General features: G+C 40.0%; 1 protein-coding gene across 1 annotated transcript; it reads left to right on the forward strand.

Moving 5' to 3' along the window:
- The first annotated feature begins 38624 nt into the window (after positions 1 to 38624).
- On the forward strand, positions 38625 to 58036 carry LOC145399701 (uncharacterized). The gene is made up of 7 exons (XM_080272247.1): positions 38625 to 38804; positions 51036 to 51158; positions 51266 to 51483; positions 52463 to 52585; positions 52983 to 53100; positions 53858 to 54158; positions 57933 to 58036. The coding sequence occupies exons 1-7, from the start codon at positions 38625 to 38627 to the stop codon at positions 58034 to 58036; spliced, it is 1167 nt and encodes a 388-aa protein (XP_080128373.1).
- Positions 58037 to 67142: the final 9106 nt, after the last annotated feature.

The raw sequence follows: 67142 nt of genomic DNA on the forward strand, positions 1-67142 counted from the left end.
ATTAATACAAATATAAATTGGAATACTCTAGATATAATAAGCAAAGAAAGCTGTTGGGACCAAAAGCTCCTGGATCTCGTGCAAGAGTTTTTCCTAACGCAACATGTGAGGGAAACCACCAGAAAAAGAGGACTCGATGTACCTTCAGTGCTAGATCTCATATTTACTAGGCAAGAAAATGATATTGACAGTTTAATATATCACCCTGCACTCGGCAAAAGCGACCATGCAGTACTAAATTGCAACTTCAGGATAGCATATGACATAGTTAACAGCAATGAAAGTTATAAAAAGAGTCTAAACTATAAAAAGGGAAATTATCATGACCTAAAGAAGTATTTCTTAGAAGTTGATTGAGAAAATGAGCTTAGAAGACAAGATTTAAATGCTGTATATAAAAAATTCTGTGAATTTTTATGAAATAGGAGTCCAGAAGTACATCCCACAGCACAAAGAAGCAGATAAGAAAATACAGAAATGGTTCAATACAGAATGTAAAAAATCAAAAGAAAGAAGAGATTTGTTGTGGAATAGATACAGAAGACACAATAGTGAAAGGGCATATAATAATTACAAAAAGGCAAGATACGATTATACAAGAATAAGGAGGGAAGCTCAAAAACAGTTTGAGGAGGATATAATAAATAAAAGTAGTGATCAACCGAAGCTATTTTACAGCCACATCAGAAGCAAAACCAAAGTAAAAGATATAATACAATCCATTACGGACGAGGTAATCACCTATACACAAGAGAAAGATATTTGTGAAGCATTAAATAAGAATTTCTAATCAGTTTTTACAGAAGAAAAAAATTTGAGAGGGTAAACTACCTGATATTTGGAAGAAAGCAAATATTGTCCCCTTATTCAAGAATGGGAATAGACAAAATCCACTCAGCTAACGACCAGTATCACTGACCAGTGTTGTAAGCAGGGTATTAGAAAAGCTTGGGTAAATCATCTAGAAGAAGACAATATGATAACAGAAAGACAGTTTGGTTTCAGAAAAGGAAAATCATGTGTTACTAATCTGTTGAGCTACTATGACAGAGTAACAGACACAATACAGGAAAGAGAAGGATGGGAGGACAGTATCAATTTAGATTTCAAGAAAGCATTTGACACAGTACCACACCAAAGACTTTTATGGAAACTGTGCGATCAAGGAGGAATTCGAGGCAAACTGTTTTGTTGGATGCAAGATTTTCTCATAAAAAGAGAAATGAGAACAGTACTAAGGGGAAACTACTCATCATGGAAAGAAGTGATTAGTGGAGTACCACAGGGCTCAGTGCTGGCACCAATCATCTTTTTAGTGTATATAAATGATATAGACAGTAACACTGGAAATGAAAGCTATCTAAATATGTTTGCAGATGATGCAAAAATACAAAGGAGAATTACTAACACAGACTCTTGTTAAGAGCTACAAGAAGAATTAAATAAACTTCATGAATGGAGTAATACATGGCAAATGGAATTCAATGTGGACAAGTGTCATGTAATCAAGTTTGGTAAAAGTGGAAAAAGACCTGATTGGGATTATATGTTAGGAAATAAAACCCTACACACATCAGAAAGAGAGAAGGACCTAGGTGTGATTATCAGTAACAGACTATCTCCTGCTGACCACATCAGTGAGAAGGTACGGAACATGTATACACTGCTTGCAAATATGAGAATAGTATTCACATACATAAATGAAGACATGCTAAGAAGGATAATAACATCATTCATCAGACCAACCCTGGAGTATGCATCAGTAGTCTGAAGTCCTCATCTCAAAAAACACATAGCCAAGATTGAAAAAGTTCAAGGGGCCGCTACAAGATGGATACGAAGCTTAAGGGATCTAAGCTACGAAGAAAGACTAAATAAACTGAATCTACCAACACTACAGGAGAGAAGGAAAAGATGTGACATGATAATGCTATGTAAATGCATATCAGTGAAGGAGAAAATAGACATAAATGATTACTTAACATATGGGGAAGCATCAGCAAGAGGACACTGCAAAAAACTGCATAAGAAGAGAGGTGATAAAGACGTGAGGAAATTCAGTTTCCCAAACAGAGCAATTGATCAGTGGAATGCACTACCGAATGAAATAGTGTGTGCCAAAACAATTCACAAATTTAAGGATATGTACGATAAATATGGTTTAAGACACGGGACATTACGAGCTTGACTCATTCCTGTAAAGATACAATTAGGTAAGAACAATTAGGTAAGAACACACACATACACACACACAGACACACATACACAGACACAAACACACAGACACACAGACACAGACACACACACACAGACACACACACACACACACAGACACAGACACACAGACACACACACAGACACACACACACACACACTAACCCACCCACCTACACACACACACACACACGCACACACACACACACACACACACACACATACACAGACACACACACAAAGACACACACACACACAGACACACACACACAGACACACACACACATACACAGACACACACACACAGACACACACACACACACACAAACACACCCACACACACACACACACACACACACACACACACACACACACACACACACACACACACACACACACACACACACACACACACACACACACACACACAAACAAAAACACGCACAGAAGAAGAAGAAGAATAAAAGAAGAAGAAGAAGAAAAAGACGAAGAAGATGAAGAAGAAAAAGATGATGATGATGAAGATGAAGAAGAAGAAAAAGATGATGATGATGAAAAAGATGATGATGATGATGAAGAAGAAGAAGAAGAAGAAAAAGAAGAAGATGATGATGATGATGATGGTGAGGAAGAAGAGGAAGATGAAGAGGATGAAGATGAAGAAGAAGAATAAAAAGAAGAAGAAGAAGAAGAAAAGAAGAAGAAGAAGATGATGATGATGATGATGAAGATGAAGATGTGGAAAAAGAAGATGTAGAAGAAGAAGAAGAAAAAGAAGAAGAAGAAGAAGACGATGATGATGATGGTGAGGAAGAAGTGGAAGATGAAGAGAATGAAGAATAATAATAATAATAAGAAGAAGAAGAAGAAGAAAAGAAGAAGAAGAAAAGAAGAAGAAGAAGATGATGATGATGATGAAGATGAAGATGTGGAGAAAGAAGAAGATGTTGAAGAAGAAGGAGAAGAAGAAGATGATGATGATGATGATGATGATGATGATGATGATGATGATGATCATGCTGCTGCTGCTGCTGCTGCTGCTGCTGATGATGATGATGATGATGATGATCATGATCATGATGATGATGATCATGATGATGATGATGATCATGATCATGATGATGATCATGATCATGATGATGATGATTATCATCATCATCATAAAGAAGAAGAAATAGTAATAGTTGTTTTGGTTGTTGCTGTTGTAGTTGCTGCTGCTGTTGGTATATGCCCAGGTTCATGTGAATGTGAACCCAGTAGACTGCAGGCTGAAGTTGTCAACTTCCTGCACCCCATTATCTTCCTTTCAGGTGACAGGGAGGGCAGCTGAGCAGCCCAGCTATGTCAGTATCCTCGCGGGAAAGTGCTGCTCTCTAGCACCTTGACTGGGATAAAATGAAGTTAGTTTATTGCTGGAATATCAGCTTGTTGTACATATAATTATACAAGTATCGCTTGCATATTTTGGACTCTGTATACTTCATTTCAAAAATCCAAATTACGATGACATCTCTTGACTTGCTATCCCCAGACGATTTTATTCGGATCCAGAGACACTTTTCTAACTGGGGGATGCAAATACCTCACCGAGAACCCTGGATTATCATGTAACGGAATAACTTGTTTGATGGTGATCTACATAAAACAAGATACTCGTACACATTTCTCTGGATGATCACTGTTCAAACTGTACATCATTCTGCCCTCTTTGGTATCCTGCAGATGATAAGAAAAATATATATGGCAGTTGTCAAGGTAACTTGGTATACATGGGTCTGGATGAAAATCACCAACCCATCCAGTAACACAGGCATTTCCTAAGTTGAAAATAATTATTGTTCCCGCTCGCTTCGCTTGCACGAACACCAAATTTAGTCACAGTTTGGGCCCCCGAAATATCTACCGGAGCGAAAGATTTATTGTGTCAACAAGAAATGGGGGCAGGGGTCGGGAGGATAACTCTGTAGTACAGTAGCGAACTCTTTTTTTTTTTGGGGGGGGGGATATCTCTGCCAATTTTTAAGTTACAAGAAAGATAGACACCAATTTGGATATCGCACAAAAATCCTCAATTACTTTCGTTTCATAGACAACCCGTAATTCCCAATATTTTTCTGTAAATCGAGGAAACGATTTTTTATAAGGCAGATTAGTGTAACTGCCGGCTGCGCAGGCGGTAACTGTCTAAGGTGGCGTAAGCAGCGCTGCAGTATTTTCCAACGATTGCTGAGACCAACCAGGTTTTGCCTTTTCAAAACAAATAATATCTTCTGTTTGGCTTTTTTTTTTTGGGGGGGGGGGAACTTTTGACTGAATCCGAGTCAAACTAATACAATATAATGATCAACGAAAGAAAATTTGAATTTCTGATTTCTGATTCAATTCAGAGCGCAGAGAGAGATTTGGTGAAAGTAATTTTTGTGAGTGAGCAAAAAGCAAAGTTATTATTAACCTGCTAGGTTCCAAGCCCTAGACCTAAAATTACAAGAGGAGTATTGGTTTTAGGAAGTGTGAGGGAATATTTTTGGTGTAATTTAATAAGGTCTTTTTAGTATTTTCAGGTCAGGAAATCAGAGGAAGATGATGAGCCACATGAGACGATATTCAGCACTGCCTGACATGCTCGCTCGAACACGTTGCACACTTTCAGTGTGGACGCCTGTTACATGTTAATCATCTCACTGTAGCAGGAATAACAACAAAGTATGTTATGTGACTGAAGGGATTAGCAGACTTTACGGGGACCAGATACGTACAGTCGTGGCCATAAATAATCACCTATCCTCCTGTGCCCCGTGCCTCAGGCTGGTTCCCTTACGCGCGGCAAGTCACACGGGAGTAAGAGGGGCTGAGAGGGAGGGGCCAGAGAGAGAAGGGAAGGTGGATGGGGGGACGAGCGATGGTGGTTAGGTGGAGTGAGGGAGGGAAGGGAGGGTAAGTAGGGGAGGAAAAATGAAATGCGAAGTTGTGGCCACATAATTTGTCAATTTTCTTTCATTCAGGGCATCATATAAAGGAGTTAATATTCGGTAGATAAAGCTGCATTACACCATGTATAGCGGCGTCAGATAACAAGTTTAGATAGGTGGTGATATCAAGGGCTGGCTCGAGGGAGAAATATACTGACGTGACAGATCAAATATTAGTGCAGAGCCATCGAGATTGTGTGGGCCCAGATTGTCAACGCGTGGATAAGGCGAGAGTCCCGCCTTCCGGCAGGACAGTCCCGCTTTTTTTTTTTTTTTTTTTTTTTTTTTTAGTCTGTCCCGCTTTTTTTAATTGTGACTAAAATGTCCTGCTTTTTGTGCAAATTATCTAAAATGTCCCGTTTTTAGAAAATTACCATTACATTAGATATAATATGACCTTTTATGAAATAATGGTGAATGAGTAAAGTTATGCATTATCCAAACCAAATGAAATACGAAATTATTAATATAAAATCTGTAGTACTAACTGGTAACTTTGGTCGGCCCATTCACCGTATCGTACTGTGTATTGGTCATTGGAGTTCGTTTGAGACGTTAGTGTTTGATTAGCAGCCTCTGGGTGAGGTGTTGCGATGCAGCCGTCGCTGTCACTCGCATAAGTCTCTCTCTCTCTCTCTCTCTCTCTGTATACACACACACACACACACACACACACACACGTGACAATGTCCCACCTTTATATCTATCTGCCTATTGCCAGACGCCATAATCCCGTGATGGGTGGCCATTTGACTCTGAGTTATTTTGCTTTTAACTCCAATAACTCTGGTCACCTTACGCGTGGAAGACAGAGAACGAGAGGACACGGGTCCGCCTCCTCCAGATCACCAAAGACGAGTGGGAGCTGTTCAAATGAAACCAGCAAACCATCAACAACATTGTTTCCCCGGTGCCTCGACGCCTGCTTGAGGTTTTTAAGGCATGAGGCCACTGGACTACTTACTAAGGCTTTCCTGGTTGCTTTGGCTTGGCCAATGTCGGTAAACATTGACACAGATATATTTTGGGAGTTTGGGTAGGATTCTGTTTCATTTTCCCTTTAACAGGTAATGAGAGATACCGCTACTATATCCACCCATGAGCACAAACATCAAATTTATTTACCTTTTATGCACAATTATTTTAAATAGCCTTTCCATGTAGAGAATGTCATTAAATAATTATTGAATTGCCATGATAGTGACTGCATAGGAGTGTATACCGCGAGGGTGATCATATTTACTGTGGACTGAGCTATGTCAAAGGCTGCATATAATGTTTTGTTCCAAATATTAATTACATATAAGGGTAGGACGTTTCTTACACAAACATTACGGAAGTTAAAGCCATCTAGATTCCATTCTCCGTCTGATGTCAAAATAAACGGATAAACACAAATATCTGGCTCCGCACAAATGTTTGATCTGTCACGTCAGTATATTTCTTTCACCACCTATCTAAAGCTTGTTATCTGACGCCGCTGTACAAGGTGTAATGCAGCTTTATCTACCAAATAATAACTCCTTTATATGATATTCCGAATGAAAGAAAATAGACAAATTATACGGCCACAACTTCGCATTTCATTCTCCCACACCTACTTACCCTCTCTTCCCTTCCTCACTCCACCCCAGCACCGTCGCTCTTTCCCCCACCCGCCTTCCTTTCTCCCTCTGGCCCCCTCCCTCTCATCCCTTGTTACTCCAGTGTGACTTGCCGCGCATAAAGGAGCCAGTCTGAGGAGCGGGGTACAGGATGATAGGTGATTATTTATGGCCACGACTGTACCTTGCATTACACTTCATTTATAAACATTCACGCTCCTTTGACTCACTCTCAGTTGGATAAAATCGTAGTGTTAACTAGAACAGAAGTCTAGAACTGACCCGACCATTAAAATATTGACAATTACAGCTGTTTCACCTTAATCTTGAACTAGATTTTCGTCCTTTCTTAGGTTACTTCACATTCCCCAGACACAGAAAAAGACAATGCTAAAGCTCTACCTCCTAGCCACAGCACTTCTTCGTGACTAGTTTTACTCGTATGCCTTTGAAATTGTAGATATGGCACTTTTAGTCTTAACTGGACTTGTTGTTGTTGAGCAAGCTCAATCTATGTAGCCGAGCAGATCCATCAACCGCAGGCAAGCAACCGCCCCTGCAGGTCCGATCTATGGAGGAAAAAAAAAATGTGAAAGTTTGGTTCCTAGATGGAGCCACATTTGCGTTTCTCCTTCCAGTTAACAGGGGAAGCATCGTAAGCTCCACCCTGTGTGTTTTTTGGTCACGTGGTTACCACCCAACGATATCAATGGTTTCTTGGGTTACAGGAAACTATTAGGCTTATCACTCAGTAAATAGTCACCTGTAGTGGAGAGAAATGCAATAAAAAGTTAGAGGAATGAAACAGAGAAGTAGAAAGAGAGGAGGGCAGACAAAGAAATGGAATGATAGAGGTGAAGAAAAGAAGAGGCAGCACTGCATCAAGTGAGTGGGTAATAGGCGCCCCTCATGTACCACCATCCAAGTTAGAGTAAATAGGGGATACCAGTATTATCACTCGCAGGCTCCTATATTCACGCATCTGAATAAAATCGTCTCGTATGATATGGAATAGAATACTTGAGTTTTTCCTACCATTCAAAAGGTGTACAGAGGAGAGCAAATAGCAAGAGACCTGTTGTTCCTTGCATGGCTGTTTGGTATAGATGTTATGAGTCCATATTATATTTACAAATCATACTAGATAGATAGATAAATAGACAGACAGACAGCTCTATGCGAGCCTGGGAATGGGAAATGATCTTGCAAGGTACACTGAGGAAAAGCTGATGACAGATTACGAAGTAGCCAGTCAGGAGATGATGCAGTTAGTTTGTCAGCGAGATAGCAGGGGAACAAAGCCTCGTGACCATACACACACATACTCACACAGGCTTCTAGAACTTTCCAACCACAGTGAACACATGTGACACGACTCCTGTTTCACCAGAATTTAGGAAAGAGAGCTCAGAAGGAGATAGGCCATAGAATCGGCAGGGTGTAGGAAGGAAGGCTTAGCAACTTGGGAGAGAGAGAGAGAGAGAGAGCGAGATTATCTACTTACAAAGCTACTCAAGTATAACAACCGCTCGTCCACAAGTCTAATATATATAACTCCACTACAAGTAACTACAAAGTCTTTTTTTATGACATTTGATAGCAGCGAACGTATACGAACCTCGTCTACGAATCAACAGTGAATTCCTACAAAATATCAAGATTGAAAACAAAAATACCTCTCACAACCAACAACTCAACCAGCTCCTGACAGTATTCTCTCCAACCAGCCCCTCCGTCTCCCCTATCATCACGCTGATGTAGAGGTGAAGAGGTCACAGGACGCCTTGCAAGTAGTTTAACAAAGTACTGATACAAACAATCTTGAAATTTCTACGACGAACCAACGAACTACAACCATCTACAATCAACTACAAGTAACAACTCTACGAGTCGTCTGTATAATCTTTTACACGCACCTACAAGTAGTGGCAGTCTTCATCCCACAACGAGTAAATCACAAGAGAAAAGGACCGAGAAAACATCGACAAAAAAAAACAAAACAAACAAACGAAGAATGTGACACGACTCATAACTCACAACTACCAGACCTCACCCTCCTCTCTCTGCTACATCCACCCAACCTCCACCGCTGACGCAGGAGTGAAGAGGTCAAGACGACGAAGCAAATACGAAGTCCATATTCACAACTCATCTTACTCACTCGTCTTCACTCAAGTTACTCATCGCTACTCATTCACTCACCACAGCTACCAGTGTGGGAAGTCGACGTTATCATGCGTGCTTGCTGAAAAGACGCCACGTCAGTCAACTCACCACCTGCACCATCACTAACACCATTCCCACCACGGTAAAAATTAGTGAGTTACATAGTTACTTCATTTATACAATACACAGTGATAGACAATAAGCTTCTGCACAAACATATAAAACGTGCTGTATAGTTACAGCTTAAATACACATACTTACTTCAGTTATCTGCATAACTCAAACACTAAATAATCACCAACAATAAATATTCTACACTGTATATATTCATTCATTTATTATAACATTTATTTACTACCAACGAGTGTTACCATTTATACCTACATAAAATACGTGTTTCATACATACAGCTATACATTATTATATCTACAAAGTGATAAAGAAAATATACCATCACAGTTACTCAGTGAGCGATTAAAAGAACTGTATTAAACATTTATTAATTAAAGCTACCTAGTGGAAACATATAAATTAAGTTACAAGGTAAACTAGAGGAAAAAAAGGGCCAACCCAAATGACGTTAGCAAGAGTGAACATCTTCAACACAATCGTGAAGACAATGATTTCCACACAGTGCTGACACATATATTACCCACGATAGGTACAAGTGAACAACAAGTCAGTGTATATAATTAATACTGTATATAGTGTATATATATTTTTTATATAAAATAACAAAATATGGGGCTATATAATATCATTTTCAATAATATCTGTGCAATACAAACTAAACCTTAAAAAAGGGTCCCAAGGGATTTAACCAGCAATTATGCAACCATGAACAACACAGAAAATGCGTAGACAAAAGAAAAAAAACAAACTATAGAAAATCAACACACACACACACACACACACACACACACACACACACACACACACACACACACAAAATAGAGTAAGATCACATAACAAACAAATGAAAATAAGTGTAAGTGTTACAAATGCCAAAATACCTCATAAACTACAAACAAAAAAGCAAATTGTTGTCTCCACAAGCTAGTGGCATGGCACATCACTATCATCGACCGCAGCATGACCAGATTTAATGTCAGGACTACAATTATTACAATTATGTAACGATAAACGATATGTAACAGTTATGTAACGACAAACGATTGCATTATGTTACACTTGCTACAATTATGTAACTACAAACAATATGTACCATGATCTTCTAAGCTGTACATCTAACCCTATCCACTCATACGCTGATGACTCCACCCTTCACCTTTCCATTCGGTTCCCGCAACGCCCATCTCAACAGTTACTTCAAGAAACAAGGGATGAGGCTATGGCACACCTAATGTCTGACTTGGCTCATATCTCTGACTGGGGTAAAAATAATATGGTTGTCTTTAATGCATCTAAGACTCAGTTCTTACACCTATCAACCCGACAAAATCTTCCACAGGTATACCCACTAATGTTTAATAATATTCAGATTAATCCTGCATCATCCTTGAACATGCTTGGGGTTTCATTTGCTCGGGACTTATCTTGGAAAGATCATATTACATCTCTTGTAAAATCTGCTTCCAAGAGATTGGGTGTGCTAAGCCGACTCCGCTCTTTCTTTAACCCTGCACAACTGTTGACTCTATACAGGGGTTTTATCCGCCCCTGTGTGGAGTACAACTCTCATGTGTGGGGAGGCTCCCCACATACAGCTCTTCTCAATAGGGTGGAGTCAAAGGCTTTTCGTCTCATTAACTCTCCTCCTCTTACTGACTCCCTTCAACCTCTGTCACTTCGCCGCACTGTTGCATCTTTATCTCTTTTCTATCGCTACTTTAATGGTCACTGCTCCTCTGAACTGTCTGCTTGCATTCCTCCACCTCTACGACGGGCGCGTAGCACCCGTCTGGCAGCAAACTCTCATCCCTTTTCTGTCCAACTCTCTAATGCAAGAGTTAACCGTTACTCCCAGTCTTTCATTTATGCAACAGGTCAGCTCTGGAACTGTCTCCCTCTGTCTGTATTTCCTGCTGCCTATGATCTCCAGTCTTTCAAACGTAGTGTGTCCAGGCATCTCAAAATGATCGGATCTTGAATTTGGCTCTCTATTGTATTTTGTTTTTCTCTTGGAGGGAACTGTTACTGCGGGCTCATGGCCTTTGGTTCCTTCTTCCTCGCATAAAAAAAAAAAAAAAAGTTGCATTAACAAGATGTAACTTTTATGTATCTTTAAGTACAATTATGTAACAACAAACGATATGTAACAATTATGTAACGACACTTTGCCAATTATGTAACAGTTGCATTAACAAGATGTAACTTTTATGTAACTTCAACTACAATTATAAGGCCAAGACACTTATGTATCAGTTGCATTAACAAAATGTAACTACAATTATAAGGCCAACACAATTATGCATTACCACAATATTTTGTAACAATTCATAAAATGTTACAATTATATATTACCACAATGCTACTACAATGTTATAAGTCATACAACTATACCACAATTCTGTATTACCAGTATCATCATACAAGTTAGGTGAAATATTAGACATTACTAAAGGGATAACTCAATATGTAATGTATAACCTAGCAGTATTACCATTGCACAATTATATGCGTATGTCTGTTATACATACACATTTTACAAAATGTTATACAACAACCATTGCATTTATTCAAATATGTATGCAACTTGTTTAAAATGTAATATTACTGGATAAGTGCTATTTACTATGAATGTTATATGTATACAATATTATGATCAATATTATATACTAATAGATTAGCATATGTCAATGATGATTGCTGTCGGAGAACCTCCAGTGGCGTGTACCGAGCATATGTTAGGACTCCATATTATATTTACAAATCATACTAGATAGATAGATAAATAGACAGATAGACAGCTCTATGCGAGCCTGGGAATGGGAAATGATCTTGCAAGTTACATTGAGGAAAAGCTGACGACAGATTACGAAGTAGCCAGTCAGGAGATGATGCAGTTAGTTTGTCAGCGAGATAGCAGGGGAACAAAGCCTCGTGACCATACACACACATACACACATACTCACACAGGCTTCTAGAACTTTCCAACCACAGTGAACACACGTGACACGACTCCTGTTTCACCAGAATTTAGGAAAGAGAGCTCAGAAGGAGATAGGCCGTAGAATCGTCAGGGTGTAGGGAGGAAGGCTTAGCAACTTGGGAGAGAGAGAGAGAGAGAGAGAGAGAGAGAGAGAGAGAGATTATCTACTTACAAAGCTATTGAAGTATAACAACCGCTCGTCCACAAGTCTAATATTTATAACTCCACTACAAGTAACTACAAAGTCTTTTTTTATGACATAGAGAAGGTTATACCAAAGAAAAACTACTATGTCAGTTGAAAAATTAAGAGCATGGATAGAAAAGCAGGGAGGCACCCCCTCTACACCCACCAAATCCTCCAGCTGAAGCCGGCAGGAAATAGTGAGACGGATCACCATGCAGCATAGAAAAATTGTCATGGAAATTTCATTGGAAATGGAAAAGGAAATCTTTTTGTGTACTATCTACATGAAAACGAAAATAACATTAAGTCAGCAGTATTTACCGCTGTTCTTCTGAGGGTTGTATTATCCGGTCTCTGAAAAAGGGGGAAGAAAAAGGTTTATATATACAGAAATATTTCATTCAGGTGTTAACACACTAAGCTAAGGGTTAGAAGAAAGATACTTATCTAACTGACCTTTAAAGGTTAGTACTGTATTACGGTTTACTACAGTGGACTGGAATTTGTTCTGTATATTGACTATCTGTCAGTTTCCAAACGCATATATCATGTAAGGGGTGGCCAAAAACAAATCGCCTCCATGTCGCCCTGTCCTCCACCATTTCACTGCCTTCCCGCCAGCTCACACCCCTTCCTCTTATAATACCTCTCCATTCCATCTCTCCATCTCATCCTCGGCCTCCCCCTCCCTCTCCCAACCTCCAACTCACTTACATATACTCTCTTCTTTAGTCTCTCGCTCTTCATCCTCTCCATATGGCCAAACCACCTCAGTCAGTTTCTCCAAACGCTTTCTGTCACATCCACATCCACACCACAAAAGCTTCTTAACTCTACCCTTCGTCAATCTGTCTCTCCGTGTAACTCCGTATGCTTCTCTCATATAACTCATTTCCACTGCCCTCACTCTTGACTTGTCTCCTTCCAACAAGGTTTAAGTTTCACTTCCATAAGGCAGAGTTGGTATCACAGTGCTATCAGGGAGCGCCTTTTTTTTACCTCCTCTTCCCTGTTTCTTATCACTGCTTTTAAAGAACCAGCAGCCTTTCTTTCTTGTTGTACTCTTTCAAGCATTTCATCCTTAATTCTTCATTTTTTCTTTCTGTATGCGTAGCTTCTTCTTAATTTCATCAATTTCCATTTGAAAAGTTCTCTCTAGTCTGTTTACTTTTTCAACTAACTTGTAAATTTCCTTTTCAACCAGGTCTTGGTAGAAGTCTTCATCCTGTTTTTTACCTTTGTCTCTTCTCGTAGCACCTCTAAAGGCACCTTTCCAAAATATGAATCCATCTTAAAGAAAACATAATCACTACTTACAGTTGTTGCATCACTCTGTCGTCTGCTCGCCTTGGTGTTGTCTAGTTGACGTAAGGAAACTCAACACATTCCTGGACATTGATTTATACATGTTTACTTATTTTAGGCTACACTTTTTTGCTGTTAGCTACTTGTTTTACTATAGTATGTTGGGTCATCACTTAAATTAGCCTAAAGAAGCTTGACCCATAAATAGATTCAGCTTAGGTATTTCCAGAGCAGAACTCAGTGATATACGCCCGACTCGTCTGCTCTCTCTCTCTCTCTCTCTCTCTCTCTCTCTCTCTCTCTCTCTCTCTCTCTCTCTCGTGTGTGTGAACTCCTTCGAGGCTATTTGATGGATCTGAATAAAACTTTCCAAGTGAGTCTGTCTGGTACTGGGAAGGTCTGCCACTATATACAACTTTCCAACCACGGCTTTTATGAGTGGGGATCAGCTCACTTCATGAAATTTAAAAAAAAATCAGAAATAGTGAAAGGAGGGCAGATAAAACTTTTATATTATAGTAAATGTTGTTCAATGGACTCTTGTCCGTAATGTAATATTTGGGGAGCATGACCCCTCAGTGATTCATGGGGGGGTCAGCCCCGCTTTCCAAAATAAAAACAATCAGAAATAGAGAAAAGTGAACACAGGGATTTCAGCGAAATTTCTCAGCTTAGCTCATCTGGTTCCTTGTATAGTCCTCCACTAAATATATATATTTTTCATTATTAATTTTAGGGGGAGGGGTCAGCCAGCCTCCAAAACTTCTAAAGGTTACAAAACAGGGAAACGATATGTTGTACAAAGAACTCGCATCCACAACGCAGTATTCGAGGATTATGACCCAGAAATCTCAATCCCCAGTAATTCTTAGGGGGTCAGCATCCCCCCCCCCCCGAAAAAATGTAGTCAGAGTTAGGTGAAAGAATTGGATAGAACTTCCCAGGTCAGTTCGTACGGTTACTTCAAAGACCTTCCACTATGTGCTGTTTTCCAACCATGATTTTTCGGGGAGTCAGCCCTCTCACCTAATCAAAAATACTTAAAAAGTGAAAGGATGGTAGATATGGCTTTGATATCTTAGCAGATGTTGTACAATTAATTCACGTTCTTAATGTGATAGTCGGGGAGCACAACCCTCCCAGTCATTCATGGTGGTCAGACTCATCCCCAAAACTAAAACGACCGGGAATAAGGGAAAAACTTGAATGCCCTCATTTGCTCACCAGATACCTCTTGTATGCAATCAGTACACAAATTCACCCACCAAATACTCTTACATAATCGTCCATCCACTTCATTTTATCCACCCAATCACCCTTAATTAACACATACGATACACTGAACACCACATATCCGAGCTGACTACCGTGTGGGGTGAATGACTCTGGGTCCGTCCTGAATACCCTGAATTATGCCGGAAAATAGGATTAATTAGTTACTCATTACTATACCACAATGGCCATAGGAATCCAGTTTTACCATAGTTAAAAAGGATACACTGATTGGTTGCCAAAATTTGAGGATGGATGGAAGGATGAATCTCTCTCTCTCTCTCCTCTCCAAAATTTAAATTTAAACACATACGAAATACTTCCCTCACAGTACCGTCAAAATCCCAGTGCTGTGCCATGGAATGTGAGGTGCACCTAGTGCTGACTTCTAGCAACGAGGGGTCGCAGGAGAGTGGGACGGCCTCACCATGTGTGCAGGTGTAAGTGGGGTACGAGTCTTGCCTGGCAATGCCTGATTTTTGTATGAACCATGGCTCTATGGTCTAAACAAGAGGGTGAATTCACTCCATAAGTCAGTGGAGCAGCCAGGATTTGTCCAAAGCGGTGGGGGGGCACCTGCCCATCTCACTAGTCACCACATGCTAAAAATTATTCTATGTCTTTCGTTCTAGTATGCGCATAGCATTCACTGTTGAAACATGGAACTGTATGAAATAATATCACTGATATTTCCATGTTATTTCCACGAATGTGCGGAAACAGTGATGGTTGCCCAAGATGCTAGGCGCTTATTGGGATTTCGACCTCAGAGTCAAAGGGAGGGGGGGGGCATGGCATTGTGCCCCCCCCCCCTGGCTGCGCCACTGCCACAAGTGCTCTGAGGTAGGATGTGACTATGAATTATGGCTCTCAAGTAACGCTTGATTGTAAAGTAAGTTAGAACAAGGACGCTAATCCATTTCCGAATATCTTCATTTCGAAAGTCATCTTCCTGAGTTTAATAGGGAACCTCAGGCACGCTGCTCTAATAAGTTTCTGCTGGAGGGTTGTTCCCTGTACATCGCCCTTCTAAAACTATCTGGTTGTATCCCTCCTCCCTTATGGCGAGTTCGGAGCACCCATCTAACCCCGCACTCACTCCTTTTCTGTCCAGTTCTCTACAGCAAGAGTTAATCGTTACTCAGTTATTCATGTGTACGATATGAGTCAACCCTGGAACTGTCTTCCTCAGTGAGGAATATTTTCCTCTGCCTCTCTCTTAAACTCCTGTGTCTAGATTATCTCGAAATGAGCCGATCTTGAATATGGCTCTTTTGTTAGTGTTGTGTGTTAAGAGAATTGAATATTATCCACTTTCCTGTTGGCATATTGAAATGGGTCTAATATCCACCAACTAAACCAGTAGATAGGCAAGAAACAGAGGAGTGTGGGAGAGGGACCAAGGGGCAGTGAGCAGTACCTGGGTGTGGGGGGCAGTAACCATAATATAAACGATCCATGCAAGGAGCATTTCTCGTCATGTGGAACATTAATTTTGCATTTGCCATTACCAGGCGCTGATGAGAAGCTTATACGTGGTGGCACTGTGCACCAAGGATGGAATAGCTTCACAGTTTTCATTCGTTAACGTAAGGGCGGTATTTACTGAAAATACCTACCCTGCTAAGTCTCACACGCAGCAAGCCTTGGTTTTGAAGGGATAAGAAAACCTGTGTATAAAGCTCACCCACACATGGAAAATGAACTTCGTCCCATTAGTTATTCCTTTCACAAAAGTAGCAGTTTCCCTCAGCAACTTTACCCAGACTAATGCCAGGTGACCGTGTGACCTTATTATAGGAGATAAGGATATGGAAACTACATTGAGCAATTTTTTTTTCTTTATTACAGACTCTGTACAAGAGCTATCGAGATTAGAAATATAGGTTTGCATCATTCCATCTAGTGCCAGATTCATTAATTCATTGTTACCGGTATATCACTTGGAAAAAACGTAAGTCACAGTGTTCTCCACCACAAATACGAGGACGCCTATCACACATCCCAAGCCAAACACCACGAACATTCCCTGAAAAAAAAAAGAAAAAAAGAGTATTAATACTCTGCAATCTCTCTCTCTCTCTCTCTCTCTCTGCTTTTGACATTATATATCTCCTTTTCACAGCTCATGGCTTCTTTCAAGCCTTCCTTCCGTTCTGCCTTCCAATGAAATTTTATTCATTTTAGCTACATTTACTCAACCTTCTCTGCAGTCACGATCTTCCGGATGAACTCTGCAGTATCTTCTCTTGGCATCGTGGATAATTTACTTCCATATCTCGCTCATCTCCAGTTTTTTACCTCCTTTATCATTTCTCAACATTCCTCAGCCTTAATCCTTAAACCTCAGGGAATGACTAGTATTTTATTCTGGTTGATGCCGACAATTTTAGTCGCAGATGCAAAACCCTAGATGTGAGGGTTAAGAAACTATCTCTTTTTTTTTTTTATTCTGGCTAACTTCAAGGGATCTTTCTCGCCATTGGGAAACCTTTCGAAGTCCGTGGAATAAACCCAAGAACAGGCTGAACAACCCTGGTGGTAGCACACACGCTGACATAACCCAGTTTTACCAACAATCATTCTTCCCACTTCTTACACACTAATGCTACATGCCCAGCCGACACCTCTGACAAAGGACATAAGTGTACTCGCATGCATGCATCGCAGTCCATGTATCTGAAGGTGAAAAATTCTAACATAAACCAAAGTTGGTCACTGAGGAAAGAAGAAAACAAAAAGAATAAAAGTAAGCCAAAATGGGATAGGTGTAAAACCTCACATAATAATACTGGTCACTTTTCTCATTGAGACAATGTGACACAATGATACAATCTTCCGAACAATAACTGTATGCCCCGAGATTATATTGGTAGGCCTGCCAGTCAAAGTATGTTATTAGACAGATACATGCTTTAATTACTGTGCGTCATAGTGTCCATCTTTAGTTGAGTAATACAGTAAGATAGCAAAACATATCAGTAGGTGTAAGTCCATTTCGTGAAAGGCTATGACAATGCCTCATGTTTTTTGTGATGTCTTTATGTTCCGATTCATGCCTCAGATAAACCTTTAGTAGACTATGTCACTTAATATTTAAATAATACTGTAATACAGTGTATGTCAGTGTTATGTTAGTATGGTCTACAGCCAAAATACTTCCGAGACCAAAATTTTCAATCTTTACTCACTTTAAATTATGCTTAAAATGTCTGATTGGCTCGTTTTTAAGATGTTCAATTTGCTCAGTATCTACGACCATTGACTTCTGAATAACGTGTGTTAATTTAGTATTAACTGAACTTGATTCTTTTTTCTAACCAGAAATGATCAAAACACGGACAGATATTTAACTGAATGTATAAATAAATATTTTTCTGTGTTTGGACAGTTTTAGTCCTTTTTCCAAAATATTGCATGATACAGTCTGAAATTGTTGGTATGTCATGCACTGCACTATATCATTCTCATACGTCACTGGTAATGCAATCATTAGTCGGGTTACATCACTGACCATTTAGCCTTATACTGTATAAACCCTGCAAATCACGTGTTGTCAGTCTCATTTGTATATTACTGTTTGATTTTGCTGACTTACATATTTCTTCCTAGCCAAAGCATACAGTCATGCCTTGTATGAACAGAGCAGATAATTTCTGCCATATTTGTGATGAAGTGACATTGTGTCACAAAAGCCAGTATTACCACTGTGATTAAAGAGACCTACCACCTATATTTTGCCTGCAAAATAGGAGATCCAGACACGTGCTGGACTCCATATTGTTAAGAAGCGAGATTTGCCAGTTAGGTAGCCGAAATGTTTCTCGATGTTTCCCGATGTTTATGGTAGCCAGCTCAGGCACGAGTCAGAGTTGCCAGTTTGCCTGCTGTTTGTGAGCGTAGTTATTTCGTAAGTTATGCATTATTTTTTCTGCTCTATTTCTTTATAATGTTGTATTTATGTGATTGCTTGTTAAATATGTAATTAAAGTTCGTATGATAGATAATTTACAGTGTTATGTAAGGTAAGAAAACTCTTGCAATGATTTGGTTGTCTCCGAGTTGGTAACTGTGCTATTTCTCTCTCTAGGATACACCAGAAATGTGAAGTAGATCATTCTCGAGCAATGCAAGTGTATATAATGAGGGATAAGACTGGTACAAGTTTTAGTCACGTTTCAGTTCAGTTTGAGTGTACTGCAGTGTCAGGGCAGTGAAGTTTATATATTTTCGGTACTTGCAAAAACAGTGAAGTGTTGTTGTCAAGCATTAAGTATATCTGCAGTTGGTAAAATTGTGTATCTTCGGTGCTTGTGAAAATAGTGGTCAGAAAGCATTAAGTGCGATTTTCTGGAAAATAAAGACAATGAACTTAAGAAGCTAGTGTCTATTTACAACACCTCAGCTGATCTTATGTACTATACACCTAAAGGCTGAAAATAAGAACAACTTACTGGGCAACGTCCTTCCGGTACTAAACCACTGTTGTTGGAGCCTGTGGCAGTGTGGGGTGGGGACGTAACAATATATATGCTACAACACTTGTACAACAAATCTCCGCCAGTGGTGAATTAAGAAAAGGAAATCCTTGTCGCTTGCTATACCAGTGATTTGGAGAATATCAACAGATATTTACAGCAAAATACTTCTGTATGGTGCCCCAGTCGGGAAAGCTTTGTGAAAGGAGCGAAAGCTGACTGTACAATTTGCAAACATTTCATCAGTTATTCGCCCAGTACCCCAAGGGGATGGTTTGCCTGTTCCCAAAGCACCAGAATCATTCTCAAATGAATCAGACCAGGACAAGGGGAACTACGAAACATCTAGTTCTGAACCATCAAGGTCACTTGACTCTGTTTTTACCCCATCCTCTTCCACTGAACATACCTCATAACATAAGGTGAACTGGATGATATTGTGAGAAATCTAAAACTGCCCAAGAGCAAGGCAGAGTTGTTGGGAGTCTAAAACTGTCCCAAGAGCAAGGCAGAGTTGTTGGGCCCGAGACTACACAATAGAGTCTCCTGGCAAATGATGTTAGGGTTTTCTTGTTCTGTGACCACCAAAGGAAACTTGTCCAGTTCTTCATGGAACTTGATCTTATAGCCTGAAACAACATCGATGATCTGATGGCAACACTCAGCATCTTTCATAATGCAGTTGAGTGGAGGCTTTTCACTGCCTTATCGAAGACAAGTCTTAAAGCTATTTTGATACACATTGACAATGTTTTGCCATCCATTCCAGTAGGTCATGCAATTGGAAACTTATGACAATATTTAACAACTTATGAGGTGCATTATCTACGATCGACATCAGTGGCAGCTTTGCAGTGATTTATAGATTATTGTCCTTTTGCCTGATTTGCAGAGTGGATATATAAAGTATTACTTTTTTTGTGTGTGTGTGAATGGGATAGCTGTAGAAGAGGGTCTTGCAACATCAAGAGAGATTGGCTGCTTCAACATTCATTGGAGCCAGGGACGAAAAATATTCTCTATTCACCACTTGTGGAATCAATTAGGAATTTATTATCACCCTTGCACGTGAAGAACTTTGTAAAACCAGTGGACTAAACCCGAGAGACCTTCATGTATCTCTGTATGAAATTCCCGAGGTTAAGTCATACAAAAATAAATGAAGTGTGTTTTGTTAGTCCTCAGACTCGTGAACTTCCCCGAGATCATGCATTTCACAATGCACTGCGTGGCAAAGAAAAGGATGGTTAACAATCCTTCAAGCTAGTAACAAGACGCCTTGCAAACAACAAGGAAGACAACTACAGGGAGTTGTTGCAAAACCTCCTTATGACATACAGTACAGTAAGCTTCTCTGCAACTTGTAGGTGAAGATACATTTTTTGCACTTTCATCTTGATTTCTTTTCGTGAAACTGTGGAGCACTGAGTAACAAGCATGGCGAGCGATTTCACTGGGACATTGTTGCAATGGAGATATGCATCAAGGCAAATGGAGCCCACCAATTGTTGTGGACTATTGTTGGGCAGTGACCAGTGATCAGGGATGCTCCATTTTCATGAATACAAGAGATAAACCCATAAGTGCATTGCAGAAGCTGAGTAGTTACTGAACTATTCACTGATACATAATAACTGTTTTATATACATGGCACATCAAAAATATTCATGTAAACATATCACTAACAGTTGGAAATGCACTGGTTTGAAATTTATGATTAACACTGTACTGTCGGCATTATGGCCATAATTGTGAAATATAAAAGACTGAATATCTTAGAAACAGTAGCCAATCAGCTGTTTTCATTGTCATGCTTGAATTCAGCTCATTAAAATCCACAAGAAACAGCAAATATTACCACCGATGAAGACAATTTTTTAACATTTATGTACCACTGTTATCTGTCACGGCATTTTAATTCACCCAAATGAATGTGACATTAGACATTATTAATTATATTCTGTATTCCGAGCAGTTCGACAGTTAGCTCGGTTCATGGAACCATGGGGACGTTATACTGCTACTTGGCATCTCTGTGAACATTATCTAAAGTGTGGCTTTACATATGGAATAAAAAATTACTTTAGTTTGCTATCAAATATGAGAGTATGTAATATGCTGCATCTATGGCTATTATGAGGTCTACGAAAACAGAGAGAAAGTTCCAGACCACTGTCAAAAATGCCAACTCTATCAAACCTGCCATGCGTGTCGCATTGTGTGCATTTCAGAAACTTTAGTTCCAGGGGGCCGGTACTTTTTCCGGGAGCCTGTGCAATAGCTTAAAAGAAATGGGGTCTGATGACATCTTACTTTCAATAGCGTAGCTTCTGATGTTCCGAGGTTAAATATTTGATATCATCAGAATATATGAACAGAAAATAATGGTACTGACTAGGAAATGTCGAGCAAACAATATATATATGCCATCCTTATCCCGCCGCCTCCCAGCTGATTTTTCACTAATGACCCCCCCCCCTCCAGTCCTGGCAGATTTTCGAAGTACAGTATTTTTTTTTTTCTCATACCTCCGCTTTTTATGAGATACATTGGAAAATACCAAAAAAAGTGCTCACCTGAGCTTATAGGTGAGGTATACAGGTGGCCCTTTGAACACCTGGTACCGTCTTCTCTGGGGCCGCGCTACTGCTGTCACGTTTCCTATGGTAGCGGTAACTATTGCAAACCACTCAGAATAGGTACATATTTGTTCATCTGGTACAAATTTATAAGTATTACAAGAATATATTGATTTTCACACAATAATATAGGGGATATAAGCGTTGTTTCACTCGCTGAACACATCAACATACTGCACCCTCCTTGGTGACGTTACCTCATCATCACTCTGCTCATTTCCTCTTTTGGCACCACGTAATCATTGTCCTCCACATCGTCGTCGATTGGGGAATCACTCTCGCCTTGAATTTTATCATCATAGAGACTGTGGCACAACATGCCTTTACTGGCAAGGTCACTGCTAACAGGTGAATTGCCAAGATAATGGTGTGAAGGGGAGAGGGTGTCACGGAGGGTCAGGCAGTGTCACCACCGGGCAGTGGGTAGAGGAAGGTCTCACACATATGCCTACCAAAAATTACACACGAAACATGAAAAATATGCAAATGACGGACCTTGTAATTGCAGAACATACTGGTATGTTGACGGGTGTCAGTGTAAAAAAAAAGTTCTGACGTACCCACATGTTGATGTGACACAGCGGGTTAAAAAAACAACTGATTGGGTAGAATATTCTAGGATTTTGCAGTAGACATCATTTGCAGTGTCAGATTGTTTTGTGGGAAGTGTTCACTTATACTCTTTTTATCAAGTATATAGTGTGCAATATTGAAGGCACAATACATGTGTATACAAAAAGAAGCCATGCACAGTATCTTAATATAGTTTCATGTTATATTTCATTTTAAGAGTACGTGATCAGTGGGGGGGCCCATCACCAATCACTCAGTGTAGTGATATTCTATTTCAGGGAAACTCTTCACTGAGAACTAAAAAATTTCCTGCAAACCAGGAAATCATTTAAAATGTTCAGTCGTAAACTAATAAACAACCAACATGTGTTCCCTACATGCCAACAAATGGGTTGGCGGAGGGTTAGTGCCCCTCCCCGGAAAACAACTAATTAAAATTTCAAACAAAATACCTTAGACCAGGACAGACCAACAGGTTACGACCTAGGACCGGACAAAGGACATGGTACAGATTGCAACATGGAATGTAAGGGATGTGAATGGTGAGGTGAAAGAGAGATTGTCCAGGTGCTTGAGGGTCGAAAAGTGGACATATGCAGATTGACTCAGGCTAAATGGGGAGGTGAGAGTGTGAGAGAGAGACTACGGATGGGGTATATGCGTGAGAGAAAATGATAATGGAAGGGCAAAAAATTGTGTATTTATTGTTGTGTGCAAGAGATGGAAGGTGAATAAAAGAGAATATGGTTCAATTAGTTCAAAGACTGTGTGGGTTAGGTTGAAAGTAGGAATACAGACATGGGCGATTGCATGTGTGTATGCGCCAATGCAGGGTTAGGGAAGCAGATTGAAAGAAGAGTTCTGTGCAATTGTGTTAGCGTGCATGGAAAAGTTTGAGAGGAATCAGAGAGTGTTTTTGATTGGAGATATGAATGGAAAAGTAACGAATGTGGATGGAGTAGTTGGTGCGTGGGGTGTGCCTGTAGGAGTGGATGAGGATGGCAATGTTCTAGTGGACATTTATGCAGGGAGGGCACAAAATAATTCACAGGTATAATTGGCTAATGATGAGTAGGGTGGGCAGTGAACTGAAGTAATGGAAGGGAATGATTGTTTGTGTGTGTGTTCTTACCTTACCTAATTGATCTTACCTAATTGTATCTTTACAGGAATGAGTCAAGCTCGTACTGTCCCGTGTCTTAAACCATATTTATCGTACATATCCTTAAATTTGTGAATTGTTTTGGCACACACTATTTCATTCGGCAGTGCATTCCGTTGATCAATTGCTCTGTTTGGGAAACTGAATTTCCTTACGTCTTTATCACCTCTTTTCTTATGTAGTTTTTTGCAGTGTCCTCTTGCTGATGCTTCTCCATATGTTAAGTAATCATTTATGTCTATTTTCTCTTTCTCTGATATGCACTTATATAGCATTATCATGTCACCTCTTTTCCTTCTCTCCTGTAGTGTTGGTAGATTCAGTTTATTTAGTCTTTCTTCGTAGCTTAGGTCCCTTAAGCTTGGTATCCATCTTGTAGTGGCCCTTTGAACTTTTCTATCTTGTCTATGTGTTTTGTGAGATGAGGACTCCAGACTACTGATGCATATTCCAGGGTTGGTCTAATGAATGATGTTATTATCCTTCTTAGCATGTCTTCATTTATGTATGTGAATGCTATTCTCATATTTGCAAGCAGTGTATACATGTTCCGTACCTTCTTGCTGATGTGGTCAGTTGGAGATAGTCTGTTATTGATAATCACACCTAGGTCTTTCTCTCTTTCTGATGTGTATAGGGTTTTATTTCCTAACTTATAATCCCAATCAGGTCGTTTTTCCACTTTTACCAAACTTGATTACATGACACTTGTCCACATTGAATTCCATTTGCCATGTACTACTCCATTCCTGAAGTTTATTTAATTCTTCTTGTAGCTCTTTACAAGAGTCTGTGTTAGTAATTCTCCTTTGTATTTTTACATCATCTGCAAACATATTCAGATAGCTCTCATTTCCAGTGTTACTGTTTATATCATATATATACACTAAAAAGATGATTGGTGCCAGCACTAAACCCTGTGGTACTTCACTAGTCACTTCTTTCCATGATGAGTAGTTTCCTTTTAGTACTGTTCTCATTTCTCTTTTTATGAGAAAGTCTTGCATCCAACAAAACAGTTTGCCTCGAATTCCTCCTTGATGGTACAGTTTCCATAAAAGTCTTTGGTGTGGTACTGTGTCAAAAGCTTTCTTGAAATCTAAATAGATACTGTCCACCCATCCTTCCCTTTCCTGTATTGTGTTTGTTACTCTGTCATAGTAGCTCAACAGATTAGTAACACATGATTATCCTTTTCTGAAACCAAACTGTCTCTCTGTTATCATATTGTGTTCTTCTAGATGATTTACCCAAGCTTTTCTTATAAGCTTTTCTAATACCTTGCTTACAACACTGGTCAGTGATACTGGTCGGTAGTTGAGTGGATTTTGTCTATTTCCTTTCTTGAATAAGGGGACAATATTTGCATTTTTCCAAATATCAGGTAGTTTACCTTGACTCAAGGATTTCTTGAAAATTAAAAATAATGGTTTACTTAACTCCTTTTGCACATTCTCGTAGTACCCAACATGAAATTTCATCAGGACCACTTGCTTTTCCTCTGTCTAATCTACTTAACTCCTCCTGTATTACTTTTTCTGCTATTTGTATATCTGGTAGTATGTGTGGACATGCATGTTCCACATAGTCCCTCTCAAAATTTTTTTCTTCTGTAAAAACTATTTTGGAAATTCTTATTTAGTGCTTCACAAATATCTTTCTCTTTTATATAAGTGATTCCCTCGCCCGTAATGGATTGTATTATATCTTTTACTTTGGTTTTGCTTCTGATGTAGCTGTAAAACAGCTTTGGTTGATCACTACTTTTATTTATTATATCCTCCTGAAACTGTTTTTGGGCTTCCCTCCTTATTCTTGTATAACCGTTTCTTGCCTGTTTGTAATTATTATACACCCTTTCACTATTGTGTCTTCTGTATCTATTCCACAACATATCTCTTCTTTCTTTTGATTTTTTACATTCTGTATTGAACCATTTCTGTATTTTCTTATCTGCTTCTTTGTGCTTTGGGATGTACTTCTGGACTCCTATTTCATAAAATTCACAGAATTTTTTATATACAGCATTTAAATCTTGTCCTCTAAGCTCATTTTCTCAATCAACTTCTAAGAAATACTTCTTTAGGTCTTGTTAATTTCCCTTTTTATAGTTTAGGCTCTTTTTGTAACTGTCATTGCTGTTAACTATGTCATATGCTATCCTGAAGTTATAATTAAGTACTGCATGATCGCTTTTGCCAAGTGGAGGGTGATATATTAAACTGTCAATATCATTTTCTTGCCTAGTAAATATTAGATCTAGCACTGAAGGTACATCAAGTCCTCTTTTTCTGGTGGTTTCCCTCACATGTTGCGTTAGGAAAAACTCTTGCACGAGATCCAGGAGCTTTTGGTCCCAACAGCATTCTTGGCTAATTATCTCTAGAGTATTCCAATTTATATTTGTATTAAAATCCCCAGTTAGTATAATTCTTTCCGATTTCTCTTCCATTTTATGTAGTAATGATCTTAAACTCTGAATTGTGATCTCCGCCAGGTCCTCATATTCATCTCTTTCCCATGTGTTTGATCTGGGTGGCATGTACAAATTGGCTACAATTACTTTCCCTTCAGATGTGTTGATCTCTACTGTAATCAGTTCTACTTGTGATGGTATATCTAGTTTTATTTCATTGACTTTTAGATTTTTCTTAGTTAATATTATAATTCCTCCTCCTTTTTTTAAATTTCTGTCTCTTCTCCATGTATTGTATTCCTCTAAGTTTAGTATGTCATTGGATATCCTTGGTGTTAATTTTGTTTCAGTTAGGCATATTATTTGTGGTTCATTTTCTCTGACATAATCATTCATCTCTAGTAATTTAGATACCATTCCATCCACATTTGAGTACATCAGCTTTATCATCTTGTCTATATACTTGTCATGACATGGTTTTACTACCTTCCTCCTTTTTATTCCATCCTGTTTGTGTACCAATTTCGTACCTGCAATCCTATTACTTTGTAAAAAAAATTTCTTCTCCTCTTCTGATCTTCCCTCATATTTTGTTTTTGCTTCCTCCCTTTTCTCTTTCAGTAATTCCAGTTCCTCTTGTGTGAACTCCTCTTTTTCCATAAGATTCTCTGCATTTTTTAGTATCTCTTCCACAGTGTTCACACTCTGGAAAGTCACCTTTAGAGGTCTTGTCTTGCTTTTCTCGTATTTCCCTAACTTTTTGTGTTCCTCTATGTCTTTACTACAGATTTCCTCTGATACTTCTTTCAGTAAGCTCATTACATTTGCCTTCTCCTTTTTGTCTCTTGTGATCTTGTTTTTTACTTCTTCCTCTTCTATACCAGTGATTACTATAGATTTGTTTATATCTACTGAATCTCTGACTAACTTTGGATTGTTTTGGATTATTCTTTTCACTTCCTTTTTAATGCTTTTTTTCTCCATTCTTGTTTCTGAGTCTTTCTTTACTTTCACCATTTCAGCATACGTGGTTTCCACATCATTTTTGTAGCTTTGCACAGCTTCATTCACCTGTGTTATCTTCTCCTCAACATCAATGCTTTGGTCTATAAGACTGCTTACTTGCCTAATTGTCTCTGTGTCATTTTTGAACTCTTCCATAGCACTCTCGTGATTGACTACTGTACTTGCCATTTCACTCATTTTCTTCCTAAGTGTACTCAATTTCACTGTTAGTTCACTGATGGTTGTGTCTTTCTTGTTGGCCTCCCTTCCTAGTTTTTCTATTTCTTCCTTTTGCAAGTGCATCTGCTTCTTTATTTCATCAATTTCATTTTTGAAAACCATTTCTAGTTTGTGTACACGTTCAACCAGTCTATTGTGAGTCTCCACTTCAACCAGTTCTTGGTAGAAATCATCATTTTGCTTTCTACCTTTATCCCTTTTCTTTTCCAAATTTGCTTTACTAAAGTATGTATCCATTTTGCAATACTAAAATTACAGAGTATGTACTTACATTCCCCGTGCTGCTGTAGTCTAAACAAACCTCAGCTGACTCAGCGAATTCTTTCGTCTTGGTTCTCTTTTCTGTTTGAACAAGTCTTGTTTAAACTTATAATTTTTTTCCTTTTAATAATGAAAAATCATTTAGTCTAACCTGGTACAGAGGTTGACTCATACAAAGATACTAATTAAGGTAATGCCACTGGCCGTGTTGGTTCGGTACGGAGCGCCGATGTCGCACGTCTGCCTCGATTGACTCCCTGTGTGTGTGTGTGTGTGTGTGTGTGTGTGTGTGTGTTTGGATGAGAGAATGAAAATGTATGTAATGGATGGAAGAGCATACAGAGGTTGGGGGAGTGGACTTCCTGACCACCACTTGGTGGTGGTGAAAGTCAAGGTACAAATGCAAAGAATGAACAGAAGGAGGGAAGGACAGCAGGAAGTAGACCATGCAATGATCGTAGAAAAGTTACAAAGGGATGGGGAAAAAGCAGAGTATAAGAGGGAAGTGGAGAGCGACTGGGTAAATTTGATTTGGAGCAGATGGGGGAAGTGGAAGGTGAATGCAAGGTATTCACAGAAGAAATTTGTGCAGCAAGTGAGGTGATGTGTGGGGAGAACGGAACACAAAAAGGGGTGTAAGGAACAGCATGATGGAATGAAGAGTGAGACAAGCTGTGGCAAAAAAGAAGAAAGCATATAATGAGTGGTTGGAAAGCAGAGGCATCGAGGAAGTTGAGAGACGGAAGAGAGAGTTATAAGTAGAGAGGAAGAGAGGGTGAAAAGATCAGTAAGATAGAGTAAGAAGAGAAAGGATGAGGAATTAGAAGGATGGAATGTAAGAAAATGATCTGGAAGGAGTTAACCTGAGACGTCCCATCGATGTATGGGTACGTTGCAACATTTTGGATTTGCCAGTTTCGACGACGTACTGGTACGTTGTGCAATTGGAAGGTCTCTAATTTGCACGTGATTTTTCGTACGTATACACAGGACACTTTCCTCTATTCCTCTACAAGATGCAAAGCAGGGACAATGCCTTACACCGCATGACCTCCCCCCCCCCTGCAGGCCATTGTCTCGGCAATTCACCTGTTACCAATGACCTGGCCAATAAAGACATTCAGGGCCAGAGTGATTCCCCAATCGATGACAATGTGGAGGACAAAGTTTACATAGCATTAGAAGAAGAAACAGTCAGAAATGATGATCAGGTAATGTGGCAAAAGAAGGTCAGGTATGGTGATGAGTTAGTGAGTGAAACAATGGTTATAATGTCAATATTACTGTTTGAAAACCAATATATTCTCGTACTACATATAAATTCGTACCAAGTAAATCTCTCTCTCTCTCTCTCTCTCTCTAATATATATATATATATATATATATATATATATATATATATATATATATATATATATATATATATACAGAGAGAGAGAGAGAGAGAGAGAGAGAGAGAGAGAGTCCGACGCCCTAATCCCTCAAAGGGTGGCCACAGACAAAACGCCTCCAAGTGGATCTGTCATCCACCATTTGACTGCCTTCCCCCCAACTCACTCCCCCCTCCCTCATTAACTTCTCAACTCCATCCCTTCACCTCATCCTCAGTCTTCCTCTCCCTCTACCTCCCTCCACTTCACCTACATACACCCTTTTGGTCAGTCTTTCTTTCTCCATTCTCTCCACATGTCCAAACCATCTCTGCATTTCTCTTAATTTTCTCAACCACATCCACATCAACCTCACAACGTTCCTTCACTTCTTCATTCGTTAACCTGTCCCTCCATGTCACTCCACATGCTCCTGTGAAGTAACTCATTTCCACTGTTCTCACGCTTGACTTGTTCCCCTCTAGCAAGGTCCATCCCTTGCTTCCATACGTCAGGGTAGAGACCACAGTACTATCATGCAGTGACTTCATAACTTCCATACTCACCTCCCCATTTCTCATCACTGCTTTCAGTGCACCAACAACCTTCCTTCCCTCCTGTACCCTTTCAAGCACTTCATCCCCCAAACTTCCATCCTTACTCATCACACTACCCAGGTACTTGAATGCACTCACATTCCCCATATCCTCATCATCCAACCTCACTTACTCATCACACTACCCAAGTACTTGAATGCACTCACACTCCCCATATCCTCACCATCCAACCTCACTGTGCATCCTGTGACTTCATTCCTCCTAAATACCATAACTTTACTCTTGTTTTCTTTAATTTCAGATTCCTCTTCCTACAAACTGCCCCAAATTCATTCAATAAACCTTGCAACTCCTATTCATCTTCACTCAACAATTCTGTATCATCAGCAAACAGGAACACCGGAATCTTCCACATTTCACCCTCATTCATTAGAGCCACCCCCATATCCACTGCCTTACGTTGCACCTCCTTTACAACCCCATCCATGTATATATTAAACAACCATGGAGACATCATACATACCTGTTCCTGTCCCACATATAGATCAAAGAACTCACTCAGCTCCCCATCCACTCGCACCGTAGCCCTAGCTCCTTCGTACATACTCTTCACAGCACTTAACAATTTCCCCCCCATTCCATATATTCTTAATACCTTCCACATACATTGCCCATCTACTCTGTCATGTGCTTTCTCCAATTCCATGAAGGCAGCATACACTTTCTTTCTCTGCTCTAGATATTTCTTCACCAAACATCTTAGAACAAATATCTAATCTACACCCCCTTTTCCCTTCCTAAATCCCCCTTGTTCTACTCCAACTAGCTCCTCTGTCATATGCCTAACCCGATCAATGAGTATTGTACCACATATTTTTTTCCAGTCACTCCAAGAAGGCAAATACCCCTGTGATTACCACATACTTCTCTCTCCACTTTTCCTTTGTTTAAAGGAACAGTTATACATGATTTCCAGTCCTCTGGACCCTTCCCTCTTCCCAAGCCAATCTACACAACTTCCACATCCAGTCCACAACATTCTCACCTCCATACTTCAGCATTTCACCACACACTCCATCAATTCATAGGGCATTTCCCATCTTGATCCTCTTCATTGCTTCCACTGCTTCCACTCTCTTGATCTCCCCCTCCCCCTTCATCTCTTCTTCCAGCCATTCCCCAACCACATATACTCGCACTGCTGTCACTTTCTACATTCAGCAAATCCTCAAAGTACTCCTTCCATCTCCTTAATTTCTCTCTCTTCTCCACCAACAGTCTATTAATGCCATCTTTCACTCCCCTACTATTTCCCCATTCATACTGTCTTACTTTCTTTACCTCCTTCCAAAGCAATTTTTTACTCTCCCTCCATTTCACACTCAGATTCCCCCCAAACTCTTGATCCACTTTCTTCTTACTCTCCTCACCAATCTCTTCACATCCCTTCTCCTGCTTACATATACTGTACCTCTCTCTTCTCTCATCTTCTCCCCTACCTCTACTCGCTAGCCATTCACTATATGCCTTCTTTTGTTCCACAGCTCGTTTCACTTCATCATCCCACCATGCTGTCCCTAGCACACCCCTGCATCTCCTCCTCACTCTACAAACCACCCCGCACGCTGCGGGTATCTCTTCCGTGAATATCTTGCATACATCTTCCACCCCTTCCATCTGCTGTTACTCATACCTTCCCAATCTTTCTTCCACTGTGCTCTTATACTGTCATTTTTCTCACTATCTTGCAACTTCTCCACTTGTCTCACGGGAGCTGTTACCTCCTGTCTTCCCCTTCGTCTCTTCACCCATTTTCTTTGCTGCCTTACCTTGGCCATCATTAAGTGATAGTCCGAGATTCCATTCCCCGACCCTCTCCACACTCCTGCATCCAACACTTGTCTTCTCATTCGCTCATCAACACACACGTAATCTATCATTGCCTTTCGTTCAAATAGTTCACCGTCCATCCTCCTCATGACTCTCCATGTATACATGTAAATCATCTTATGCTGAAAGAAGATGTTGGCTATTGCCAACCCCTTACCAGCACAGATGTCCACCAAAGCACTACCATTCCCATCTACTTAAGCTGGCACACCCCACTGACCAACCACTCCACCCACTCGTACATTCCTAACTTTGCCATTCATGTCTCCCATCAAAAACACTCTCTTGCTTCTCTCAGACTTGTCCATAAAAGCGTTTGTGTGTGTGTGAGTGTGTGTGTGTGTGTGTGTGTGTGTGTGTGTGTGTGTGTGTGTGTGTGTGTGTGATTTTTAGTCTTCAAATGTCAGGTATACGAAAGCATGCAATTTGTGTGTGTGTGTGTGTGTGTGTGTGTGTGTGTGTGTGTGTGTTTGTGTCAATAAATACTTGGACTGTGGCCTGGCCGCCTCACTGGCCACCTGACCCTGTGCGGCCGTCTGCCTCACCCTCCACTATCTCACCATCGCCTCTCCGCTGGTAAGTCTTGAGAGTGTGGCGCCGTGCTGGTGTGGCTGACGGTGTTAGTGTGGTGCTGGTGTGGCTGACGGTGTTAGTGTGGTGCTGGTGTGGCCGACGGTGTTAGTGTGGTGCTGGTGAGGCTGACGATATTAGTGTGGTGCTGGTGTGGCTGACGGTGTTAGTGTGGTGCTGGTGTGGCTGACGATATTAGTGTGGTGCTGGTGTGGCTGACGGTGTTAGTGTGGTGCTGGTGTGGCTGACGATATTAGTGTGGTGCTGGTGTGGCTGACGGTGTTAGTGTGGTGCTGGTGTGGCTGACGATATTAGTGTGGTGCTGGTGTGGCTGACGGTGTTAGTGTGGTGCTGGTGTGGCTGACGGTGTTAGTGTGGTGCTGGTGTGGCTGACGGTGTTAGTGTGGTGCTGGTGTGGCTGACGGTGTTAGTGTGGTGCTGGTGTGGCTGACGGTGTTAGTGTGGTGCTGGTGTGGCTGACGGTGTTAGTGTGGTGCTGGTGTGGCTGACAGTGTTAGTGTGGTGCTAGTGTCCCTGAAGGTGTTAGTGTGGTGGTGGTGTGGCTGACGATGTTAGTATGGTGGTGGTGTGGCTGACGGTGTTAGTGTGGTGGTGGTGTGGCTGACGGTGTTAGTGTGGTGGTGGTGTGGCTGACGGTGTTAGTGTGGTGCTGGTGTGGCTAACGGTGTTAGTGTGGTGCTGGTATGGCTGACGGTGTTACTGTGGTGCTGCTGTAACTGATGGTATAACACAGTTTAATAACATCTACAGTAAGCCCCTTGAATCCGGTCACGTCTTTTTATAATTTATTATTTCTGCTTCCAAACTGTTAAATTCAGTTGAGAAGAGTCTCTTCAACAAATATATAAATAAATAAATAAATTATAAAGATTTTGATGAACGCCTCTGAATTAAAATAATACCCCGAATAACTTTTTAAAAATCATGTATTACAATTACACCGAAAAAATACGTCACTGAACTGAAGATGTTCATGAGAATATATATTAACCCCTACACCGCGAGCTTGTTTACCAATGACTTGGGTGTGCCGCGGGGTTATTTGGGCTCCGACAGACTCTCAAAAAATATTTGCCAAAAATCAGTTATTAGTCCTAGAATAATAAAATTACATATGCTTATGGCACATACCTTCAGCTTTCTCCTGGAATGATTGTTGAGCCTTCGTCTGTTACCGTAGGACTTGTGGAGACCTCTGAATTAGGGTAACGAAGTCTCCACTTTACACTTCCCGACAACCCGTAATATGATTACCACAGCCAGATACAAACACTATAAACACTATTCTACAATTTTCAAGTAGTTTGGGATCCATACTCAAAAAAAAAAAAACTGTGAAAGCAATGGAAATTACGAGCGCGTCTGATCGTCGCACTGTCACTAGTTCGCTCTTGGTACTCTGTCATTTATTATTCATAAAACCCCTCACACTTTATATTTCTATTACTATATAACACTTATATATATCTACAGTCTTTATCCATAAGTTTCCTTCAGTAGTATTAGTTTATTGTCACTGTAGGGATTCAATTTCTTTCAGTAAAATATGTAGCATTCACTTTCTCGTCCTGTATACTGGCATTGAGAGTGAATGTCACTTTCATCTTCACTCTCATAACTCATAGCATTCAGAGATGCTAGAGTGAAACTTTCACTTTCATTACTCCTAGGGTATATACTTGTATTCATATAATACTACTCATTTACATTTCTATTTACGTTCTCTATTTTATTTACGTTATTTACATTTCTATTTTATTTACACTGTGTTGTGCACTGTCACTTGAAATAACTTATAAAACTATTTTCCACTGTTCACGTATATTTACATTCATTACTTTCACTTGCTGTTTACACATTATTTACACATTATTTACAATTCCACTTGCACTGTTTTACTCAATAGAAAGATCGTAGTCACTCTTTTATCAATTGTCAGCCCTTTACCTCTTTCCACACGAGGTTTAGTAGGGGGTAAAGGTCACAGGGCCATTTGCATGGGGGTGAAAAAAGGCCTTGAAGTCAGCAAGAGGAAACATACGTGCCCTCGCTTCGGAAGATGAGAGTGAACTGATAACGGAGGGCCAGCGTGGAGGCCTGCTTTAGGGGTTATTCAGAGTTACCAATATTACTTCTTGAAACAGCTAGGTCTAGCACTGATATGATTGGTAGGAAATCTAGACAATACATTATAAATTTGGTAGTTCCAGGTGAATGTAAATATCACTTAGGCTTCTCCCTTCCCTCCTTACATGTATATTTATTACGAAAATAGATTAGAGGCCTAATTAGGAGATATATATTCAGAGCTACCAATGTTAATCTTGAAACAGCTCTGTCTAGCACTGATATGATTGGCAGGAAATCTAGACAATACATTATAAATTAGGTAGTTCCGGGTGAATGTAAATATCACTTAGGCTTCTCCCTTCCCTCCTTACATGTATATTTATTACGAAAATAGATTATACGGCATATTTCAAGGGGGAAAAAGCAGCGAAAATTAGCGAACGAGTGCACGTGAGGTGTTGTCAGGTGATAATTAGCCAAATCCAGGTGTATGGCACTCTCACTTACCTTATTTCTTTCTTGTATATATTATTTGGTATAAGAATAGGACATAGGGCTTATTTCAATGGATGAAATCAGTGAAAAATTCCAGGGAAGATTTACTTAGCGTAGCACGGCCGGGCAGGCGAGAGGATAGGGTAATGGAGGGGGGGTAGGGAGGGGAGTCAAGAACGGGGAGAAATGGCTAAATTGTCAACAATGGATGGGAGTACAGATGAGATTAGGAGTGCTGACTAGTGTTGGACATTGGCAGTACTGATAGATGATACAAGCCCCCACTTGGAAGCCCGGGTGAATTCAAAATAACACAGAATCACAAAAGCGACACCCCGCGATATGATCCCTTGCTCCCAAGCGTCACGAAAGTTGTTCTGGTGTCAACATCTTTTTCCATATGAAGTTGTAGTATCACACATTTTACATAATAATTTTTAAAGCTGTTTAGTCATAATTAACAGTGTGTAATGAAGTGTGAATGATGAACAACCAAATATCATTTCGCTGTTAGCTGTGGTATAGGAAGAAGGTGGATGGCAGACCACAAGGGCCACCCTGTTTCAATTATAAAAGAAGGTTAGGAGAAGTGAAAAGATATCTGAATAGTGCGTAAGTGTAAAGTCCTGGGGAACCATTTATTATGTTGGTATATGTGAATGTACTTAATACCATTTTATAGAGGTGTATAATGTGCTAGTAGAGTTGTCATTTATCTCTACTTTTTGCATAAGCCCAGAGTATATGTAATGCTCGGCACCTCACTTTTAGCTGACCTAAGCACCGCGCCCTTGTCCGGCTCGGTGACTGTACAGCGTCAGTCAGAGAGAGGCCGTTTTACAGTTATAAAGGGAGGTTGTGTCGCTCCTACATATCTCTCGGGTCGCAGTTATATTATTCTGTACCCAATAAAGAAAGATTTAATCTGCTCATTTCTGTCACCTTACGCTACCACTTAATAACAGACCAGCTTCCACCTTCTCGTGGCAGAGGACCTCTGGTGGGAAGTGTCGGGCAGTGACGGCGAGTGGCTGACGTACTACAGACAGTGTCGTCGATCCAACACGGTGGTCTCGTTATACTATACAGCAGAACACTTAATATGTAGTCAACTGCTACTCCATACGGCTACATTAAAATTGGTGGCCAGCAGTGCGACGATACATTTTATTGGTGCTAGCGGTGGCACGATATTTAGTGCTAGCCGTGTACCGATACATTAAATTGGTGGCAGCGGTGGGATACGATACGTGCTAAAGGGCTTTATGCTGTGAACCAGTAACCCTTGCAATCGCTCGTTCCTGAAGGTGAAACAGAAAATCTTACTCTACTATTGTAAGGGGACTAATTACTAGTGAGTTAAGTGGAGCAGATAAACTGGAGTGGTGAATATTAATTCCTCCCATTATTCTGCCAGTGCGAGATTCCTATCTTAAGCACAAACTGGCAGTTATCTCGCCCTGTGGTGTGCGAGATATCTCCATCTTCAAACGCAAACTGGCAAGAATCTTGCTCTCGTGTGCGAGAGGCGAGATAAGGAGAGTTCAAGCCAGTGCGGTGAGGAGTGGATCAACTAGCGAGCGACTTCTGGCAACTCCAGAGGCGCGGACGGCCGCAGCGAGTGGAGGGAGAGCGAGAGCGGGCGTTGTGGTGCCACGATCGTATGTGGTGCGTCGAGTGGCGTCACTGCCTGGCGTGTTGCTAACTCCCAGCGGGCTGTCGTGCATGGTTGGAGGAGTCTGGTGGAGTGTGGAACGTGGAATGTGGAAGATCATCCTGGACTTTCATATCTAGGTAGCGTCCATGCATTAAACCACACACACACACACTTGAATCAACACACGTTAGTTAGTTGATGAGTGGAAATAAAGGTTTCTCAGAATTCCCTTGAAATAAATATACTTTCTGTGTATTGTATATGTGTTCCATGAATTAGGGAAATAGAGATAAGCCAACCACTAGACTCAGCATTACTTTCCTGAGACAGAGGATGTAATTGTGATTTGTGACTCACAGAATCAATTCCTTACAGTAAATGGGTACTATATTGCACCTGATTTTTGTGAGTTACACAGTAAAGAGATTGCAGTTCTGCCTAGCAAGCATCATCTAGCTTTGACAGTGAACTTCTCATCCCAGTTACGACCCTTTTTACCTTCATTCAATGTTACTTCTTGAATGTGAACAGGCTGTCTCATGTATTAAAGGAGCTTACCTTCCTCTCCCACCTGAACAGGACTGATTTAGAGCCTTATGTACTGTCCTATCTTCCTTCATACCTTTATCCTTCCTATTTTGGTCCTGGCGTTGGTCTTCTACTTATTGTGGTCTTGTCCTGTGTTTGTGGTTTAGGCTACTATTTAAGGCGCCAATTAAGGAACCCACTGATACCACGTGTCCGTACTCGAGGATTGCAAGTGGATATTCCTGAATAGTTAGCTACCCTACACTCTGGTTAGGCTACACGGTAGTAAGGACAACAATGTCGACGAGGACGTCAATGGTGTGGCCGAGCGATGTTCTGGTGTCAACATCTTTTTCCATATGAAGTTGTAGTATCACACATTTTACATAATAATTTTTAAAGCTGTTTAGTCATAATTAACAGTGTGTAATGAAGTGTGAATGATGAACAACCAAATATCATTTCGCTGTTAGCTGTGGTATAGGAAGAAGGTGGATGGCAGACCACAAGGGCCACCCTGTTTCAATTATAAAAAGAAGGTTAGGAGAAGTGAAAAGATATCTGAATAGTGCGTAAGTGTAAAGTCCTGGGGAACCATTTATTATGTTGGTATATGTGAATGTACTTAATACCATTTTATAGAGGTGTATAATGTGCTAGTAGAGTTGTCATTTATCTCTACTTTTTGCATAAGCCCAGAGTATATGTAATGCTCGGCACCTCACTTTAGCTGACCTAAGCACCGCGCCCTTGTCCGGCTCGGTGACTGTACAGCGTCAGTCAGAGAGAGGCCGTTTTACAGTTATAAAGGGAGGTTGTGTCGCTCCTACATATCTCTCGGGTCGCAGTTATATTATTCTGTACCCAATAAAGAAAGATTTAATCTGCTCATTTCTGTCACCTTACGCTACCACTTAATAACAGACCAGCTTCCACCTTCTCGTGGCAGAGGACCTCTGGTGGGAAGTGTCGGGCAGTGACGGCGAGTGGCTGACGTACTACAGACAGTGTCGTCGATCCAACACGGTGGTCTCGTTATACTATACAGCAGAACACTTAATATGTAGTCAACTGCTACTCCATACGGCTACATTAAAATTGGTGGCCAGCAGTGCGACGATACATTTTATTGGTGCTAGCGGTGGCACGATATTTAGTGCTAGCCGTGTACCGATACAAAGTGACGCCCCACGGTTAAGGGGTTAACATTCACCAAAGAAACATTTAAGGCAAAAATTTCGTACAGGAATAATATAGTGCGTTTATAAACGGTTTAATTCTTTTCTGTGTACTCTAAGACACACGATCATCATCATCACCATCATCAACCGAATGTTATTGGTAAGAAGCGGTTACTGCATTCTTTTGCAAGGACAACCATGTTCCAGAATTCCTTTTTACCACTTCGATCCAAGGTTCTTCCCTAAGTTAAATAAAACTGTCTCGCATTGGATAGACTATATTTATAAAGTGCTCACCATCTGGATAAGGTTAATGGAACTTTTTTAACTGCTTCAATTCAAAGCTTGTCTCTAATATGAATAATGAATGAATGAGTGACCGAAATAACACTGCTTGGATTATATGCCGCCGCTGGGCATAAACTTAAAGCATGACTATGAAGAGCGAAGATAAATGAAGTAGCCGGGCATTTGTTACACGAATAATAATAACAGTAATAATTACAGTGATAATAATAATAATAATAATAATAATAATAGTAATAATTATAATAATAATAATAATAATAATAAAAATAATAATAATGAAATCGCAACGTTTTTAAGGGTTTAATGAAACAATTCTTTGCACAGAATAAATGAAGCGTCAACGTTTACTTAGAAAAACTAGCCTGACAGAACGCATGGGGTTCGTGTGGCTGTGGGAGTGGGGTCTGTCACTGCGAGCGGTTGCGGAACGGACGGGTTCCAGTGCCACCACAGTGCGCAGGTGGGTCAGATGCTGGCAGAAAGATGGGGACCTACGGTCAGGCAAGATCAGACTCAACCTTTACCATCCTTTCATCTCAGTGGTAGAGCGTTCTGTAACAAATTCTTGCTTCTCGCTTCATCCGACTTGGAACAGTGGATTGAATAAGATATACTGTAGCTGTACCCAGTAAGAAGTTACGTTTATCCCCAACCTTTAAGAATATTCAGTTATCCATTTATATAAAGGAATTATTAAAGAGAAAAGCCGATTTTGTGAAGTCTCCGTGCCATCCCATGATTACTTTACGAATCATTTCCTCTCACAGTCTGGAGCCAACAAAATGACAAGAATCTCAGGACGCTGTCACCTGGTGCACTGTTCCTCAGTTATACTGCTTTTACTCTAGCTTGGCCTAGATTTGTTTCCTTTTGTAGCTTATTTTACATTGCTCTGACAGAGAGAAGGACAATGCTCCGGTCTACATACTTTCCACAGAACTTCTTTGGGTCTAGCATCATAATCTAGTCTCAGTCTATTTTCACAACTAAGTACTCAAGGTGGAGAGATGGGAATTTTAGGCCAACTTCGAGTAAAAAGAGTATAGTTGCCAGCCAGTCTCGACTGCCTCTTACTACTCAGGAACGTAGCGACACAAAGAAAGAAAACTAAATTTTAAGGAAATCGACGACAGTGTTCAAAGGAGCTGATGAAGAGCGAGTTTGGCATTTCCGTATCTGAAATAAAATTGCACATCAAGGGAAATGAAACACCTCGCAGGTATGTCAGATCCTAAAGGTGTTAGGCTACTACACAAAATAAAGTAAGACTAAATAGTTGTTACGATTATTCGATGTTGTATGCGACTGTACTATACAGAACTGTTTTATGTATGATTTAAGTCCTTCAGTGGACTGGGAAAATCAGATTCTAAGGATTCCCTTTTTAGGTACTTAGGATTTATTGCATGAACTTCTTCCACTTATTTCTGTGGAGATGTTTGACTTATAAGCATGCATTGTAGCATTGGAAGGGTTTTGGTATTTGATAGGCTACTGTCTTTCATTAATAGGTTATTTTGCATAATAACCGAATATATATATATATATATATATATATATATATATATATATATATATATATATATATATATATATATATATATATATATATATATATATATATATATATATATATATATATATATATATATATATATATATAGAGAGAGAGAGAGAGAGAGAGAGAGAGATGGTAGGTGGGGGTGCTCATCATCCACCCACTCAGTGTGGAGATACTGTTTTTAGGGTAGCTCTACACTGAGTGGCAAGCCAAATGACTTCCTGTAAACCAGGAAAGCATTTACAGCACTGGGTTGTAACCTTATAAATAACCAACATGTGTTCCTTACGCGACAACAAGTGGATTAGTGGAGGGTTAGTGCCACTCCCCAGAAAACAATTAACTAAAAATACGAACAAGAAGCCTCAGACCAGGACTGACCAGAAGGTGATGACTATGGACCGAATAGAGAACTTAGTACAGATAGCCACATGGAATGTAAGAGGTGCAATTGATGAGGTGAAAGAAAGATTGCCCAGGTGCTTGAAGGTGCAAAAGTGAATGTATGTGGGTTATCTGAAACTAAATGGTGAGGTGAGAGTGTGAGGGAATGGGAGTATGGATGGGGTATATGCGCAGGAGTAGGTGAGAATGAGGGGGCAAAAGAAGGAGTGTGTATTGTTGTGAGTAATATATGGAAGGAGAATATAAGAGTATGGATCAGTTGGCTCAAGAATTCTGTGGGTAAGATTGAAAGTTGGACCACAAATGTGGATGATTGTGTGCATGTATGCGCCAACGTAAGATCGTGCAAGCAGAGTGAGAGAAGAGTTCTGGACAAATGTGGAAGTATGCATGGAAAAGTTTGAAAGAAATCAGAGTGTGTTTCTGATTGGAGATATTAATGGATAAGCAAGGAATGAGAAGGTCGATGGAGTAGCTGGTGAGTGGGGTGTGCCTGCAGAGATGGATGAGAATGGCAGTGTTTTAGTGGACATTTGTGCCGGGATGGGGTTGGTAATAGCTAATACCCTCTTCGGGCACAAAATTATCCACAGGTATACGTGGCCAGTGATGAGAAAAGTGGGTGGTGAACTGGATGAACGGAAGGCAATGATTGATTATGTGTGTGTGGATGAAAGGATGAGGTGTGTAATGGACGCAAGAGTATATAGAGGTTGCTGGAGTGGACTTTCGGACCACCACTTGGTGGTGGTCAGAATTAAAGTCCAAATAAAATGGACAAATAGAAGAAGGGAAGGACAGGAGGAAGTAGTACATACAAGGAGGGTGGAAAAGTAACAAGAGGATGGAAAGAAGGCAGAATATAAGAGGGAAGTGGAGGAGCAACTGGGTAAATATGGATTGGAGCAAATGGGTGATGTGGAAGGTCTGTGCAAGATGTTCACAGAAGAAATCTATGCATCATGTGAGGTGGTGTGTGGGGTGAAGAGAAGACGAAAGTGGGTGGAGGGATCAGCATGGTGGACTGGAGAGGTGAGAGAGGCTGTGGCACAAAAAAAAAAAGCATATAGTGAGTGGATGAGAAACAGGGGTTTGGAGGAAGTTGAGAGGCGGAAAAGAGAGTTATATGTAGGAAGGAAGAAAGAGGTAGAAAAATTAGGAAGAGAGAGGAGAAAAGATTAGTAAGAGAGAGTAAGAAGAGGGTGGATGAGGAATTTGGAAGGAACTTGAGCGTAAAGTGGAAGGAGTGTAAGAAATTGTTCTGGAAAGAGGTAAAGAGAGTTAAACAGGGTGCCAAAGAAGTTAGCTGGGAAGTGAAAGATAAAAATGTAGATTACTTATGGAGAAGGGAGAAAAAGTGATCAGATGGAGAGAACATTGAGAATGAATGTAATGCAAGTATAAGTGGCTCAGGAATGGCGGGGAGAAGGAGGGATGTGACAAGAGAGGAAGAAATCTGAAGAATGGAAGTTGTGGAAGGAATGAAGAAAGTTAAAATGGGGAAAGCCCCATGATTTGATGGAGTGTGTGGTGAAATGCTGAAGCACTGGGGAAAGATAGTAGTAGAATGGATGTGGAAGATGTGCAGATTGGCCTGGGAGGAAGGTAGAGTCCCGGAGGATTGGAAGTCAGGTATAATTATTCCCTTGTACAAAGGAAAAAGGGAAAAAGAAGTGTGTGGTAATCAAAGGGGCAATTGTCTTCTTAGTGTAGTAGGAAAAATATATGGTAGGATACTTATTGACAGAGTTAGGGAAATAACAGAGGAATTAGTGGAGAAGAACAGGGAGATTTTAGAAACGGAGGAGGTTGTGTAGATCAGATACTCATTCTTAGATCTTTAGTGGAAAAGTTTCTAGAGAAGGGAAAGAAGTTGTATGCGGCTTTCATGGATTTGGAGAAAGCATATGACAGGGTGGATAGAAAAGGATTGTGGAAAATATTGAGAATATATGGAGTAGATGAGAAGTTATTGAAGACTGAGAAGAGCATGTATGAGGGTGCTAAGGCTGCAGCGCGTGTGGATAGTGAAATGAATGAATTTTTCTAACTGAACGTTGGACTGAAACATGAATGTGTCATGTCTCCATGGTTGTTAAAGTCTGTATACAGATGGATTTATAAAAAAGATACAAGGTTGGGCAGTGAATGTTGGAGTGGCCCTAGTGAGAAAGGGCAGTGTTTGGAAACTACCAGTACTGCAGATGATACTGTGTTGTTATGTGAAGACTAAGGGGAGCTTAAGGCTTGGTGGATGAGTTTGGGAGAGTGTGTAAGAAACAGAATCTAAAGGTGAATGTAAGGAGGTGTTAAGTTATGGTCTTCGAGAGAAGTGAAGTCAGTGAATGTACAGTGAGGCTGGATGAGAAGGAAATGGACAATGTGAGTGCGTTTAAGTACTTGGGTAGTGTGATGAGTAAGGATAGAAGTTTAGAGGATGAAGTGCCTTAAAGGGTGCATCAGGGAAGAAAGGTTGCTGGTTCCTTGATAGCAGTGATAAGAAACAGGGAAGTGAGCATGGAAGTGAAAAACCTGCTACATAACAGTATTGAGACACCAAGTGAAGCTTGGACCTTGTTGGAGGGACAGAAGTCAAGAGTGAGAGTAGTGGAAACGAGTTATTTGAAAGGAGCATGTGGAGTCACAGTGACAGACAGACTGACACATGAGGAAGTGAGGAAGCGTTGTTGTGTGGGTGTGGATGTGATAGGAAGCGTTAGGAGAAACACGCTGAAGTGGTTTGGACATGTGGAGAGGATAGAGAGCGAGAGACTGACGAGGAGAGTGTATGTGAGTGAGGTAGAGGGCGGGAGAGGGAGGGGTAGGCAAAGGATGATATGGAGAGATTGAGTGGAGAGGTATATGAGAGAGGGGTGTGTGAGCTGAGAGCAGGGCAATGAAATGGCAGGGGACAGGGCGACAAGGAGGCGATTTGTTTGTGGCCACCCCTGATGTGGTGACCTATCCCGACCGAAGTGGGGACAATACAGCCTTTGTATCCTTACCAAGTGGCTTAGGGTGTCTAGTAGAGATTGTATGAAGGGCGAGAAGTGATTGTAAATGTGATTGTAGTGTTGGAGTGGCTTTGGATGTGTGTGTATTCTGTGAACCAAGTGTAATCGGCCCACACACACACAAGCACACATATATAGTATATATATATATATATATATATATATATATATATATATCTCTCGACGTACTAAATATATAAATAATATATAGATATAAAATATATATATATATATATATATATTCCTAGGCTGCTTCCCCCAAGGAAAGGGAGGTAGTCGAGACAGGACGACACACTCCCCAATTACTCATCCATTCAAACACATTTATTCACATCTTAGCCCCAGAGGGGAGAAGGGACAGATCCTCACCGCACCACACCGCACAAGGGTCACTGCTCAGTGCAATCAGTGACATCCACAGTAGGTCCTGACAGCAGAGCTGGTTTACCCCTACCACGTCATAATAGGCCCATCCCCTTACCTGCACCTGACCTGACTAGCTGATCAGACCAAATGTGGGAGAGTATCCCCTCAGGGCTGCGTCATCATTTATTCATTCACAATTTCTCTCCATTTATTTCTGTCACGCACAGCCACTCTTCCTTGCTCGACAGACATCCCTCTCGCATCCAGCGCTCTCTTCACACTGTCCATCCATCCTATTCGTGGTCTTCCTCTCAGCCTTACACCTCTCACATCAGATTTAATTATCTTTTTCACCAATAGCTCATTATCCATTCTCTCCATATGCCCAAACCATCGCAACACCCTCTGCTCAACTCTGCCAGCCATCTCCCGAACAACTCCAGTTCTCCGCACTTCATCATTTCGCACTCGATCCATACACGTCACTTCACACATACCCCTGAGATACCTCATCTCCATTATATTCAAACTTTTCCTCTCTGCTAAACCCATATTCCATGTTTCAACCTCACATAACGCAGTCGGAACCACAACACCCTCATACAGCCTTCTGTTTACATCCATTCTATGCGAACGACATCTAAAGACTTTTATCACTCTTCCCAGCACCTTACCTACTTCATTCATTCTAAACTTCACTTCTGCATCTATTCTTCCATCCACAGCAACATGTGACCCTAAATAATTAAAACACTCTACCTACTGAAGCAACTCGCCATTCAAAATTTTATTCATCCCCCTACCATCTACCAACCTCGTACACTTCATCACTTTACTCTTACTCTCATTTCCTTTCAATTTCCTCCTATCACACACCCTTCCAAACTCCTCTACCAACTGTCTCAATCTCTCCTCTGAATCAGCCACTAGTGCAGTATCATCTGCAAACAGCAGCTGCTTCAGATTCCACTCTCCACCATCAACATTCACCAGACTCAGACCTCCACCTAAAACTCTTGCATTCACCTCCCTTACAACACCATCCATATAAATATCAAACAACCAAGGCGACATCACACATCCCTGTCGCAGCCCCACTCTCACGGGGAACCAATCACTCACAGCATTTCCCACTCTTACACACGCTTTACTATTTACGTAAAAACTTTTTACCCCTTTTAGTAACCTACCATCAAGTCCATACAATCTTAAAACAGGCCACAAAACCTTCCCATCAATTCTATCATACGCTTTCTCTAAATCCATGAATGCCCAAAACACATCATTGCCTTTCGCTTAATACTTTTCACACACTTGTCCCACAGCAAACACCTGATCCACGCATCCCCTCCCTCTCTTAAAGCCACAATGCTCATCACCAATCTCTCTTTCTGTACCCTCTCTAACTCTCATAATTAACACTACCATAAACCTTACTTACAACACTTAACAGACTTATACCCCTAAAGCTAGTACATTCATACTTATCACCATTGCCTTTATACAACGGGACCACACAAGCACTTGCCCATCAATTGGCACCATACCTTTCACAAATCACACATTCAATAATCTTACTAACCAGTCAACAATTGTCACTCCACCACCCTTCAGGCATTCCACAGCACACCCATCCATACCTGCAGTTCTCCCTGTTTTCATCTCCTTTACTGCCTTCTCCACTTCGTCCTTCATGATCAAAGAATCATTCAACTCTCACAACACATTTATTCCTTGCATCCTTCCATCCTCCACAATCTCAGCCACCCTTTCCTCCTCTACATTTAACAATCTTTCAAAACACTCTGCCCATCTCTTCTTTTCTGCATCCATCTCAATTAACATCCTTCCATCCTCTGCTTTTACTCGCTCTTCCTTCCCAGACTCTCCCTTTCGCACCCTTTTCATCTCCTTCCAGAACATAATCTTATTCTGTTGAAAATTCTGTCAGCTGCCTACCCCACCTTTCATCTGCTGCCACTTTAGCATCATGCACAGCCCTTCTCGCTCTATTCCTCTTTTTCTTATACCTCTCATATGACACCTCATCCTTCCTCTGCAGCTACACTTCATATGCACGTCTCATCTCAGCCACAGCCATACTTACTTCCTCGCACCACCATTCACGTCCTTTTCTTACACCACCACCCACACGTCTCACACCACACACCTCTTCTGCATGCCCCACCACAGAACTCTTAAACAACTGCCATTCCTCCTCCACACTGCCATTTTCTTGATCTTTCACTGCGTTCCACTCATCTTTCAGTTTCACCTGATACTCTATCATTTTCTCTCTTATCCAACTCCCTCACTTTCAAAACCTCCTTGACCCACCTATCCTTCCTAGCTCTCACCCATCTCTTACCTACTCTTAACTTTCCCCTCACCAGGTAGTGGTCAGACATACTCCACCCTCCCCTCTCAGAACTCTCACATACAACAATCTTCTTATTACATTCCTAGATACAACCACGTAGTCCATCAAAGCTCTATCAACATCCTTTCCACCCTCCTGTCTCACTCATGTATACTTATAAATATGTTTCTTCTCAAACAGCGTATTTCCAATCACCATCTCTCGCTCAACACACATCCCTATCATTCGTTCACCATTTTCATTTCTTCCAGGCACACCGTGCATACCAACTACACCTTCAACTGCTACATTTCCCACTCTAGCATTCAGATCTCCCATCATTACCACATTCACATTCACTCCAAAACCCTGCAGACACTCATCAACTTCATTCCAGAAAGATTCCCTTTCTTCTTCATCCCTTTCACTACCAAGCACATATGCACTCACAAACACCCACAACTCACGTCCAAATTTCGCTTTCACCCACATCAGTCTCGATGACACCTCCTTCCATTCAATCGCACACTGCTGTACTTCCGGACTCACTAACAAGGCCACACCTTCTCTTCCCCTTCCTCTATCAACACCTGACAATCTTCCATTCACACTTTCAAACACAGACTCACCCTTCCCTTTCAACTTCGTTTCACTCAGAGCTAACACATCCAACTTTCTTCTCACAAACATTCTCCCAATCTCCTCCCTTTTAGCCTCAATCGTACTACATCCACGCACATTCATTGACCCAATCTTCAGGGTACTGGGATAACTCAATCCCCCATCCCTTTCTCTGGCCTGTCTCTCTTTAGGACCTAAAAAACAGAGGAGGGGGTCCCTAATCCCCTCACCCCGCCCCTTTTAGTCGCCTTTTACGACACGCAGGGAATACGGTGGCAGTATTCTTCCTAACACAACCTGGCCGCAGAGTAGTAGTACCACCCCGTAGTGCGGCCAGATTGTGTCCCCCCGCCACAGGGGTATATATATATATATAATATACTAATTTAAAAAAAACATTATTTTAACTTATGTAAATAATTGATTGCTTCCACAGAAAGACATGTAAATATATTAGCGTGTCACTGGCTGGGGTCAACAAGACTGTAATATTCATTACAAATGCACCAGACCTGACCTAGATATCAAAAGGCTGATATTGTTCAAGGATAATGTCAACTATCTCATTACGATAACTCGACAAATTAAAAACAATAAGAACAGATAAACCCAATTTAAGAGGAACTGAGCTAATGGGATAAATCAATCATCCTCTTCCTCCAAATTACTGTGAGATGTAATTTATTGAAATAATTAAACCACATCTCTCCCAGTGAGAAAAATGTATTAGCCTATCGATGTTTAAATCTGGCACACAGCTTATAAATGCATCAAAGTAGGAGATACCCTTTCCCTGTGGCAAAGTGAAAGAGGCTGATAAAAATGAGAATGATGATGATGATGATAAAATGAATAAAAACGAAAGGAGCTGTAGGTGTATTATTCCTCCTATTTCTGTGGTCCTTTGCATGCCCTCTTGTCATCATTGCTACAACTGCAGGATAATAACGATTTTTTATGCTGTTTGCAATTATTCAGCCAATATAAGAGAAATATTCTACAGTATATGCACACATTTTGGGCCAGAACAGCTATATGTGAATACACTTCCATGAAGCAGTTAATATCAAAGTAATGTATTTATTGGACCATTATATTCCCACGACCTTTACTTAAAATAGAATGAGCACTAATAATACTTCGTCTCGCGTTTGTAACAAATTAATAACAAGGGCAATCCGAGACTGCATACCTCCGCCATTGCGGAATGTGTGGTAGATCTTATGGATATGTCATCTTGCAATTTTTGTGCAGTCATTGTAGGCATTATTTATCGAGTTACAAGCAAAAATGTTGAAACTGGCACTATCGGGCAATGGTAAAGAATCCTTTAAAATATTCCTGGATCTAGATGATGATCAGGATCACTACCGAAATATACTGAATTGTTCCTTAGGCCCCTCCAAAAAATTTCAGCAAAATCCGCTCATAATTTTTTTGAGTAATCCTGCTAACAGACAAACAAACAAACCAATGCTGGCAAAAACATAACTTCCTTGGTGGAGGTAATAATAATTTAACTGATAGCTGTTTGTATCAGTCTAATTAAGTAAAACACAGAAGAGTAAAGAAAGTTTAATCATCCAGAATACTCTTAAGTACTAGCCAAGAAGAGAGAGACAGCAGCAGCAACAGCAAACCCGGTATGAGAATTAGGTTTTACCAATTAGGTAGGATAAGATAGTGTATGTAAGTGAACAGTGCCGTATATGATTATCTGGTGTACAGGTTTAATGGTAGAATATTTTCTCTCCGTAAATCTGAGACAGTGATGAGGGTCGCCGCAAAAGCGAAGGTGGTTCTGCTGGAAGTAACTCTGTTCTTGACGTCTCATGGCTTCCATACAAATGCAGGTAAACACTAAAGTGTGCTGTAACCGTCCGTTATAGTAATCCTCGAATGATAACTATTGCTTCCTGTAAACAAGATTATTCACACAAGTTTCACAGTACACACACACACACACACCGATTGGAAGATACATGGATAGATACCAATAGTGGAATCTTTATCCTGTTGACCATCCACTTTAACCTAATCAGCTCAAGACTGATGTAAGGCCACTCGCGGCTGCACCACCTTTACAACACCGAAAAAAATTACAAACTAGATCCACGTGTGGGGTTATAATGAATTCAGTGTTAATCCTTCACCACCAGACCTTCTCTAAACATTAAAGTTTGCATACATGAACCTTTTCTGTGTCAGTCATAATTATAATTATTTTAAGTACTTTATATATTATATAAAAAATATATTCATAACAGAGAGTACAGTATTTACAAAAATCGAATTCACGTTGTCATAGTACACTGCATTTATACGTTATCATAAAAGTGCTGATGCAATATAATCGAAGAAAGAAAATTAAAAGTTTCACTTCATACATGTAGGCTAAATAGACAAAAACAAAAAGACAGATAGATACATACTGATTGACTGATTAATTGACTGCTTAACTGACAGATACATCAATAATTCTGCTTTAAGGAATCTTATTTGAATACAATTAAAAGCGACAACATTTGTACAAGTATTTACGGGGGACAAATCTAGAAAGTCTGTCATCTTCAGCGTATACTTTTCCATCAAAATGTTATTTAAAATCAAAATGTTATAAAATGTCGATTAACAAAATGAACTTTATATGAAAATTTTTTCTACTGAAAAGGGAAAATAGAAAATAAAGTGTCATAAGTAAAAAAACAAAGTTCAAGAAAAGTAAAAGAGTAGGCTATTATTCACAAGGGGTACAACAGTGTTCCTCGTCTCTCATAACCTCACTCGCTCACTGGGCTGGTTTGAATCTTCTGATTTTTTTCTTTCTTTTCGTACATTAGTAACAATTAAAGATTTGTAAAAATTTTTGTCGTCAGTTTTTACACTGACTTTTTGCTTTGTTCTCCCTTTTTTAATGTCGCAGTGGATGCATCTGAATCAACATTGCAAGTGAAAGCGCTTAATGCCGTTTTTGAAGCTGCACTGCAAGTAGAATCTTGTATTATTCTCATCACGCCAGCTTACTTTCCGGTAAGTTACTCCTACCCACAGTAGCCTATCTCATCCATACATACCAGTAGGCCTATTTAAACACGCTATTCCTCCATCTATACAGACGGATCTAATCATCACACTTCATGACTTACGTGAAATAGGCCAATGGGTTTAACAGACCCTAATGCAATTCTTTGGGGGTACACATTATACTGTAATGTCAAGGTAATGTTTACTGTATAACAATTGGCTGACCTGTTTTCTATCCCTCGCAGTCAGAGTGGAAGTATTATAAAAATTTATCTACTATGTAGCTTTTGCCCCATGTATGTTACGGTATGCTTTCGCCCTCATTTACTTCTGCTTGGCCTTCAGAGACAACGTTCCCCAGAGTATTGGGGTTTGTACTGAATGATAAATAAAGTATTTAAATAAATAAAAATTGCATCTTTTTCACAGATATTATACTGGTATTACTGTCATATTTTAAAGAACATAAAAAATAAATAATAAAACATAAGGTGAACGAACAAGGAACTGACTAACGAGCAGGATATGAGAAATCTGACAAACACTGAACAAAATAATGTCGGCTAGAATATAAACAAATATGGCACAATTTCAATATAGTCAGTTGGGAATGTATGCAGTTAAATGTCACAGGTATTGTACTGTCATCAGTACTTTGAAATATATCTTAAAATCTTTAGAGTCTACTGAGTGTGGCAGGTATTGGAGTAAATCACTCCATTCGTTGGCTCAGATTTTAGTGCCTTTATAGCCTCGCTCCTTTTTCTCTTCGTTTCTTGCTTTACATCCTCTCATTCCCTCCTAGAGACAAATATGATATTAAGGTTACAGTAAAGGTGTGGCTACTGTTTACACCAACGTAATTTATAGCTTGAAGACTTAATCAGCGGGGAGAAACGAGGAGTCCTACATCATTAGTGCCTTGCAGTACATAACGACTCTTACAGTCTCTATCTAGCTCTTATGTAGAATGGTTTTTAAACTACCCTAACCTGCAATATGCAGATCAGCTGCAGACAAAACACTTCCATGAAGTATGGAAAGCAAGGCACTGATAAAGTAGCTCAGCAATCTTCCCCATAAATCTTCTCTGTCAGAATGCGTCACTCCTTCACCTGCAAAAGTCTATATAACGATGGTAGGACTCCTGACAAATCATCCATGCATTATTACATGTTTCATTATGGGGCAAACCTGAAAGTCTGTCGCAGTACACCAAATGTTTGTTATTACTATACACCCAGCATTGGGTGTATCTGTAGGGACTCACAACTAGTACCCATGAACTGAAATTGTCACTTGCATCATCTTACTGTTTAGCTGCAGTGCTGATGTAAAAATAGCTGCTATGTAGTATGATGAAGGGTTGGCGAATGTGGCAAAATTCAAATAACAAATGATTAAACATTGGTAATTGTATGAAATGTTCTTATAGTTTCTCGGTGTAAGTGAGGTGGATGCGCCATGGGGTGTTGGAGTATTTGAGGTAGCAGTGCACAGCGAGAATACTAACATGACAGAGGCCCATCTCTCCCAGGTGGTCGAACAGGCTCGCCAGGTAAGTGTAGAATGTGTTCATATCAACAGTGTAAAGCACTGAGCACTCAAGATACCAATAAGGCTGGAAGGTTTTTCCTCTAACCTGCACTCTGGTGGCACCAGCAGCTGAGGCAGGTGTCACGGTCCGTGACGGTGGTGGTGGCGAGTGACGACCCAGCCTTCCTCGCCGCCTTCGTCGAGTGGTCCCTCAAGGGCTGCCTCCTGGTGTGGTCGACGAGGCTCCTCGTCCTCACCCGCCTCCAACTCCACCGTCTTACCCACATCCGCACCACACTCGCCATGACAAACTCCATGACGATTTCCTCTGCTTCGCAGCTTATAAGGTTCATAATTACCTGTAATACATGGATAATAGCAACCATTTTTTTCCCTCATTATTTCTGGGGGGTCAGGTAGAATATTTAGCTATACAGTAAGTCTTCATTATATATTGCCTTCTGTGATTTTATTGTAATTAAGTTTAGTTTCTTGTAGTTTTGTTAAACAAACAAGAATGTGGACAGTTATCAGGAAAATCCCTGATGATGACAAGACTCTATAGGTACTGTCCAAGATTAATTTTCACTATACCAAACTTAATAAGCAAGGTGACAAAGCACGTGAGAGATCAGTGACGTACCAAGAGGGGGGGGGCATGCAGCGATGGACCCCCTTTTTACATATCTATCTATCTGTATCTATCTATCTATCTATCTATATATGTATGTATACTGTATATTTTATCATACTGTCCAGTATTCCTGTCTATTCTGCTGAAGTTTTATAAAAACGAAATGTGAGCATTTGAATTTTAGTAGTATAAGGTTATTGGAGAGACTGAATCATAACTCAGTGGCATAGAGTACTTAAGAATGAGTTTAGAATGTGTTGGATTTATGTCATGTACCCATTCCATAAGGGCTCAAAATTATTATAAAATTGGCCAAGATGCAAAATTTTCTCTGGAGGGGGGGTATACAGTGCCCCCCTAACCTCCCAGCTGTACGGGCGCGCTGCACTCGCCAAAGTCATGGGATGCATAATTATAAAAAAAAAAAAATCCCCCCCCTTTTTCAACTTTCTGGGTACACCACTGTAAGAGGTTTAATGTAGTACAGCAGCAATACAGGTTTTTCATCATACGAAAGTTTATAAACAACTTGTCATTTTTCTCGACAAGAACAATATTCTTGATTAACTGTGTTTACATATTCTTTTCTTCTCCCTCTTTATCACTTGTCACTGTAGTGCGTTTCCCTTATACTTCTCATTTTCCCACTTTGACTCACTTGTCTGCTTAGTCTGTCCTCCTCTCCATCACAGCGTGTACATCGAGATTCCCTTCAGCGCTCCTGGGTCTCAGCCTGTCAGAGTGGCCACGTGGACGGAACATCATGGTCTTGTCCTCACCTCAGCCCATCCACTCTTCCCTGACAAGTTCTACAGGTGGTTAATAACTATAATCATTTTGCCTTAACGTGGACCAGATTTTCGTCCGTTTGTAGCATATTCCATGTAACTGAGTGATATAAAAAGGACTACTACGGTTTTACGTCCTTTACATCACAATTTTTCGCGGGCAGCACCATCTTCTAGTGTTAATCTATTGTTACAACTCCATATTCAAGATCAAGCAGCTGTTGTTTTAGGCCAAGTTAAAGTCAAAACTAAAAATTTATAGTCTGTGGCATGTTATATTAATGTGATACTGACATACTTCACAAGAGCATTTTGCATCCCTCTTAACAGTATACAGTATCTATATCCCTATTACTTGCATCTTACTGAATGTTAACGGTTGTTAATTACTTGAAACTGTCAATAAGCGTGTGTTTGTCCCCAGACTGAGCAGTAGGCCGAGGCTACGGTTGGGATACATAGAGTTCCCCACCACTAAGAGGGAAGTGGTGAACGACCCTGATGCTCCCGAAGGCAAAAGTGTTGTTATATTAGATCCAGAGGTTTCTTTTCTTCAGGCCATCTCAACGCACATGAATTTCACGTAAATATACATAAATTTACAGATGTTTAAAAATTCTATTTAGGTATTATAATCATGTATAGTATCAGGGAAAGTAAAACAGTTTAGTGCCTGGTGACAGTGTGTTAAACATAACTTCTTCGAATCACTTGGCAGTCTAGCTTAATTTACGTAAATAGCACTATTTTTTCTGACCTGAAAGTTTTTGTAATACACACATTCATAATAAAGGTGAATCTGTCTTTTCCGTATTTTATAATGTGAAAAATACCAGTACTATAGCAGTGAATTATTTAATTAAATGTTAATTTTATAACATAAATATGGAACAAGTGATTTTATTGCCAGGATCCAATATTCCACGCCAGGTGACCGGGCTTGGGGAGTCAAGTTACCTGATGGGAGATGGAACGGCATTATTGGCATGATAACACGTAAGGCAAGAACACAAAAAAAATTTCAGTATTATAAGTTGTACTCTCCTTGGCCTACCCGAGTTCCCTTGGTCTCTACTAATATCTAAATCAGCGGCAGTTCCACTGGCAATAGCACTGAGTTGCTGGTGTTTATTTCATTGCAAGCAAAATTATACATAGTTTTACCAGTGTCTTACCGCTAAAGATAATTGGAAATGTGGACATTGAACAAACTATCACTATATGTACAGTAAAGATACTGTAATATTCAACACATAGCAAATCACAAACTCTCTTATTACAACATGTATAATTCTACAGGAACTGGACCTCAGCCAGAGTTTGTTCCACATCACAGCCGAGCGAGCTGAAGTTCTAGACTTTACGGTTCCCGTGATATTCTGGTACACAAGAATTATTGTCCGACGTGGCAGCCCTGAGGTGGACCCCTGGGGAATTCTGTTTCCTCTGACTCCTTTAGTGTGGCTGAGCATCTTGGCAGCATTGATGGCAGTGCTCACCATCATGATGTTGGTCTCCTTCAGCCTCCTTGATAATTCTCTAAGTCAGATTAGGTTTTGGAGTAATGCTGCCAATTGTGTCCGAGTGTTGTTGCAGCAAGGTAAGGGATTCTTGCTTTAACATGAGTTGTAATGCAGTGAGAAAGTGCTTATAGTATCTGAGAGAACAACTTGCAAAATTTAGAAACAATCGTGTGTGCGTGTGTGTGTGTGTATGTGTGTGTGTAAAGTAAAGTAATTTTAATGCCATCACTGAATTCTACAAACCAAAGTTAATGTTAGTATAAAGTACGGGCACAGTCTGTCAAGCAGCAGCTCCCTAGCAAACAGATTTGTACATACATATTTAATATATAGTACAGTCAACCTTAGTATCTTGTTTACAATAATAGCACTTCAGTTTCAATAATGGTACATTAAATTCAATTCACTGGAGATCAACTGTAGAAATGAATGGCAAAAATGTATAAATTATGTAAAGTACTTAGATAAAATCTAACCATCTTCTTAAACATAGGAATATTATCAGTAAGAACCAAGAGCTTAATATTTACTGGTAGTGCATTCCATATAAGAGGATCATTACATATAATGCTATTCTTAAAGAGTTATGTGGAACCTTGGAGACTGTAAATTTAAATTATTTCTTCTTGTGCTATATTGGATGTCAATAAACTTAAAGATTTGAGCATCAGGATTCCTAATGGTTCTGAATATTAATAATAATAAAAAATACTTATGAATAAACTGAATTTTTAAACAAATTATGAGTTACCAAAAAATCTGCAGTAGAATCAAACTTTCCAATGAAAAATATACATTTAAAAATTCTCTTTTGGGCTACTAATAATTTGCCAAGAAAAGGGCTAGGTACACGTTCATATAGATATGCAGTAATTGATATACGGATAACGTAAACTGTAATAGATACTCATCATGGCCTCAGCTGCAAGATGATTACGTACTCTGTACAATGTACCACATACCCTAGATAACTTCAAACATCGTTTATATGATTATTCCAATTTAAATATTCATCAACATATACACTAAGAAATTTTGTATATTCAGCCCGCTGTATTTTCTCACCCTCTAACATCAGTGGAGGCAAAAAATGTTTAACAGATCGATTTTGAATATATATATATATATATATATATATATATATATATATATATATATATATATATATATATATATATATATATAATGGGTCTTAGTAACAATACACCAATCCTGTATGAGACAGCCTTAGCATGTATTCAATATGGATGGTGGGTGTTAGCGCAGAAGTGGTGACATGTAAAAGTGAAGGAGGACTACTGGGCCTTGGGAGAGGTCACTGCCCTCGAGAAATAGGCCCTGAAGCCTTTGTCCAGAGTCGGACACGTAAAAAAAATATATATATAAGTTTTAGTTTATCTGATTTAAGCCAGGGATTTAATGAACATAATTCAGAAAATAATGTGCAATATAAAGATTGCATATTATTATCAGCTAGAATAAGAGTTGTATCATCTGCATATAATTTAAAATTTAAGCTCATAACTTGCATTAATTATGTCATTAAAATAGATGACAAACAAAATTAGTATTAAAACTGAACCTTGTGGAACCCGTGTATAAAAAAGCTTCTCACAAGAGTATTTACAATTACAGTAAACAGCTTGTGTTCTATTACTAAGGTAACTTTTGAATAGAAGTAATGCCATACCTCTGATACCAGTATTTTCTAATTCATTAAGAAGTATGTTATGATTTAATAAATCAAAAGCCTTAGATATAGTGATAAATAATCCAACAACATAAGAGTTCTCATCTAACAGTTTGTAAACACTTGAAACAAACTGAAGTATTGCTGACTCAGTGGAATGATTAGCTCGAAAACAATGTTGACAATTAGATAATAGATGATTGTTTTCTAGATAATTTACTAAACGATGTACTAATATTTTACTAAATGCTGGTAGAAGGAAGGTGGGTCAAAAAATTATTAATAACTATTCTCTCTCTAGATTTGTGTAGGGGAATTACCTTAGCTTTCTTCAATTTTTCTGGGAAGACTCTTGTGTTAAAGGATAGATTAAATATATGCAATAAGAGAAATTAGAGTAAAGAGGTTGTATAATTCAAAACTGTAGGTGATAAATCGTCATTTCCGGGAGCAGCAGATTTTAGTGAATCTAAATGCATCTCTATTTCTGTGGGAGAAGTTGGATATAAAAAGAAATAGGAGAAAACAGGAGCATCAGACAAATACTTTGTATAATCATTACAGTACTTACTTTGCTCCTTGATATTGTGCAGTATATCACATTATTACAAAGCGCTTATTAAATTCATAAGATATGTCTGAATTAGGTGATTTTAATTCTGTTTGATGTTTATTAGTGATGTTGGAAGTCCTGCCAAGTACAGAATTTACTGTTCTCCAATGTGGCTTGGGATTACTTTGATTAGATTCTAATTGATCTTTATAATACTTATTTTTGGCTTCTCTTAATAAGGAAGTCAATTTATTTCTATATATACGGTATGTCTCTCTATAAATTAAGGGCCATTTATTTTGCAAGTCTTTCTAATCTATTTCTTTCTTTAATACTGTTCTTCAAGGCAGAGGTAATATAGGAGCTAATGAAATCCTTAGTACTAACACGAATACTCTTTACAGGAAAGTGTTTTTGGTACAATCTGTCATATGTGATGAAAAGTATTGTAAGAATCATTTGCACATTCGCACTGTAGGATATCATTCCAGTTTAGTCGGGTTAAACCATTACGAAAATTTTCCAAAGCTACTATAGAGAAGATTATACTTTCTTTGTATGATGGTGAGTTTATATTAAAGTCCTGAAATCTAAATTGAGATATTGTTGGAAAATGATCTGATATATCAGTTTCAAGTATAAAATTATTAACATTCAGTTCTACTTGTGTAGTCCATATGTGATCTATTGAAGTTGCAGTAGTGTCTGTGATTCTAGTTGGCCTAGTGATTAATGGAAGTAGGGAGATGGAATTCATTATAGTAATGAATTCATGAACAGAACTATTATGATTATAAGTCAAAAGATTCAAAATTAAGTCTCTAAGAGCAAGTATTCCATGATAATTTTTATCTCTTGCTAAAGTTAGAATATTTGTTAAAGTACTCAAGAAATCATTAATATTTCCACTGGGTGGCCTATAAATATAATAAATATAGCAACCCATTACTTTGACATCAACACCTAAACATTCCACAGAAATATTTAATATAGAAAAATATTAAAACAGCCGAAAAATATTTACTGGTGATATACAGAGCAACACCTTCCCCATACCTATTTCTGTAGTGAGAAAACATGGTATATCCTGGTATTTGGTACAGTGGAATAAGTACTTTGTTAAGTCTTGTTTCTGTAATACCTAAAACATCAAATGTCATATTACCATTACATAAAACAGAATCAGTGAAATGCTGTAAATTAGAGGGAATGGAAAGAATGTTTATATTTAATGGAGTAAATGTATTGCAATTAGAAAAGTCAAATGAATCAAGAAAAATATAATTTGATATCGGAACACTGTGATGACATGTGTGTAAAACTGTTCAACATCTAAATCATTATTATATTTTTCATCAAGTACAGTAAAGGAATCAAAATATAAACTACGAAATTCATTACAGGTGGAAGTCATGCATGGAGTAACACATTCAAGATAAAAAGCATGCATCACTTAAATAACAAAAAGGTAACTCTGCTAGTGCCATTAAAAATAGGTAAAGATGTAGAAATGTAAATTTAAAACTACCTGGTGGTAACTACTTCTTTCTGCAGTCTTTGAGATCTTTTTTTAGTATAACTCCACCTGATACTGATGAAACCCCACAGCTGCCAGAGCCATCAGCGCCGGAAGCAGCACCACCAGCTCCTGCAGCAGCACCGCCACCATTAACATCAGTAGCAGAAGAACCGACTCCACCAGCTACCGATAATTTGTCGGCCTTTCCCCGTGACATCACCTTTCCAGCAGTTTTTGAGGAATAGCATGTGCTCCCAGCACCGCCGGCTTCCGAGTCACAACCTGACCCAGTGGCTCCAGCACCATTGAAGCCCTCGACACCAGCCAAGCTATCCGACGCAGTAGCTGGCTGTTGACTCGTTCTGTCCTTAATGATCAATTTAGTGTTCTTGAAAAATGCTATTTTGCCTGCAGCCGTTACTTGTTTCAGTAGAGGAAGCTGACTCTGTTTTATGGCTTGTGAAGCAGGTCAAAGGTCTTCGTTCGTATAGATGCCAGTACCCTTCAACTTCCTCGCATTTCTGAGAACTGCCTCTCTATCACTGAACCTCTCGAACCTCACAAAACTGCGCGAGGACGGGAGGTAGAAGCAGTACCCACTCGGTGTGCATACTTGAGGTTCAATACCGGAAGTTGAAGTTTGTCTTGCAGGAGTTCAGACACCAGGGTTGATGTCTGTTTCCATGTTTCACCTCCTCGAAGCTCCCCCAAACCACTAATGCACATACTGTTTCTCCGATTATAATCTTCCTGGAAGCTGAATTGTTGTTCCACGTCCACTAGTCGTTTCTCATATCCCTGAAACTTGTCTCTATTTGTAGTGCTAGAAAAATTTTGGATCACTAGTGTAATGATCAAAATTAGTCACCAGTGTAACGATTGGAATTTCAGAGATTATGAGAAACTGGGTAGCGTGATCTTCTTTGAGATTTTTAGGGATTATGAGTAATAGGGTAGTGTGATCTTTTTTGAGATTTTTAGGGATTATGAGTAATAGGGTAGTGTGATCTTATTTGATTATGGAAAATAAGGTAGCGTGATCCTACAGTATATGAGAGTGCGTGACCAGAATAGATATTATTACTCTTTGTGGGCCACTCAATCTCGTCTGTACCACTCCTTAGAGGATAGCAAAACTTAAAACTCAAAATGACTTAACCTATGATTTACTAAGCATTAAGAATTGAAAGACAGATTACTCTCCGAACAAAATATAATCATTCAGGATCTATAACTCCAGAAGTATTAATCTTTACAACCTTAATTAATATTCAAAGAATACTGTCACACATGGATATGTTAATCCCGTGGTCTTATTTGGACTCTTCGGGAATAAACCTAAAGATTACCACCAAGGATATTCTCTTAAGACTAAACTTGTAAAACTCAAGAATCGTATACAACTGAATTCAGCAATCAAATAGACCAGCCGTTATTCACTTTGATTGCATGAACTAAGAAAAGGGTGGGGGGTGATTCAGTGTGAGATAAGAGGTTAGGCAGTGGTTGGAACACTCGATCTCTGTGAACAATGAAGAGAGGAACGGCGATCTCATTATTCAGTACAGGTCAAATCAGAGGAACTATCACCAATTTTACTAACAAACCTATGTCAGGACTTAATTACACGAGAGAGTACAGGGAGGAGATGAGAGTTCGGGCATTAACCTGTGAACGGTGGAAAGAAGAACGGCAATCTCATTGTTTAGCACCACTCCTTGCCTTTTTATACTCATCCATTACGGTATTCAGGAATCGGCTAAAACTTTAAGTGATTACTTTGTAACATTATTGTTCCTACTAAGCTCTCCAAAGTATACGAAGAATACGTTTGCACTCGACATATGTAAGAAAAATTACTTACGATGTTGCCGGTTTCATGTGCCTACGTGACAGACAACACGATGACATTAACATGAATTTTGCGCTTCACAATTGACTATCATCAACAATCATATCTCAGATAACTCTCAATCCTCCACTTCATAGTTCAAAAGGTGTGTGAAAAATATTTAACGGTTCTGGTAAACAAATCGGTGCACCTCTCTCAGGGCACCATAATGTAAGAAATTTCTAGTGTTTCCTAGTAAACAACTTGTAGGTCATTACTCGTCCTTAGAATTGTCCTTAAGTAAATTCAAACAAGTCTCATATAGTTAGGTGAACCGTAACTTAACTCACCTACAGTAACTATTTCTCTTCCACCCAGCCAATCCCCCTTTGAATTGGCCAATTCGTAAAGGTTACTTAGCTAGTGAAGAAGGAGTGTCGGACAACTGATGACAATGAGGCTGCTTTTCTGAAGTTGCTTGAGCAATGAAGAGGCCTTGAGTGTGTATGTACAAGCTAACTTGAGGAGGTCTAGGAGCATAGTCCTAACTCAACGAGGTCTAGGAGCAGAGTGAGTGAAGGTGGCAGGCTTCCACCTCCCTCATCGATTGGTAGAGGTACCAACTATTAATAAATTACAGTACTAAATGCAGTTAGACTACATCATGATATATACAGGGTGAATCTAACTGATTAATCTTAGTTTTAATTAAACTAAAGTTAAACCAAATATTCCCTTTAACTATGAGAATATCATAAATCCACATCTGCATAACATGAAGACTTTTCATCCTCGACACGTCACCTAACGCGCAGATGCAGTTTAAGTCAGTGGAAAATGCCATATAATTACATGTATTTACCATATATAGTTGTCCACAAGGGTTAAATGCAGTAGCATTTAATTTATCAATAATAAGAATTATTAAAGAGAACGTAATTTTGGGGTTATAAAAAGCGCTAGAACAGGTGACAACGGTCTCTAGTTTTCCTCTGCATCTAACCAGGGATGACTCCTATAAAAAGTAGAGAGCGCAACTGTTCTGCTGGAGATTATTTCCCACAGTTTTGGGGCCTGGCAGAAAATGATACGCTGTATCATGTAATGTGACCCTTAGCCAGGAGTTCCCTCCATTGATCTCAAGAAACCTGTGCTGCGGCCCTTCTCGGTCATGCATCCTGACCCGTTTGATCTTCACCATCAGGTGGATCTGGAGTGGCCGCTAACTCAAGGGATACCAGTTTATCAATAGTTTTTATCCTGGTATGTCCCCTACATATTGTTTTTACGAGTCTCAGCACCCCCTCTGAATCTGGGTGCGTGGAGATCACTTTAGCTAATGGTCACTGGGATCTTGGCTGTTCGGTTTTCACCAAGACCACATCCCCTATGTTTATAACAGATTTGTTGCTGGCAGCCTGAGCCCCATAAAATCTTTCTCATAGGCTCAAAAGATATTCCTTGCTCCAATGTCTATTCCAAGTATCCAACACCCTTTTCAGACGCTGATATCCCTCCCACAGATGTTGTCCTAAATCATTATTTTCTATGGTAGGATCATCTACTTCATCCTGGATATCCACACAAGGCATCAGATGGAGCTCCCTGCCTTATAACATATGAGCCGGTGTTAAGGCCTCTAGTGAAACGCTAGTGTCATCTAGATAAGTCAGGGGTCTATTATTAATCCTCTTTTCAATTTCAGTTATTACTGTTCTTAATTCTTCTCTCGTGATCTTAGTTCTGTGTAATGTTTTCCTCAGGCAGTTCTTAACAATACCAATCATTCGTTCAGTAAATCCATTTTGCCATGGAGCTCTTGGAGCTCTGAACTGCCAAGTACAATTTCGGATTCCCAGCGCCGACTTAACCTTTGGGTCATTCATTATGTTCAAGAGTAGAGGTGCTGCTCCAACGAATTTAGTTCTGTTGTAGCTTATTAACTAGCCAGGACAAGACCTAGCGGCAAATCTTCAAAAGACATTGAGGAATGTCTCTGAGCTCAGATCTTCCGCTAGTTCTAGATGGACTGCCCTTGTGTAGGCACAAGTAAATAGACAAATGTAAGCTTTATGGGGAGTTCCCTCACCCGTAACAGTTATAGCCCCTGTATAGTCCACTCCTGTTTCTTGGAAGGGCTGACCTACATTCACCCTATCCCTTGGTAGGGCCGGTGGTCCTGGATAGTCGTATGGTCGTTGCTCATACCTCCTATAAATAATGCAGGTTTTGAGATATTTTTTAATGACCTGTCTACCCTTAGGAAACCAATACCTTTCCCAAATTTGGGCCAAGGTCTGCGGCACACCTCCATGGAGAGTAGAATCATGGGCTTCCTTTTTAATTAGTTGTACAAAATATCTGCTCTTGGGTAATAAAATAGGGTGTTTGGTTTGGAGGGGCAAATCAGCCTTTACTAGTCGACCCCGACACCTAATCAGATCCTTTCCATCTAAGAACAAGCCTAAATCCTTTATCAGCTTATTCCTGTTCGTAGTACCTTGGCCTAAAAGGTATTCTTTTCAGCCAATATTCTAGGGGATCTAACTTCTGAAACCCCACTTTCATATTCAAAAATTCAACAACCAATTTAGTAGTGTTTATAAGTTGTCTTATTGATGAGAATCGGCTGATGTCAAATACATTTGGTTCAGGTACTACAGGATCCAAGTTCACTAACCTTACCTCAGTAGTACTGTACCGTTTCTGCTCAGGCCAGTCCTTAATGAGTAACCATTTAGGACCTTTAAACCACAAGTTTTCTCTGATCACTCTCCTTACGGTCGAACCTCTCGAGAGCAGATCTGCTGGAATTTGTTTGGAGGATACATGCATGAAATTAAATTTGGAAGACAGCTCTTTAATCCCTTAAAATTTCTACGGTTATACGTCTTTGTCAATAACGACCAGTTCATATGTAATAAAAGTTAATCATATTCACACCAATACTGGACTTAGTACTGTCAATAGCAGAATCATGCTCGCATTATGAACATCAACTAAGACTAAACTTAAATTTAGGACTTGACGGCTAAATCATGAACTGTACAAACTATATATCAATACTTAAAATTAAAATTACACACAACACTAACTCATACTAACTTATACTATACTTAAAATTATGGCACTACATATTATCTCTGTCAGATTTTCTTAAATCTTTCACTTCTTCTTTCAAGTCATGTACTTCTGCCTGGGTGAACTCTAGACTTCTGGTTAGATCTTGTATTGTCGTTTTCAGTGATGAAATTCTGGACTTCAACCGTTCTACAACAACATCCATAGCACTGCAAAAGACTCTGTCTTGTGATTCCAACAACAAATTTCATAGTATCAGAAGTCATTGTTACTGTCAACACAATTCACTAGTCCAGAGTGTGGACCATCCACATTCAAACACGACTTGATTGTCGAAATCTTGGAAATATCAGAAGTTAATGCCTCCTAAAGACAAAGACCATGGAGAAGGAGCAACCACGTCTTGCCAGCACGGGTGCCTATGAGTGTGTGTGTGTGTGTGTGTGTGTGTGTGTATGTGTGTGTGTGTGTGTGTGTGTGTTCCTTTATTCATACCTGACGATATTTAAGTCTCCCGGAAATCCTATTCTTCCATAATAAATAACAGTTCTTCCATTTACATCCTCCAGTAGGATGACGCATATTTAGGTCCATTCTCGCTTTATTCCGTTCCCCCCTGCAGATGTGATGGAGCCCACGGGTTGGTGGTGGTGGGAGCGCGTGGTGGTGGGGGTGTGGATGCTGATGACGCTGGTTCTGACGCGGTGCTACACAGGCAACCTCATGTCCCTCTTGGCCGTCAGATACATACCTCTGCCAATACAGACCCTTCGGGATATTATTGATAAGTCTGTTACCCTGATACTGCCTCCGGGGACTTCAACGACCACGGCGTTTTTGGTAGGTTTGATATATGGATGGATAGATAGATAGATAGATGGAAGGATGGATGGATGGATGGAAAGACTGACAGATAGAGTAAGCTAGAGATATATGTATATTTGAATAGATGGAAGTTAGAAAGACAGACATGCAGATAAAAAGATAAAAATGGACGGCTGGAGATAGATAGTTATATAGACATACACATAGATAAATATACAGATAGACAGACAGATAAATAGATAGATAATAGATAGATAGGTATGTTTAGTGAAAGCAGTGTCATAAAATCGGTCAGAGATGCTGATACAAAAAATTTTACAGGAACACAAGGATCTAAAAATGACCCAGTTATCCTGATCACCACATTATAAAGTCTCGGAAAACAAGCATACAGTAATATTATCAAAGAGGTTTAACTCTTTGTGGTTCTATTGTGAATGAATGGATGAATGAAAGATTAAACTAATGAATGAGTGGGTGGATGGATGGATGGATGAATGAATGATTGAAAAGTGAATGAATGAATGATACTGGTTGTCAAAATGTTCGAGCAAGGGTGAGTCAAAAGTTACGAGTGTGGCGGTATATGTACATAGATTTTGTTCCTGCCGGTAGCTAAAACAATATTCCAAGTTAATCAATCCGTCCTCCATTCAGTTCAATTTTTGTCCCATCAAGAGCGTAGTGACCCAAGACTTGGCTACTTGAAGACATTTAATTAAGGCAACGGTGACCAGCCTCAATTGCCCCTGAATGGCATTATGTGAGAAATAATTCCTCACCACTCGGATGGAAACCCTTACAGGCTCCATGCTGCTCGAGCGCCATAACCCACTAAACCACCAGGCTTCATTTGGTTATATGGTTACCACCCGGTCCAGTGAATGGCTCCCTGGGTTACAGGAAATAATTTTCTTGGCAGTCAGTGTAGAGTCGCCTAAAGACAGCACTACATTAAGTGAGTGGATGATGTGCGCCCCCACCTTCCACAAAGTTAATTGTTTTCTTTACCTTTTAGACTGCTGAAGGAGGCATCTTTCGTGAGGTGGCGGATCTGCAATACAAGGGTCGCTTGATGAGCGCTCCCGTTCCAGAATTAGTAAACAAAATGAATACTTTAGGAAGGAGTGGCACGCACGTTTTAGCGGTCATTGACTCGAGAGCACCCATCATGATAGCACAGGATTTTTCTTTATATGGTAAGAGTTGTTATGGAGGGGGGGGGGATTATAACAAAAGAATACAAACAGTGGGAGAACTACACACAAACATTAAAAATAATTTATATTACTGCCTTGAAAGATTATATTTCCAACCCAAAGAATGGGAGAGCTACACACAATAAGAAGTGATACTTGATAGTGTCTTCAAACCTTGTATCAGTAAAACCAAAAGTAGCGTGGGCTACAAACAATTTTAAAAGTAATATCTGTTAGTGGGCGAGGTGCATACAAGCAACAGAATGTAATATTTGTTAATGCCTTCAAAATTTATATCAGTGAAACCAAGAGTGAGAGAGCTGCTCAGAAACAATCAAAAATACTTTATCCGGCCAGTCAGTTGCGCTACAATCCTGCCACAATAGCGAGACCCTGATTCCAGAGTGCGGTCCTGAATGAACTTTCAACATTACTTCCTGCGTACAAAAAGATGTGTACAGACATTCAACATTACTTCCTGCTTACAAAAAGATGTGTACAGACATGTGTGTGTGTGTGTGTGTGTGTGTGTGAGAGAGAGAGAGAGAGAGAGAGAGAGAGAGTTCCTCTTCAAACCTGACGAGCGTCCACATCGTGCCTAAACCACTGCTCCTTCGATTAATAGCTTCTCCTAATATAATTCTTTCACTTAAACAAATTACATCACTTCCCATAACAAGACACATAATGTTACATTTGTATCACTACTTAATACCAAGTAGTAAATGAATTTTAATATTCTATTAACACTTATTATGCACAGAATTTTATACATCTTGAAACAATAACATCAAAAACATGCCTACAACTGATATGATGTTGTTAATGACCAATGCGATGTGAACCGCCAGGACGATGTGACTTCTACCTTGCCCAAGAAGAGATGCTGCCCATGATGGCGGGGTTTGCAGGTCCAAAGGGAAGCCCGCTCATTCCAGCCCTCAGTCGCAGGTGTGTGTGTGTGTGTGTGTGTGTGTGTGTGTGTGTGTGTGAGAGAGAGAGAGAGAGAGAGAGAGAGAGAGAGGGAGAAAGAGAGAGAGAGAGAAAGTTGGTAATATATTTAGATGTGATGCTGCCAGAAGCGTGAAGGTATGGATATGAGAGGGGCAACAAGAATGTAGCAGCAGATTTGTGTGTGTGTGTGTGTGTGTATGTGTGTGTGTGTGTGTGTGTGTGTGTGTGTGTGTGTGTGTGTGTGTGTGTGTGTGTGTGTGTGTGTGTGTGTGTGTGTGTGTGTGTGTACCATTTGATAAAGATTCTTGAATTTTATCAGCACTATTCACAGTTGTCTCTCTCTCTCTTTCTCTCTCCCTCTCTCTCTCTCTCTCCTGATGGTGACCCTTTTATTTTTTTTTTCCATAGATATGGAAAATCACTGTGCATCGGACGACAAAGGTTATGTTAAGAAAAATACTGGAGAACAGATATTAAACAAGATTATCTCTGTATTTTTCTCTCATATGATATCCAAGGTGGTCCATAGATAGCGCTTCACTAGAAACACATTTGTCAGTGTCCTGTGTTGCGGGGATAGTACTGTCTGCTGGTGTGGGAGTAAGTGTGGTAGTGGGACGAGGTATTGAATAAATGATGCACCACACGATAGAAACTGATAACGCTGACTGATGCAGGATAGACACTGATAACGCTGACTGATGCAGGAGAGACACTGATAACGCTGACTGATGTTGGATAAACACTGATAACGCTGACTGATGCAGGAGAGACACTGATAACGCTGACTGATGCAGGAGAGACACTGATAACGCTGACTGATGCAGCAGAGACACTGATAACGCTGACTGATGCAGGAGAGACACTGATAACGCTGACTGATGCAGGAGAGACACTGATAACGCTGACTGATGCAGGAGAGACACTGATAACGCTGACTGATGCAGGAGAGACACTGATAACGCTGACTGATGCAGGATAGACACTGATAACGCTGACTGATGCAGCAGAGACACTGATAACGCTGACTGATGCAGCAGAGACACTGATAACGCTGACTGATGCAGCAGAGACACTGATAACGCTGACCGACGCAGGATAGACATTGATAACGCTGACTGATACATACAAGAAACTAATAACGCTGACTGATGCAATGTAGACACTGATAACGCTGACTGATGCAGGATAACCACTGATAACGCTGACTGATGCAGGATAGACACTGATAACGCTGGCTGATGCAGGATAGACGCTGACAACGCTGGCTGATGCAGTATAGACACTGATAACGCTGACTGATGCAGGATAGACACTGATAACGCTGACTGATGCAGGATAAACACTGATAACGCTGACTGATGCAGGGTAGACACTGATAACGCTGACTGATACAGGATAGACACTGA

The sequence above is a fragment of the Coenobita brevimanus genome, chromosome 50 (assembly GCF_032717465.1).
Source record: "Coenobita brevimanus isolate Jiangsu-jjx chromosome 50, ASM3271746v2, whole genome shotgun sequence".
NCBI lineage: Eukaryota > Metazoa > Arthropoda > Malacostraca > Decapoda > Coenobitidae > Coenobita > Coenobita brevimanus.

Excerpts from the sequence above, each read along its gene's own strand:
- LOC145399701 (XM_080272247.1), top strand. The coding sequence starts at position 38,625 with ATGGGGTTCGTGTGGCTGTGGGAGTGGGGTCTGTCACTGCGAGCGGTT. Across the intron at positions 51,159-51,265 it reads TGGTCGAACAGGCTCGCCAG|CTGAGGCAGGTGTCACGGTC; the intron begins GTAAGTGTAGAA and ends TGGCACCAGCAG. Across the intron at positions 53,101-53,857 it reads TTGTTATATTAGATCCAGAG|GAACTGGACCTCAGCCAGAG; the intron begins GTTTCTTTTCTT and ends ATAATTCTACAG.